This window comes from Mytilus galloprovincialis, chromosome 14 (genome assembly GCF_965363235.1).
Source record: "Mytilus galloprovincialis chromosome 14, xbMytGall1.hap1.1, whole genome shotgun sequence".
Taxonomy (NCBI): domain Eukaryota; kingdom Metazoa; phylum Mollusca; class Bivalvia; order Mytilida; family Mytilidae; genus Mytilus; species Mytilus galloprovincialis.
In genome coordinates this window covers 15,893,574-15,965,662 of record NC_134851.1, presented here as the reverse complement: position 1 = coordinate 15,965,662, position 72,089 = coordinate 15,893,574, and the positions used below count along the sequence as shown (strand labels likewise).

Genomic DNA, 72,089 nt, shown 5'->3' with positions numbered 1-72,089 from the left:
CAATATGATATAGATAAACTGAAATGTGCAAAGTATATCACGTGATAACAAAAAACATTTGAAAGAATATAGTCATCATTGTTCTACTTGTTGGCACAACTTTTTTGATTTTTTTGGGTTTGCATGATTTTCAACTTCGTATATGATTCCGCTTTCCAAAAACGTGTTTAAAAATCCGAGCGCCATTAGTAAGACTTATGTACACGAAATGCGTGTACGAATTTCCAAATTGTAAGTATTTTTTTTTTCTATGTGTTTTATGGCGGCATTACTGGTGGACATTTTGTTGCGATGTTCTAACTGGGCGAGTTGTCTCAACTTTTGTATTCACATGACAAGTTCATTTAAATCAGATGTTGATTTTTTTTTCAGAGAATAAGATAATTTTAACCAAAGTAACATAAGACATATGTGACACAACTGTTTATTTCAATATCCTTTTACTTTGTGTTTGATTTTGCTGTCAACTCTTTTTATTTGAACGCCACTGAGTCATATGTACGTGAACCGTGGTGTAGCGTTTCGTTTATTTGAGCGCCACTGAGTCATATGTACGTGAACCGTGGTGTAGCGTTTCGTTTATTTGAGCGCCACTGAGTCATATGTACGTGAACCATGGTGTAGGGTTTCGTTTATTTGAGCGCCACTGAGTCACATGTACGTGAACAGTGGTGTAGCGTTTCGTTTATTTGAGCGCCACTGAGTCATATGTACGTGAACCGTGGTGTAGCGTTTCGTTTTTTTCAACTTCAGATAAATTTTTTTACACTAAGAAGTCGAATTCATATTAAGTCTTAAAGTTGTAAATTTATATAAAAGGGACAATTTTTATTTTAAAATTGAAAACATGTTCTTAAAAACAAAACAAACAATTCAAGATATGTTTCAAATAACAGCTGACGAGTTCCTAAACTTCATAATAGTCCTTACATTCTACGAGGCAATAAAAGTAGCCCTAACTTCTAATTACGTTTAGTCGTAATCAGTGTAAAGAAAAAAAAAATATGCAATCAAAAGCAATAAATAGCCGAACAACATGCTTTTATCCAACACATTTGATCTGTTAAGAAAATTTACAAATTTCAAGTTCTGTTTAGGTGTTATCAATTGCAGTAGCCATTATCTTAACCGGTATTAAGTACCAATGATTAATAATGTGAAAGAAATCGTTGAAATGTGTACTAGTATTAATAATCAGTTTGTATAATTCCGCTTGTGTATTCGAGCTGCGATTATACAAGTGGAACCAGTATCTGAGACATATTGACCAACACCTAGTAGACAATGTAACTATAACATAATATATATATATATACTATTCTGCAGGTGAACGGTCAAAAAGGACCAAACATAAGTACATGGTTAGATTGTCGTAATGTCATCTGGTTTGAGAACTTTTGGTAGATCATTTACGGATTTGTTTTCTTCTTTTTTTTTTTTTTAGCAAGTGCACAATATTGTAGGTTCCCATGTTTCCGCTTCGATGTAGGAACTTGGGTAAATGACAGAAGTACCTTTGTCTGGTCGTGTTCAAATCCTTTAGTTCTAACAATAGATGGTATGGAGGAAAGAGTGTGTTACGCAAGACGTGGACCATTTCTTGTATCAAGGTACGATATTTAATTTTTGCAAATACAATTAGCCGTTCAACATCAGATTTCTTTTCATTACCTTTTTCACACGTCTGTATGTGACTTCAACTAGATAGGGTAATATATATAATCTAGAACTGTTTTTATCTATTAAATAGCAACCTTTAGATGTTTCGAACTAGATCTTGCGTACAAAATGAAAAACTTGTATCTATCACGATTTTTTTTGTAATATATCAGTATCTATATTTTCATATTTTGTCTCCAATGATTTCTTTTAGAGCTTCATTTTCTCTAATTTCATAAACATTTACAAATAGATATAGGAAGATATGGTATGAGTGCCAATGAGACAACTCTCAATCCAAGTAACAATTATAAAAGTAAACAATTATAGGTCAAGGTACGACCTTCAAAACGGAGCCTTGGTTCACACCGAACAGCAAGCTATAAAGGGCCCCTAAAATTACTAGTGTAAAATCATTCAAACGGGAAAATCAACGGTCTAATCTATAATACAAAGAGAAACGAGAAACACGTATGAACTACATAAACAAACGACAACTACTGTACAACATATTCCTGACTTAAGACAGGTGCTAAAATTTTCAGCGGGATTAAACGTTTTAATGGTACCAAACCTTCTCCCTTTTCTGAAACAATAGTAAAACATCAAAACATAGAAAAACACACTTTAAAATATCAATTGGAAGGCTAAGCTCAATCAAAAAACCCAAATTAACACATAATGAACGAATAGATTTGATCTGTGATACCTGAATGCAAATATAAGGGATAAATAATTAAGGTATAAAGTATATAAACAGGTTTAAACAAAGTTAAAGTATGATACAACTGTGAAATATTAAACAATTTTAAAAAATCACCACTTTTCAAAAAACTAGCGTCATATTATACACAGGTAAATGAAAGTGATTTTGTAGCTAAGTATACTTCTTCGTCTGTGTGTATAATATCTTCCGTTTAGGAATACCAAGAAATTTCTTTAATATCAATAAAACTAAAATCTGCTAAGATATTCTCATCTGAATATTTTGTTATTGTTTCTTAGATATGATTTTTGTCTTTATCGAAAAGAAGTCTTTAACAAAGGTCATAAATAAAATGGAACAGGCTGTGACTCACAGGTAAATCAACCAAATTCTACGATTCAAATATTCTTTTATGTAAAATTAAGGCTTATTACGTAAAAGTAACATTGCAACTGCCATGTCTTAGATAACTGTGCTTTGATCATATAACTGACTGTTGATTCATTAATAGGTACTAAGTTTTATGAATTTAGGGGAAAATATGGGGAAAATTAAATTTCATAGTTTTTCCAAAGTCTGCCTACATGTACAAGACTATAGAAACATTGATTTTTTTTATTATTTCAAATTGCGGTTCATCTTTACATACGAAATCTACGAAAATTAGCTTTCCACGAATAATAATCAATCCACATTAGTTCTATATTTATCGAATTTTGATAATTTTAAAAGGATTGAAGAATGTTTTATTTTTTCATTTCTTTCATATCATGTACTGAGTGCATGTGATCTGATGAATAGATATTAAAAGGTGTGATATGAGTGTCAATGGCACAACTCTCAATCCAGGACACAATTTGTAAATGTTAACAATTATAGTTCAAAGTACGGCCTTCAACACGGAGCCTTAGTTTACAAAGATCAGCAAGCTTTTAAAGGGCCCCAAAAATAACTAGTGCTTAGTTCTGTATTTTTTAATAAAAAAAAGTTGTATATAGTTTGTCCTTTCATTTTTACAGATCTGGAACTACGTACAGGTGTATAAAATATACTGCTTATAACAGTAAAGTCGGAGTTTCCCTTATCTATGCTACACAAGCTAGTGAGTAATGATTTTATGTATGAATAGCAGGATTCGTTTGCCCTAATCCAGTTACAAAATTTGAATATCGATAAAAAGGTTTAATCAAAAAAAAAAATCCGAGGCAAATTCAAAAGGAGGAAATCAAATAAATATCAACTGTTATTAATCAGCAAGACAAGCAAAAAAAGTCACTGCCATATTTCTGACTTGGTACAGGCATTTTCTGAAGAAAACCGGTTTCATTGCAATTTTAACCTCCAACTTGTATGACGATTAATAATAGCTATAGATTAATGTGACTATATTAGAATGCAGACAAAACTGTGTATTTTTTTGCATTTGATACAATATTGTGGTTTAGTTCATATACAAAGATATCTTCTTTTTTATGTATCAATCTATCGTATGTCTAAAACCAAGATAAATGACATAAAGAATAATTAGAAAGAAAAACAATATACTTGCAGCCATTTGTATTGTCACCAAACTTTTCTCTTTATGTTTAGTAAGTAGTGAAGCAACGTTTGCTACGGAAAGGTTTAAGATAAACGGACAATCAAAAATATCCATTAATTAAATCAAAAACATAACTTAAAAAGACATAATATAATACAAAAATTAAAATTAAATAAACAATAAGAACCCTAAAAAGCAAATGCTAAATTCATGTGCAGCACGTTATTCAGTTACTCTTATTATGTAAGAAGTCAAATTATTTATTAATTAAGTTGTAAATTCGATCTGATTGGTTTACCAAATTGTCATGATAATGCAACGAGCCCTAAACAGTCTTGAAACTTTACACTCAGTTATAATTGAGAATCATTGTGCACAGTTCTTAGTCTTTTGTAGAATATGTTACTTATGTATTTTTGTGAACTTGGATTTCTGGACTTTTCAGATAACCAGATGTTTGCCTTTATTCCAAAAAATTGTCTTCATGAAAATTTCCATTTTTCAAAATACTTTGTACATTCTCCTTCGACTTATATCATTTAAAAATGGAATTTGGAATCAGTTACTAGCAAATGCTGAACCGTACAATAGTTCATATCAACCATAAAAACCTGACTCCCGAAAAACAAACTCCAACGATAAGCGCAATTACCAGATAGTCTAACCTATCATCTTATTAGAGATTTGGTCTCTTCTTTCTTTATCACGACAATCAGTCGGACGGTTCAAGCAGTGTCCAAAACAGATAACAAGCTACCAATAACACTTTGTAAAAACAATCTATGCGGCGAACTTTGAAGTGTAAACGGCATGTGTTGCTAGTATAACTTACACAATAATGAACATGGTACTTGGTTCTAAGGGTAGGCGTGCCTGGAAGAGATGGCACTTAAGTTTCACAATATTTTTATGTATTTATCATCGGAGAAATTTAAAAGAATTGTTATCGATCAAATATGGAATTAATGTGTGTGTTTTAGTTAAGGTATCTATACTTAGACTTTGGTGATTATCTCTTCAACAACATTAACGATACCAATTATATTATACCGGGGCTTATTTGTCTAGTAATGTCTCATTCGTAATCTTAAAGGCCAAAACATTTTAAAATTCCAAACCGTATACAAACTTTGAAGAACTGATCCAAAACAAAAAAGAATCAAAGTTAAAATCAATGCAAATTCAGACAAGAAGCAAAGCTATGCAAGAGAAATATTCACAATTTGTAACTGTTGCCATTTGAATAAAACAATAGGTATATTTTCATGCCAGTATTGAAGTACTGCCTGCACGGCTTATGATACAAAACTTTCTTAAACAGTTTAAAAAAATATAGGAATAATAAACTGATAAACAACTTACCTTTTAATAGTCATGTGTAGCTTTGTAAACAAGTGTTGTAATTAAAAAACTGTATTGCATTAGGTGTTCTTTACGATTCTCTTAATTTAAAATTATGTAATTTGTATAGTTTAAAGATTACAAAAATTCTAATATTTGTGATTTTAATAATAAAGTGGACGTTATGCAATTATTGACTTTTGATAAGATTGATACTATGATTTATCAACCTAGAGATATACTAATCACCATTGCCAACGGCCGAGAGTGAATGTCATATCTCAGGGGTTGATAAATCATTCTATCAACTGAAAGCAAACGTCAACAATTGTTTTATAATATGTCTTCATATCCTTTTCTATTTTTCTAGAATTTGCTCAAGATACTTTTAAAACTGCTCTCTGTTTGTATACAAAATATAGCATCTGCTTTTGCAGTTATTAATTTAAATTTAAAGTTGAAATATTCAATAAAATTTTCTTTAAAAAATAAATACCGTAAAACAATAAAAAGAGAAATAAGAAGAACAAGAAAAACCCGAAATTTGTACGACGTCATAAATCTACGTCATTGACGTTTCCTTGGAGTATTTATATTTAGGTACACGCGCGAACACTGTTCTAAATTTATTATCCTCTGTTGATTTTTTCCGCGGTGAATAAAATGTTTTATCAAAGAGGATTTCCTATGCTTTTAACAAATGAGAAAACAGAAAATTTATAGTCATATAATAATATATATCACATGTGTTCCCTAGACACGAGTAAGATTGTAACGCTGGGATCATAGATATGCTCTCAAATGCTTATGAGGTAACAACAACAGGGATTCGATGAATTGTAATGATTTGCAAAAACGGAAAAATAGAAATGGTTGTTATGAATCATGTCAGTACCAAAGCACTTTTTACTAAGATGGCGATAACTTCGCAGAGTAGCAGTTTATCAGTAACACTGCGAGATAATGAATACATTTCAGAACCTTCAGACCGTGTAAATGTCAAAGCTATGGAATAGTGTTAGAGAGAAAAAAAACTTTTCGTTTGTTTGTATTTCATTTTAATTCAATTATTTAAAAAAAGATCGATACCAAGAAATGTACATCAAAAGTATTCTAAACTTTTGTTTATATTGCTTACAGAGACATTTGAAAAGGAGCCATCCATTTGTGACGTTTGTTCAGGAAGATATTCACCACTAGTTATAGTCGGTAAATATACTTTATTCAAATAATTTATATTTGAACGTATTTTCTGTTTTCATACATAGTCAAATTATGTTTTACAAAGACAGATTTAAGGCTGAACTTGTCTTATTTTTAGTCCCGATAACTTGTGAAAAATAAAAAAAGTGTTATAAAGGTTAAAATCTTCATTGAAAACCATGCACTGCTACTATGTTAGATCCAGAAAAAGATTTTTTTTTTTTACGTCGAGAATATGAAAAAAACAATATTTTACTGCATTTGTTTAATACTGTATTGCTGTTGATTATCAACTTTTTCCGAATGTTTTTGTACTTTTTTGTAAGATTTACTTGTTATGTCATATATACGTAGTTCCGTTTACAATAATTAATGATAACAGAAATAGTTGTCGTACTCAATTAACAATTTGTCGATTTTAATTGTTTAATATTGAATATACCATAGTTTTATTGTTCTTTTTTTTTAACTTAGCAAAAGGTCAAAACTGTAAGTACAACCTTTAACCTTTCATTGTCGTATTACAGAAATAGAAAACATAATTAAAAAGCAATCTAACTTAAAATGTTTTCAAACAATAGTTCACGGTATTCCATTTTAGAAAAATATTGATAAAAAAAATATGATTCGTTGAACCTATCCCATGATACATTTGACACAGCATCGTTTTTCTGAGGAATGTCTGGTCTACGGCATCCATTATAAACCGTTTTAAAGCTTTTTACATATTGGAATCATATCAAATTTCGTGCTTTGTGCTTATTTCAGGCGCATGATAATAATATGACATATTAAATAATAAACATTACATTATTTTCAAAAAATTATAATCCAACGAATACAATGTTGTCTATGTGAATGTCATGTTGCCGTAAAACGAACAAAAGGCATACGATACCATGGGGAAATTAAAACTCATAAGTCTATAGAAACTGATAACACAAAAAAAAAAAAAAACAAAGACGACAAAAAGACCGCAAAATTCACTTAAAATTACATTCAAAAGTAAAGACTGAGCAACACGTACCTAACCAGAAACTTGGGGTGATATCACGTACCTTGGAATTTTGAGAGAATCCTTCTTCAAAAGATACCAAAGGCACATTCAAACTCATATGTCGAAAATAAACTGACAACGATATGGCTAAAATAGAAAACGAATAGACAAACAATAGCACTGGGGTGGTATAAGTTGCACTCGCCTCGTTATATTGAACTTCGGTGTTAAGCAAGTGTTTGATTTATTGATACAATCATAATCCCGAAATGCTTAAATTTATTGTTGATGTATTAGTTATTTGAAAATATGCTCGGAGAGAATGTTTATCTATGCAAACTTTATAACTTTATATTTTAGTGGAGGTTTATTTTAGAAATAATAGAAAAGAATTAATCGTTTATATATACATGATAGAAGTAAGCTAAAGTGTCCTGTCTGCCTAAAAAATACGAATAAGAAACTTTTTTTCAGACGAGCTGGCAAGACAAAGTAAGTATTATACATTGTTATACTAGTTATCATTTATTTAAACAATATCACAATGAAGGGATTAGCACAGTTTACCATTTCTTTGAGAAATTATACTAGAAACCTGTTTTGTTCATGATCATTCCCTACGTGTGTTTCTGTCGAATAATTTCTACATTCAAACAATTTCCACAGATTATCAAAACGTATTGAAACGTTTAGGAAATACTATTTGATAGTTGTTTAAATATATTAATATAGCTATGTCCAACACTATAAAGCATGATGTAAAACCAGGTTTAAACCACAATATCCTACATAAAGAAATGTGTTTACCAAGTCAGAATTATGACAGTAGGTTTATATTTGTTAATGTGTTTGAGCTTTTGATTTTTTCATTTGATAAGGTTCTTTCCGTTCTGAATTTTCCCTGTAGTTCGATATGTTTGGTTGTATTGACATTTTCTGTTATTTTCAGAATAAATACAAAGAATCTTTGAGAACGAAAATTTTCATACTTTTGATGTTAATATCATTATACAAGGGATAACTCTTTATACGTTGTTAGTTTATTATTAAATACAGACAATTACAATTCATGGAGCATTCGTGATATACATTACTTAAATCATAATATATGTCTTTTTTAACAGTGATCTCAGGACGTAAGTTATTTACACTTCATATTTTATTTTATATTTTTTTTTTTCATGTAAAAGAGGGGCGAAAAATACCAGAGGGACATTCAAATGTAAAATGATACCTTAAAATAATGCAGTGGTAATGTTTACATGTTTTCCTATAAATTATGGTTTCCTCGTTTTTAGGTAAAACAGATGCAGGTAATTGGTGCATCTGTTCAGCTGTGCATGTATAAATTCGCAGCCGTTTTATGTTGGACTTTGACGATAATTCTTTTCGCAAAAGTTGAGTGACTTTCATAAAAAAAACTCTCGAAAAAGAAACTGGTACAATGTCATTAACATTTCTGTATAAATCACTGTCAATTTAATGGTAAGATTATTTTGTAAAGCATACGTAGTTCGTGTGCATGCAAAGATAAACAGTATACAAGTAACATACGTTTGGAAGGGCTCGAAGAACACAAAAAGATATGAGACACAAAAGTAACGATCATAGAGTACTTGATGTTAATGAAAGCTATTTTAAGTGTCCGTCGGCTGTTTTCTGCTGTTGGGGGGGGGGGGGTCTCTTTAACACATTCCCCATTTCCATTGTCAATTTTATTAAATAGTAAATAAACCCTGATTCCCAAAAATTATTTTATGAACCAGTACATATTCAGCGCAATTAGTGAGATTTTTAACACTCGAAAGATAGTAGTCATGACCAAGAATGAAACAAAACCTTAAGTATTTCTATTTACTATAGACAAAATATTGGACTAAATATAAGAGCATAACTTTTTCCCGAAACACCTTTAATAGAAAAAAAAACAAATGTAAAACAACGGAATTTTCTAACTTTTAGATCATAATTAAATTCGACAAACAATTTTTTGATCATTCCTTTTTTTTTAATAAAGTCAAGCAATTGTAATTTTTTAAATGATGTAGTCAAAGTGTTCCATTAAACGATTCCAAAATCTAAATGGCAAAAAGTTCCGCCTGAGTTTTGGTCATGCAAATGCCTCACATTTTAATCTCTGGAAAGCTCGTCCCGCTTTTATCATATATACATAGACCCTTCTAAAGTCCAAAAATGTGTATATACGAACTTTCAGTATTTTTATCTTGATACTTCATGTATATGTAAAACACAAAATCGGATGCCGATGCAGATTGATTCCGACACCTTTGTGAAACAGTCATAAATTTATTTGGTAAGTCATCCTACGACAAGTCGTGAATTGTACAATATACGAATCCTTTTGAAACGATAGTAAATTATTTGTTATGTAATGAAGTGAAGAAATTGTGAACCTACATAAGGATCAACGATTTATTTTGCGTTTTAGATTTATCCTATATGCTGATATGTCTATTAATCTGTTTTTTGTGTTTTATTTTTATTTTCAAATAAAGCTTTAACAATTCATACTGAAATGCCTATCTGAATAAGTGCTGCCTGTTTTCGGTGGTTTTTTTTTATTCCTATTCATACAGTGGCTATACATTTAAATTGATTTCACCGACAAGCTATGACATCTATTAATCAAAGGAACGGGTTTTCCATATATAATGACCAGTCTTTATTTAATTAACACTTCTTGAACATTTTGATAGGTCCATCTCATGTATTTACCGTTGTTCATATATAAGTACTTTGCTTCGTATTATATGATTCTATTTCAGGCTTAGGGTGTAACAGACCACCAATGTGTCCTATAAAAGATTGGTTTCATGACAAACCCTGCGTCGATTCAAAACCAATCATTGACGATGGATTCATGTGTAATAGCTGTATCAGATATTAAGACAGAATCTATAAAATGAACTGCAATTTAACAATAAGTGTAAAACAACATCCTTGTACAATAGTATAGTTACCTAAGAAATATATATATTTAAAAACCATAAATGTTTTTACATGATGATAAAAAAAAGATATTCAAACTCATAAATCGAAATCAAACTGAAATGTCATGACAAAATCAAACGAAAAACGACAAAAAGATAAACAACAGCATATTAAACTATAGCAACACAAACCGCATAAAAACCGGGGGTGATCTCAGGTACTCAAAAAGGGTAAACATATCGTAGGAAAAAGACTGATACGTGTATGAAATTTGCATTGTTTTGTTTAAATTGAATGTTCTTTCAACATTAAAATATTTCAAAGGGGATAAATATTACACTAAGAAGATACAGTGTAGTTACCAATAATACAACACAAAGAAACCAAATAACAGGATAATTACAATCATCAGTCAACGTTCTAACTTCATCATGGGGCAACATATATATTGTACAGTAAGTTTAAAAAATTGCTGTTACAAAATTTAGAAAATAATTCAAATTAAGAAATAAATTGCCCTCATGAAAATCTCTGTTTCATTTTCGGGCTCAGAAATAGATTTGTTTTCGTATTTGATAAACAAGCTCTTCATACTGTATTTTATGCACTTTCGATATCTAGGCTTATACCTGAAACACGTGTTATGTGCACTCAAAGAGGTATTAAATGTTCAGTTACAATTACTTACATAAAAAATAATAATGGATCCATTTAACCCTTTTTTGCATGCGCTTGCAGCTCTCAATGTGAAAGTTCTATTGTGAGTGCCAATAACTAAGTTCATTTATCACTAAAATACATAAAATAAAAGAAGGACTAAAACATAAATGAAATATCTGTAAAGGACGAATGTTTTGTTTAGCAAAATCAGTGAGGATTTAAGAAAGTCAGTGAGTGATGCCCTTTTATCATAAAATACGACAACGTAGATAACATATATTTCCAAAATTTTGTTATAGACGTTATGATCTAATGATTGTAAGGCTTGTGTCCATAAAAAAGCGGAAAATACAAAGGGGATATTGGCATACTCATCAGTTCAGATTAATTGACAACACTATGGCGAAAAACCAAAAAAAAAAACGACAGTGCCACAAAATAGTACATAGACAAAAAAGAACTGAGCATTACGAAAAAACTAAACATAGATAACAGGACTAAAATTATGTACGCTAGACGCACGCTTCGTGTACCAAAGAGCTTTGAGAACCGAAGCAAAGACTAGAGCTGATCTTAGTCACTCTGGAACTGTGAGATCCTAGTTGTAGAAAGATTCTATAAAATTCCCATTTATCAAAATAGAGTATTTTCAAAATTATCCTCGAGATTCAGTTGTTTGATTATGTAGAGATTCCTTTTTAGTTTCGTCAAATTTCGGTTAAATTTGACAATCTAATTGATGTTTTGAATATTTTATCCACCGACTAAAAATTAATTAATGATGACGCAGATTGCACAGAAACAGAATATGTCTAAGGGAGAATTAGGAGAGAGATTGGCAATTAATGTGTCTATATAAAAAATTTAAAAGATGTGGTATGATTGCCCATGAGACAACTCTCTACAAGTAACTTAATGACACAGAAGTTAGCAGCTATATGTCACCACACATCATCCACTAATAAGCAAAAATAATACCACACAGTCAGCTAAAAAATGCTCCAGTATGACAAAAGTCAAATTAAAATTCAAACCAGAAACTGAACGGCCTGTTTATGTACAAAACAACGAATAAAGGCAACAGTAGTATACCGATGTTATAAAATATGAATATAATATACCATAGTTAACGACAACCTCCGAATTACAAGCCCTGACTGACTGTTTATTTGAATAAAGAAAAATAGGACATTTATTAGAAAGGAATTACACAAAACAAGGCGAAATATCGGACGGATACATACAATGGTCATTTGAAAACAGAACGAAATTGCTCATTTTGACAAGTTTTTGTTATTGTATGTTACCGCTTTCCGAGCAGTTTTGATTATAAAGACGGTCTCATTATTTTTTGTGGATTCATTCAACAAATTATGATGAACTAGCTTTTTTAGATAATAAATGTTACCATAGCATTACTGTACAAGCCATAAGTGATGTCCAAAGCAAATCTTTACTAATTTTCTATTTACTTATAATCGTAGTTCAAATATTAGCACATTTTGTAGCGCCCATGACATTACTGCTTTCACAGGTAAATGATCCACAGATAGCTCGGATAAAACAGTATAAACATTTTTGCACAGTTTTCTTGTATCATATAGTAAAAACAGAGACATATAATTCCTTGTAATTTGTCTTTGATAACAACTATAAACCTGACGTGGATACAAATATTTATAATGAAAGTTAACTATAGTCAGTGTTTTATGTCAGTGATCAAGTATAATATATAGTGAATAAAAAGTCTCATATTTCTTAACTGACACGATATGCAAAAACAAGCACCTGTTACCAGAGAGATAAAATAATAGTGATTCGTCATACAGATATTAAATCTTAAAAAATGTGTTACTTACATTGCCATACTGAATGCATATAAATGCATTCTTTGCTCGTTTAATTGCTTGATTGTTGTTTGCTTAACATCTAGTGGTTTTTTAGGAAACGATTTTTAACAAATATGTATTTGACTAAAATTTACTGCACCAGATACGCATTTTGACAAAACTTGTCTCTTCAGTGATATTCGTGGTCACAAAATGTGTAAATGCGAATAATGGTACACGGTGGTCATGTGTAAAGTAATGAATAAATCTTCATAATTTAAAATTGAATAGATTTTTGTATATATCTTTCTTGAAAATGGGGAAGAAAGACAAACGTTGCTGAGTCAACGTTTTATAACTATCAACTATAAATGTATAATATAACATTTAATATGTCCCAATCAACATTGTCAGGTATGGCGTGTCAAACATTGCAATATCACCAAAAAAAAATAATATATTTTCATAGAAATAGATCAGTTTCCATAAAAATCAAATTTGTGTTCCAAAAAAAATAATTATATATATTTATGAAATTAATAATATGTTCATGAAATCATATATAAATGCGTAAGAGGAATATATTTCAAAACAAAAATATTTGTTTATAGAAAATATGTATATGTTCATTAAACTAAATAATTGTCCATGAACATCAGATGTGTATTCACAAAATCAAAATATGTACATAACAAATCAAAATATTTGTTCATGAAATAAATTATGTGTTCATGAAAAAAAGCATCTGATGGTTATATAAGAAAATACGTTTAACTATTTGCAACATGGGATGCCTTGTTTTATATACTATGTTTTACCTTAATTAGGACACAAATCTATTAATATTAATAGTTTTATTTCAACTTCTGTTGTGTAAGTTTAAATTGGAAATGGGGGAGGGTGGGGTAATAACATCACTCGCTTTTTACCAAAAACAATTTCCTCAAAAGAGTCACCAAAAACAAACATTTCCCCTACATTATATAAACATCAAAATACTTGTTTACTTTTTGTTAAAATGTCATGAGAAATAATTCATAAGTAATTAGTTTAAAATATATAGTTTAACGAAATAAAACAGACATGGGAATCGTGTTTATAATTCAAATTTAGTTTTTAGATAACTTAAAAAAAGATGACATGTACAAGTTATATGATCTTAGACATGAAAATGTAATAGATATAGACGTCGGATACAACATATTCTAATGTTAGAATCTGAATTGTACAGACGTAAGTAACACATTATTTCTATCAAAATTTCAGACGAATAATATAGTAAAACTTTTGATCAATTTTTGTGTTAATAGTTAGAAGCTTGAGAAATAACTATATAATTATCTATTGTTTTTGCCATTTCCATTAATTTTCCGTTGATTGTTCTGTGTGATAATGTTTGATCTTAAGATACACAACTGATACATGTTTAGCTCAATTAGTGAGTGAGTATGTAATGACGTCATTTGTAAACCATCACAGGCGTCGGTCAGGTTTTCAAGTTTCAGATATTTTGGTCTCGAGTTGCTATAACCGGAAGACTGGCTACAGGAATGGCGATGATAACGAGATGCAATACGACCGATTACAGAGGTTGGCCATGTCAGCGGTAGATAGTGACTTAGACCTTGTCACTTGCCCCAGAAAGCTAATTTTCCACTGATATGATTAGACACAAGTCCAAAGAAGTTTTTTACAATTTAATATTTTCAGGATCAAATAAAAACTTAATGAAACATACTTTAAATTGCTTGATTACAGTTTCATAATAGAAACGGGATATCAGAATGACCATTAAACACACATACAATAAGTACTTAAAGGATTAAACCAGAAAAGGTAATGCATAGATCTCGAATTAAAGACATGCTTGTTAAAAAGTCTTTCATAATATAAAACGTTTTAACAGGTTTTCTTTCTAGTTTGAATTTTAATAAATGAATAAGAATGTATTGATGGACAAATATTGCAAGTCGTATGATTTCTATCAAATTATAATTTGGAGAAAACTATATTTTTATGACAATAACTATAATGCAGTTTAACAGTTTAAACCTGAGATCATCCTCGGTGTTTTGGTCAGTCTTTAGTTTTCTATGTTGTGTTTTGTACTTTGTTTTTCTTTGTCGGATGGTGGTTATACCAAGGAAACACCATTAGTTAAATATAGTTCGACTTCAATTTAGCCCAACATTGTTGCCTGCAATTTTGTGCTACTAAATGATTGTTCTTCCCTCGACGGAATTCAAACCAATGATATATGTTATTGAATTTTTGCAATATACATGTATACTATTTGTTTGCAGTTTGATCAGAAGAAACACCGACAAAGCTAGATAATACAATTAATTATCTAATTACTACTACAATTAAATATAAATTAGTATTATAATTTTCACTGTTATTAATATAAGTTTGATAAGTCATACAAATCTAATCTTGAATTTCATCCAAAACATTTTCTTTATTTTCGGAACACGTTTTAGAAATTTAAATGTGACGTCACTTTGGGCGTTGTAATGACTATGGCTAACAAGGCTGTGATTTTGTAATGTATTCGTTTTTATTCTATAGCTAGTCACCACTTCAGTTTAATCATGTTAACTATTATATAGTCATTTTATAAAATTTACTGTTTGCAAAACTAGGTATTATTCTTGATAATAATGTTTTTGTCCCAGGCGGATAACCCTGGACTCACAACTTTTTGGAACTTTTGGTCCTAGGCGATCTTCAACTTTGTGGTTGTTATGGCTTTCAAACTTGTTTCATCTGAGTATAGTTTTGTGTGGACGTAGCGCGCGTCTGGCGTATAAAAATATTTTTTTTGTTACCTTTTGATGGTTATTATTCGTTTGTTTCTCTGTCCTATATTTTCTCCCATTTATTTATTGTAGCCCTGTCGTGAAATGTTGTCATTCTAATGTTATAATGAAAACTTCCATTAAAGCGGGAGGTTTGGCATGCCACAAAACCCTGTTCAACCCACCATTTTTTCATAAAATGCCCTGTAACAAGTCAGGAAAATGGCCATTGTTACATTATAGTTTGTTTCTATGTGTGTTACATTTCGGTGTTGTGTCTCATTGTGTCGTAGTTCTCTTATATTTGATACGTTTCTCTCAGTTTTAGTTTGTAACCCAGATTTGTTTTTTCTCTATCGATTTCTGAATTTTGAACAGCGTTATATACTACTGTTGCGTTTATTTATATCAGCATAACTATGTTAAATTTGCAAATTTGCGGAGGCAAATTTTTGTTCCTTCTTCGCCGGATTTCGAACTCATGGTATTGGGATATCGTGACAACACCGCCTGCGCTGTGTCTAGCGCTCTAGACCACTCTGCCACCTAGACTGGACTTGAAATTCGGCTTTCGGTGGTCTAGCGTTACCTTTCCTCGTCAGTAGAATCTAGAGTGTTACACAGTACATGATATAAGTTTTAAAACAAGAAATCAATGATAAAGTATTAATTGATTATGATTTATTGTATTATTTTCTTTCCAGAATTTAAGGAATCATGGTAAGGACGATAACAAGTATCTTGCTTCTGCTCGTATATGTCGTGGCAGGTTTGTTATTTCCTTTGTATTTGTCATGCTCCATTATGAATTTCATTATGATACAGATAAACTGAATTGTGCAAAGTATATCAAGTGATACATTTAACAAAGGACATTTGAACAAACATAGTCATCATTTAAATATTAGAGCAGTATCAATGAGACTGATGTACACGTAAAACGTGTACGACGTTCCAAATTGTTACTATGTGCCTTACGATACCATTACTGTTATAGTCTGGCTCAAGCTTTGCTGTCCGTCAAAAAATTGCGATTATTTTTTTATTTGAGCAAATATTTGTTTTAAACAGTGATTTTCTTTAAGAAAATAAAATTACAACACGTTTCACGTACCTCTTGTCATCCCAAAACTGTCTAAATGCGTGTACGAAGCATTAAAAAGTTGTCTATGGGAAATTAACATTGCAGTGGAAGCCATTGTTTTTCCGGATGATTTGTTTGGGAGAATAGATTAACGTCATCAAAGTTCACGCGACGTTACGCAAAGTAATCAAAGGGAAATAACTCTTATGAAAAACGCTGACTTTGACTTGCAACCAGCTATTAACTACGTGTTTTGGCAAAGAAAATGAAAATTAAAGGCAGATGCATGTATAGACATTTTGTGAATAAACAAGTGTGCCATTAGGATTCTGTTACCCCATCCTTTTCAAATAATTTATATTTTAAAAATGTTTACCTTTTCAAACATTCCGTAAAAATATTACCGTTTCTCATATTGTTTGAGTTCAATGTGGTATGTAATGTAACAGTGTAATACAGGTACTAAAGTTTCAAAAAACAGAAAATTGGTTGAAAAAATAAAGCTTGGAACACCAAGAAAGATGACGGACGAAGAGATTATGGGAACTTTATTGACCTTATCATATATTTCTAATAGTTTTCCCAACCGATTCACATATTTCCAAGCATAAAACTGTTATATATTCTAGTGGCACGTTCTATCACTTTGTATATAGTAAATGCCCCTTCTTTTCTTCACCGAAGATTACCATAACTGTTGCAGTCCTGTATCTAAAAATCAACATTCGTCACTTTCTCTGATTAATTTGCATTTTTCATGACGTCCATAATTGCGAATCCACCTCAACGTTTTTATATGAAGATGTCTAAAAGATTAATTCCTAAAAAGTAATTATCAATAGAACTTTGTTTACTCTCCAGGATTTTTAAAAGAAAATGACTGGAGTACTTTCAAGTTGTTCTGCTACGGAGGCTACTCTTTTCCTTTGCGAATGAATACATAGGCGAAAGAATTGAGACTCCAATAGAATATATTTTGTTTGATAAAACGTTAGTTTTTATCCGATAATCATAATTTTTTTTCTAATAAACCAATAATTGAATTGGTTCTTATTTTTCATGTCGGGGCGGGACCTTTTAAAACCGACTATTTTTCATTGTTGAAGGTCGTGTGGTTGTCTATATTTGCCGTTTATATCTTTTTTATTTGGCCTTTCTTGAACAGTTGTGTCAATGGCAATCATAATACATCTCCTTATTTTTGTGCATTGTTCGAAACATAAACATAAAAATAATGTAAATTTCGGTGAAGACTTTTGAATGTGTTCGTTACAAAATTATACTTTGCATTTGTGTAACAATTCTTCATTAATAATTCATTTTTTTTTTCGAGCCTTCGAGAGAGAGATATCGATAATAAAATTGAGAAAGGAAATGGTGAATATGTCAAAGCGACAACCACCCGACCATAGAGCAAACAACAGCCGAAGGCAACCAATGGGTCTTCAATGTAGCGAGAATTTCCGCACCCGTAGGTGTCCTTCAGCTGGCCCCTAAAATATGCATAATAGTACAGTGATAATGGACGTCATACTAAACTCCGAATTATACACAAGAAACTAAAATTTAAAATCATACAAGACTAACAAAGGCCAGAGGCTCCTGACTTGGGACAGGCGCAAAATTGCGGCGGGGTTAAACATGTTTATGAGATCTCAACCCTCCCCCTATACCTCTAGCCAATGTAGAAAAGTAAAACAATAACAATACGCACATTAAAATTCAGTTCAAGAGAAGTCCGAGTCTGATGTCAAAAGATGTAACAAAAGAAAATAAATAAAATGACAATAATACATAAATAACAACAGACTACTAGCAGTTAACTGACATGCCACCTCCAGACCTCAATTAAACTGATTGAAAGATTATGTCTTCATCATATGAATATCAGGTACAATCCCTCCCGTTAGGGGTTTAGTATCATACTATCATAAAATATATGAGAAGAACATAACCCGTGTCATGCCAACAACTGTTTTTTTAGAAATAAATGTGTTTAGTTCCGATGCAAAGACCCTATCAGTGAATCAATGTTAAAGCCAAAATATGCAATCTTTAATGACCTGACAACAGTATCGTAACTATATCCCCTTTTAATAAGTCTATTTAAAGGTTTTGTTAGTTTCTGAGGAGAATACTGACATTTTTGTGCTTTATAAAGAATATTTCCATAAAATTTTGGATGTGAAATACCTGAACGTATAAGATGTCTGCATGTTGAGTTATATTTACGAATTATTTCCTTATACCGGTGATAAAATTTAGTAAATGTTTTGACCAGTTTGTGATATCGAAAACCCTGGTGTAATAATTTTTCAGTAATACATAAATTTCTCTCGCTAAAATCTAATACATTGTTACATACACGAGCGAATCGTACAAGTTGAGATATATAAACACCATAAGATGGTGACAAGGGAACGTCACCATCTAAAAATGGATAATTAACAATAGGAAATGAAAAATCATCTCTTTTATCATAAATTTTTGTATTAAGCTTCCCGTTTATGATATAGATATCAAGATCGAGGAAAGGGCAGTGGTCATTGTTATCATTAGCTTTATTTAAAGTAAGTTCTACAGGATAAATTTCTGCATTCTGCTGTCGGCGGTTGAGACGTCCACAAATATGCACTTTGCTGGTTAAGATTTTTAAATGTTGATAACTTTCATAAACTACCATGTATTTCTCCCATACTTTGACACAACCTTGTTTATGATCATTAGATACAGGTAGTGCCCAGAAGTAAATTTTCTAAATTTCTGATTTCATTGAGTGTGAAGGCAAAGGTAGTATATTTGGTGAAACAAATACATTAGATTGGTTACCTGTCGGGCTAGTCTACTCTTAAAGGAGGGACCCCAAGAGTGACTGGGGAATAGAAATATGGTCCCTTGGTCTTCTTCTGACCGGCAGTAAAATGCTTGCCGAAGTGGGGCGTCCGTTTGGCTGTGCGGGATGTATCAAGTTTGCAGTCACGTCCGGTCAGATTGGGCACGTTAAATCCGATGCCTCGTGTAAAGAGAGTTCCACGCTCTTTGCACGTTAAGAACCCTTGCAACAACTCTTTGAGGGGTCCGTAGGTGGCCTGTTGCAAGGCAAAATTTCTGTTCCTATCCAATATACCCTTATTTTCCAGTGGCTGTCCAAATTTCCCCGACCATCATCCCAGATGACCTTTCTTATTTCAAGACCAACCTATAGTATTTATTGTGAAACTTGTTCTCGTCCTGAATATGCATGAAATATTTGCCACTGGACGTTAAGCAACCAACAATTAATCAATCAACCTTAAAGGAGGGAAGTTTACCTGACATTATAATGACTTACTGTTCAGTTATAAAGCAAGCTAACAAAAGATATTACCTTTGTCTATACACTCTATGCAATCGGCTGTAAAGTTTTTAAAATCTTAATAACTTTCTGAAACAATCCTGGATTTCTACCAAACATGGTCAGAATCTAATTGTTTATGATAAAAAAAAATGGTATCTAGTATCAGGAAATTTTGAAAAATATATATTTCCTGTTTTCTGTATGTTACTTATAAATGGACCTAGTTTTTCTTTCAGTCAACATAACATACAGTCTGTCGTTAAATTTCTTAACAAATTTATAAGATTTATAAAGTTGGCAGGACACTGGATCAGCTGAACCCTTACACGTACATTTTGATTTAAGGCAATTGATTTAAAAAAAAACTACATTTTTGCTGCATGTTTATCGATCTGGTTTATAAAAAAACGTCGGTGGTTTTCTTCATTAAAAGTTGGGACAAATAAAGTTCAAGCCAATTGTCATATAAAAAAGTAGAGTAAATGTGCTTGTTTTTGAGTAAATTGTAAAAATAATTGCATTATTCATATAGATAAGTTGGTTGGTTGTCCTGTTTTAATGGTTTAACACTGTCTATTCAATATTTGGAAGCGCCAATGCTTCATGTTTAAGTCTGTACTTTGATCCATAATGGTTGACTTATACTAATTATGACTATGATGGAGAGTTTTCTCATTGGCAATTATAGCACATATTCTTATATATCTTTTACATCCCAACTTTAGATATAGGAAGATGTGGTGTGAGTGCCAATGAGACAACTCTCCATACAAATAACAATTTAAAAAGTAAACCATTATAGGTTAAAGTACGGCCTTCAACACGGAGCCTTAGCTCACACCGAACAACAAGCTATAAAGGGCCCCAAAATTACTAGTGTAAAATCATTCAAACGGGAAAACCAACGGTCTAATCTATATAAACAAAACGAGAAACGAGAAACACGTATATATTACATAAACAAACGACAACTACTGTACATCAGATTCCTGACTTAGGACAGGTGCAAACATTTTACAGTGTCAATTTCTTAATAACTGGAGATACTTTGTTTTAAGTTGGCAAAATATTATTCCACATTGAGGTACGTTTGTAATAAAAGAAAAATCCGAGATTCTTTTCTCCATATGATATTTCGCTGATTTTTGCTATTATCCCCCCCTCCCCAAAAAAAAAAAAAAAAGATTAAACATTGCATGGAAATCTAAATGAGAATTCAAGGAGTAGGTCATTCTCAAGTTTGATTTTATTTAGATAGTTGAATAGTTTTTAATGTAACACCTATCACATAAATAATCTTATGTCGTGTTTTTAAGACGAATTATAAAGATGTATGCCTAATGTATTCTAATTCATTCTGGGTAAGGTTCTTAGTAAGGTTTTTAGTAGACCGTTTCCTCCGGGTTTATATTCCCAACATGCAGCCTGAAATGTTCTCCATGCTGTCGACTGACAAATCTCAAGTATTAGCAAAGTAAAAATAATTGGACTTTATTGAAAAAAATATTGCCCAAATGTCGGGATGGATGGCATACGTGAAACGTGAAAACATTTTATAATACAATATAAAAATAATCATAAAATTATGAATTAATGAATTATTATGCGCCAATTTATTCATTCACGGCATATTGCTCAGTTGCGTATACATGTAATGATTTTGATACGATGTGATTTTCAAGTACCTGCAGGTTACTTCATTTCGACGTAAACATTCTTGGTAAATCATTTGCTGATCTTATATTATTTTTTTATTTTTTTTTTATTTTTTAGCGAGTGCAATATGCAATTACCCATGTTTCCGCTTTGATGTAGGAACTTGGGTTAATGACAAAGATACATTTGTCTTCTCGTGTTCAAATATGTCAATGTTAACAGTAAATGGTGTGGACGAAAAGATGTGTTTCGAAAGACGTGGACCATTTCTTGTATCAAGGTAGGATATTCATGTTTTTGTCAAATTTCCGATTTCTTTTCGTTCCTATTCTAAAAACGTCTGTTTGTAATTTCAACTAGATCAAGCAATATGTGTAATCAAGCCACTGATATATGATACGACGAAAAACTCAATGAAGATATAAAGGCGTATTATTGGGAATTAAGAGTGAACCCAAGGATCAAAATTTGACGAACATGTCAAGTAGGTCAATAGCGAAAACACTTACAGCTCAATTTTTCAAACTACATATTTTTAGTCACAGTAACGGATTACTTAATATGTCTCAAATCTTAACAATATATTGACTGGTTCTGTTTCTTTTAATAAAACAAATGTATTGAATGGTTAAAGTTTTTCTTTTTTTTGTGTTTTACAGATCGGGAAATACATACACTTGCATGAAATATATTGTTGATAAAAGTACAGCCAAAATATCCCTTGTCTATGCTACAAAAGCAAGTGAGTAATATTATGATATATGTATAGTAGGATTTGTTTGTCGTCATCAATTTACAATATTTGAACATCGATAAAAAAAAAGCAAAACCAAGATACCAAACTCCAAATTATAAAAAAGGACGTCAGTAAGATATCAACCGTTATATAGCAACGAGCCAAGTAAAACCATTACTGCCATAATGAACATATTGAAAATCAGCCATGCGGGTCATGCAATGCCTTTATAGATAATAGTTATCAGAGGCTTATGACTTAACATACCAGGCGCGCGTTTGGTCTACATAAGACGCATCACAGACGCTTAGTATTTTGATAAATTTTTACAGATAACATGCTAGCAATAACACTTTTTTAACAAATATGTGACGAACCTTTCAATGTAAACCTCATCCTGGGCAACTAAGGAAATTGAAGACAGGACATTTTCGGAATAAACAAAACTTAGTATTCACTAAAGTGCAAAGGCATGTCTTGCTGATATTACGTACACAGAACTGAAAATAATACTTGATTCAAAGGTCAACCGAACCTGAAAGAGATAGAACTTACGTTTAACAATATTTTTTATGTATTTATGATCCGAGAAATTTAGAAAGAATATTTATCGATCAAATAAGAAATTACTAAATCAAGTTTGTATTTAAACTAAATTATCAAAACCTTTGTTTCACTCTCTTAAATATAATTTAAGGTAACAAGTCTGCTATTGTATCGTACAAAACCTAACGATAAAAACTCAAACAAAACAATTCGTTTACTTGTACTTCATTTTTTTTGGAATTATTTGGAAAAAAAAGATAATTACAAACAAATTTACACCAGCAATAATTTTAAACTTCTTTATAAATTGCTTTCAGAGACATATTCTAGTGAGCCATCCATTTGTGACGTTTGTTCGGGAAGATATTCACCATACATTTTAGTCGGTAAATATACTTTACTTCATTGGCTAATATTTGAACGATCTTTTGGGTTTTCATACATAGTCAAATTATGTTTGTCGAAAACATATACATGCCTCAACATGTTTTATTTTTAGTCCGATGATTTGGATAACATAAGAAATGACTGTAAAGGTAAGACTATTCATTGGAAACTACACAACACTACTAGAATAAGATTATGGATCGGACGTTGTGAATATAAAGAAAGTTTTCACAGTATTTTCCGTTAAAACCGTTTTGTTGTTTATCATCAACTTTTTCCAAATGATTTTGTAATTTTGTTTTATAAACTAATTGTTATTCCCTATTCGTAATACGGTTAACAATACTTCAATTATAACAAACAGAAAAAAATCGTCGTGCTCAATTACAATTTGTCGATTTAGAATACCGAACTTACCAAAGTTTTATTGTTCTCTTTTTTTATTAAATAGCAAAAGGTCAAAGTCGTAAGTATAACCTATTACCATTATTTGTTGCATTTCAAATTTTGGAGCACAATCATTTAAAAGCAATCTAACTTAAACCGTTCTTAGTTGCACAAATACGAGGGAAACAAATTAATAAGCAATCTAAGTAAAACTGTTATCACAAAATACATAAAATAGTTCATGTTATTCCATCTTATGCAAATATGGATGGCTGACTACATATTATTTTTCATTGTATTTTGAAACTATCCCACATTATATTGGACAAATCATCGTTTTTTTTCTAAGGCGTATCTAGTCTATTACACCCGTTGCAATTCTCTATGCTTTTAACAAATAGAAGACCTCGCAGATGTTGTTCTTTGTTCTGATTTTGGCATATGATAACATGTATCATAATATCATGATTATATTATATAGTAAACATCAAATTGTTATAAAAAATCATGATGTTTCGAAAATAAATATTATTTACTTGAATTTAATGACGCAACCGAGAGAGGAAATAAAGACATAAGTCTATAGAATCTGACAACGCCGTCAACAAGCCGAATAAAAGACGTAAATAGTCTGTTGAAAATGCATACAAAAGTAAAGATTGAGCCACACGAACTTAAACAAAATCTAGGATCATGAAAGGCACAAGTGAGGCAACAAACAAGGAGAGAAACAGATGGATTTATAATATATGTTGTATTTTAAATGTATGCAATTTTCATTGTTTTTTTCTTTTTTTCTTTTTTTAAATTTGCTTACAGTAGCACATGACAGATATATTAAATGGATCCATCTACAGAAAATTTGTATAATTTTATGTCATTTCATGATATAGTCAATAGTTCATTCTAAGTACGTTCTTTTTATAGCGCTAAACACATTGGTAACTAAAAATTAAGAATACTTAAGTTTGTGTCATTATCATCAGTATGTCCTATGTTTCAAAGAAAGTACATCTTGTATTTAAAATTTATATTGTTTTCCTATTAAAGTAATATTGACCTTAGTTATTAATCAAGTTGTTTTTCTCGTGTTTATCGAGATAATATGTATTCTTAAATACTAAATAAAAAAAAATATTTATGGATCATGAAAGCTCTTTAAAACATGTTCGGAGACAATGTTTATTTATACAACCTTTATAACTTCGTTCAATTTATATGTCAGTTGATGTCTAATTTCAACACAATTGAAATGAACTAAGCGTGAATACATTATAATAATATAATGTGCCGTTTGTCAGTAAAATACATGTAAGAATAAAAAAAACATAATTTGTTTTTCAGACGAGCGTGCAAGACAAAGTAAGTACAAACATTAGGATGAAATCAATCAGACAAAATATTTGAAAACATTATTTTCAAAAGAAGGGGGCCTAAATAAAACTGACAAGTCTCCTCAGGTAACTGTTTTCAAGACATTTACAGCATTATGATACGAATTGCTTCGACAAGAACCTTGCATTGTTTATTTAAAAAGAATTTCCATATCCTAAATGCGGGACCATATATTACAAGTATTGACTCTTGGTGAGGTTGGCTTACTGATTTATCAACCCTAAAAATATGATAGTTGACAAGATCAAACGATATCAAATGTCAACAATTGTTTTACTATTTGACTTTCTATTCTAATCAAATTTTCTAGCATTTGCTAAAAATACTCTAAAACTGCTTCCTTTGTTAAACATAATATATAATCTGTTTTTGCAGTTGTTATTCTTTATATAAGAAATATTCAATACAATTTAATAAAGAAAACCACTTAAACAAGTACAAATACAATGGGAAATCACATGAGGTAATAAACGAACGTCATAAAAAATGCCTTGACATATATTTAGGTATACTGACGCTTTTCAAAATCTTATATTAACCTCTCCTGATTTTTGCTGCTGTAGATATAAAGTTTTAACAACTAGGATTTTACATGCCTTTAGTCATTGAGACAATTTATTGTAATGTTATAACACGGTGTAATATACGTTTAACCATCAATAAAAGCAACCAAAAGTATTCAATTTATCTGACTGTAGCACGAATTTTCATATATATTCCTAATATGATTACGTAAATAATAAAGCCTCCCCTTCCTTTTTGCCGCCAGAGCAAAATACTGTCCTCTTATATCAACTTTGCTGTAATTATGAAAAATAACGACTTCATACTTACAATGCTTGGAACATTCGTGTTATACATTACTTGAATCATAATCTATTTCTTTTTAACAGCTACCTCGGCACGTAAGTTATATTACCTTCATGATATGTTTTTGTCCTTATTATGTAAATTTATTCCTTCGTTTCATAATGAAAGTGGTAAATCGTAAGTAAGACCATGTTAGAGATATCTAACAGTTACATAAATATTTTCAGTTTACGACTAACGAGAAAACTACTGTCTGGTACAATCTTAACTCTTAGGAATAAAAGATACAGTTAGACTCAGGTTTTGAGATGTAAAATATATGTTAAAATTCATCTTGAAAGCTGATAAGTCTAAAAGGCTGATTTTTTAATTATTTTTTATTTTCAAAAAAAACTTCAAACAGCTCATACAGGAATGCTATTTAAATTAATGCTGCCTGCTTTGAGATTTTTTATCTCTTTGCATACATTAATTATATGTTTATTTTTTATGTAACCGACAAGTAACTAATCCAAGGAACGGGTTTGCCATATTTAAAGACCAGTCACATTTTCAGTAACACATGGTAAACATTTTAATGATTATTTCATATTCAGTTACCACGGTTTATATACTATTATATTGTTTCGTGTCAATTAATTCTATTGTAGCCTTAGGATGCAACAGACCATCATTGTGTGCTATTAAAGATGTGTTGAATGACGAACCATGTACTGCTTCTGAACCATCTATTGACGATGGATTAATGTGCAACAGCTGTAGAATACCGATATAAGAATAGAATCTACAGAATGAACTGGAATCAGGAATAATTGTTAAACAACATCCTTGAATGAAAGCATAGCTACTTTCCAAACCTATGTATGAATTGCGTAAATAAAGTTTTGAAAAACTACAAAAACTCATATTTGATTTGAATGGTTTTACACTACTAATTTTTGGGGCGATTATAGCTTACCTTTTGGTATGAGCCCAGACTTCGTGTTGAAGACCATACTTTGACCTATAATGGTTAGTTTTATGAATTGTAACTTGGATGGCGAATTGTCGCATAGACACACATACCACATCTTCGTATATCTAGTTATAGCAATAAAAAACATTTATCCAAATTTTATAAAAGTATAAAATAAACAATCTACAGGGCATGGGCTCGATGCGTATTTTAGTTCAAACATCATCTAAATAACTATCGAGTTGATCTTCGAAGAACCTCGATATATCATAAGCGATAGCAACATAAATATTGTTATAAAAAGATATTTGTTGATCATCACTTTAACGTACCTGTATAAGAATAACCTTTTAAGGATCGAAATAAAATGATTTACCTTTGATTCACTTTCAATGTTGAAATTCTTTTCCTTTAAAATACTGATCACACACAATTCATGCGTTATACACCTCTAGATAAGCGGTTATTTTGAAATTTACATGAATACGACTCAATGAGGTCGAATTGTTAACTTGCAAGTAAACAATTCATCTTCAATGTTTTCTAAGCTAATGTTGACAAAAAAAAAACAATAATACATGTAGGTGATAAAAGTGAATTATTATTTTACTACTTCACTTCAATGAATGATTGACTAAAAAATCATATTTTAGGTGTTTCACATGAATAAATATCGTAGCTAGTGCCCTTTATGGACGATTTAGATGTGTTTAATAGAAGTCAACCAATATAGTCTCATGGGAGTCATTTTTTTCAAATTTAAAATAGGGAATATGTTGTTTTAATTAATATGTCATATTGCTAAGAGATTTCACACGTTTACAGGATGTGTATTACATCAAACTGTCGGCATTCGCATGGCTATCAACTGCGTTTCTTATTCAATTACGCATAGGCTGACGCCATACAGGAATTTCTTAGGAATAAGGCAAAGATGTCATAACATTCCTTAGTTTTCATTTCCGCACAATTGATGATGTTCTGCCAATTTGGTGACTTATTTTAGATGCATCTATCCCATCGAGACAAAATGATACAACATGTAAGTCTGTTTACATTTGGAAATTTAAAATTAGCTGATTAGGGTTGATTGAAAACTCAACTTTATGACAAAAAAATAATATAAGCTTATCAATTGAAAATTCGTCGCGCGTATATATGTCCCAGATGAAACGATAGTGCAGGGTTTGTGTTTCCTATCACGATCTACTTGATAGAGCGTTGCTGCTAACAGAGTATCTATAACATCAAGAGGTCCAAGTGGGGAAGTTAAAATCCTCCATTTGTAAATTTTGCGGACGTCATCACGAGTTGTATGACCGTTAATGAATATCCGTTTTACAGATGATAGCAGATGTCTTTCAATCGTCGAAAAATCTATTTCCCCGAATTTGACAGTCTAGATATACGATTTACTACCGGGTTTGTAAATTTGAGCAATACAACGTGTGCTTTCCTTTCCAGCGTACCTTACATCAACCCTGCTTTTGGAGGAGGTTTTTTGTTATGCAGTCTTTGTTTTCGTTATATTGTCTCTATTGGTGTTTGTCTGTTATCTTTTTTTCATATTTGACAAGGCGTTGTCAGCTTTTTTCTTTTACTCATAGGTCAAATCTTCATATGATATGATTCGCTAAATTAAGTCCTAGAGCTATGTTCTTTATTTTGAATATTGCTTATTATTTTTATTTTACTACGTTCATGATACATGTTTGAGTAAAACCCATTGTCAAATAACTTTTTACTTTATATCTCCCAGTTGATACGATAGGGCTTGTATTTTGCATATGATTACATCGATTTCTTCGTTAGAGGATCACTGTGTCTAAACTACACCGGCAAAAAATATTCGGACTCGATAGTATCTAACATCCGGCACAATGACAGAACATCAATAGAAAGAAGAAAGATAGTTTTCTCCTTTTTTCTTTTTTTTTATGATATCGAAGAATATATATACATATACAACTATTTTCTATTGGGAGATGCACTATTTCCTACAACCGTTCTATATTAACGGAGAAATAAGTAAAAATGCACGTCAAAATGACGAATTGAGTAAACCTTGCCTCGAAATTGTTTAATTTGTAGTTAAATTGTTCACATTGTACGGAAAGAAAGGTACGGTAAGATAGATACTGACACAGAGATTGCAATACTTGTCATTATGAAAATCTCAATACTTGTATTTCTGAGTATGGACCGAAAGAAATGGGTCATGTCAAAATGGAACTTGCCGGTTTTGTCAATGTTTACCACCCGGTTTTGTCATAGATTTCACAATGCATAACCCGGTTTGGTCAAATAAAAATTACATTATAACTGATAATTTAACTTCAGCGTTAAAAAGGAGTTTTGTGGGTCGTTGGAAAAAAAGTTCTTTCACAGGATAACGGGTTATTATTTATATAAATCTCAGTTTCAAATAAATAATAAGCAAACACTTGCATTCCTACTCGTATCGAACACAAATAATTTAATGTTACTTTGCATTCAAATTTTTTTAACAGGAGAATAGATAGAAATGAAGGTTATAACGCAAGTTGAGGTTAAAGCTCTCAAAGATGCGTTTTCTATATGCATTATGGAAAATATGTTTAAACTTGAAATTAGAGTTTATTGTCTCAAAAATGGAAACACACACTTGATTTTCTCGCACAATAGGATGGGCACCTTTATAAGTAATCTAATCATTCAATGTATGTTATGTTTTCTATGATCGTTAAAAATAAATCTTCTTAAGGATAAACGTTTATAATAAGACAAATGTATATGAATGCATTATCGACATAGAAAATAAATGTTTATAAGAAGAAAGGGATAACAACTACCATGCATTAAAAATAAAATTTATTTATCACTAATTGTAACAATACTACTATGTATAAATTAGGATAATAGTCTCAGGTCATCGACAAAATTCAATAATAACTATTTTGTTAACCCATGGAAGTAATATTTAAATATTATTATGTTTATTATAAACATTCTCATTGATATTTTAAAAAAAAGCGAGACCAATTGATTTGAAATCATAACGTTTTAAACTATTTGTATAAAGCTGCATATGTCAAAAGTTAGAAGGTTTGACTTCAACATATACAAGTATGGAACACAGATCTATCGATTTGTTTCTATTTGCCATATGTCTATTGTCCCTGCCCTTGACCTCATTTCTATATTATTTTTCCTTTGGCCACATGACGATTCATGTGACCATGAACTTATTTCCTTGATTAACTGGTAAATGGTTAGGGTTTGTGTTGTTGGTTTTTATAAAAGAATAATGCATGCACATTTAGAAAGGGAAGTGTGTTTGCAGAATTTAACTGAGTTTAATATGTTGGTGAACGTTCACCCTTATTTATTTGACCACTGTCAAAGGTAAGGGGAAGGTTGGGATCTCACTAACATGTTTAACCCAGCTACATTATGTATGCATGTGCCTGTCCCGCGACAGGAGCCAGTGTTTTAGTTCAGGTTTTTGTACATAAGTTATGCCGTTTGTTTTCTCGTTAGAATAGTTTACATTTGTCATTTCGGGGCCTTGTGTGGCTGACTATGCGGTATTGGGCTTTGTTCATTGTTGAAGGTGACCTATGGATGTTGAATTCTGTGTCATTTAGTATTTTGTGAATAGTTGTCTCATTGGTCAACATGCCACATCTTCTTTATCATATTCTTTATTTATGAAAAATAGTCAAAGCCATTAACAACTACAAAATAAATAATGCTGTTCCCGACTAAAATGTCAAGCAGTACACAACAAATGTGTAAAGACGACATGAGTTGACTGACATGACCTTGTTCAATACCACGATATTTATATTTTCAGTTCACTTATTGGGGTGTTAGTGATTTTAAATTCGGAGCGTTGGCATATTCATGATATTTGAATTTCGCAATGCGACAAGAATGTTTCAACTCCCTAAAATAAACTCTGATGTTTTTTGTCGTTTATAAATTCCTTGACATTTGCCACGGTAGTCCGTGCACAAAGTTTTGTAATTTTTCAAAGAGATTTGCTCAAACATGTTAGATGTAGTTATCGTAAATTATGAATGAGTGCCTCTAAGCTGTTCGGTTTATTGTAGGTGTATTTAGCCAAATGGATTTGCCTTAAAAAAGCTAGAATATAATATTGCATAAAACATGTATTACCCAAACTAGATCTACTCTCTGGTTGACGATGTATTGATTATGATACATGAATTATTTACCAGCAGGCGTTTACTCAAATATCGATTGAACGATTAAGAATTTTAAATTGTCGAAAGCATATATATTTTATTTTTTTTTTAAATACAGTAATGTTAATTTTTTTAGTGTAAAAGTTATGAGAATATGAAATGGACAAATTGGGAGATTATTGTTGCATTCCTCGCGTTTCTTGAATACTCAATCAATGTATTTTCTTGACTTTACGACAAAAGAGATGATTGTGAACTTTCGTTTCTAGATAGCAACATTACACCACCGCCTGCATACAGAGTATTTATCTCCCAATCGATACGATAATTCAGGGCTTGTATTTCCTATCATGATTTCATTTCACAAGAAAGCTATTAAACCAAGAGTTCCAAATGGTGAAGTTGAAGTCATCCTTTCGTAAATTTTACAGACGCCATCACGAGTTGGTTGCCCATTATGGAATAACCGTTTCACAGATGATTTCGAATATGTTCCTTATGTCTTAACTAAAATCCCCTTCCTTTTCACTAATGTGACCTACCGAATTAGACAATAAGACTAAAAGAACCATCACTTGTGTTATCATTAGAATGTTAGATTTATTTAAATTTTGCTCTAAAAGTAGAAGAAAGTTTTTTAAATAATTTTTACAACGAACATACCATGATACTCACCTTTCATTGTTGTTTCCCATTTAGATATTGTTAGAAAATATAGAACAACGTTATTTATTTTGAACCTGGAATAACACACACATTTGAAATACTGACAAAAAAAATGTTTATATTATCAGAAGTACACATATACAATATCACTTAATTACATGTATTCTGGTCTTATATCAAAATGGGACTGTATATATGAAACGAAATTCAATTTTGAGCAAGTCATCAGGCCAAAAAAAAATCGTTAAAAATCGAATAGTTTCAAGGTAAAAGATGCAATGAACTTTGATAATTTTATTGGTGATCAAGGGATACACACTTTTTTTTATCCTGAAATTTTTAAAGTAGATATGTGAGCAAGAGCAAGTTTATGTCACCAGAAGCCTATTATATTAATGATTTTATAAATTTAAAGGGGCACTAGCTACGAGATATATAAAACAAAAAGTGAAATAGTGAAATATTAATTTGATTTTAGCAGCCAAAATGGTTCTATTTTGTCAAATTAAGCTAAATAACATTGATGACGAATTATTCACTTGTAAGTGAATAATTTGACCTCATTAAATCCGTATTCATGTGAATTTTAAATTAACCCCTTAACTAGAGATGAAAAACGAGTGCATTGTCCGTATTGTTTACTTTAGACTTTTGATAGTTTGGATAAATGTTTTACATTGTTATAAATAAAATATGAGAATTTGGGTCAAATCGGTGACCATGAATTTGACAGCTAGTGCCCCTTTAAGAGAATATGATTTGGTTTTCTTTTGTGATATGTATCATCTATAATGATTGTATGTTAAGATAGAACGTACTAAGTGGCTGATAATTTTTCTAAAAACTTCGTTTCATAAATAAGATGAAACTGTCAACATTTAAAACAAAACTTATTAACGCAGTATTAAAAAAACATTTAAAATTTAGGAATAAGATGGAACACATATTAAGACATATATTCTATTAACAAATATGTAGCCTGCTACAATAGCATCGACATTCTTTCACAATCATAATCAATTGTTGTTATAGTGAATGCCCATACTGATAAAGACAAGTGTATTATTATATGATATTGCAGATGATATCACCCTCCATTTTTGGAGGGTTTTGTGTTGCTCAGACTTTCGTTTTCTATTTAGTGGTTTATGTACTATTGCTGGTTTGTTGTTGTGTTTAAAGCCATGGTGTAATCAATTTTTGTTATCATGAATTAACCTTTGGTACTTTTTATCTCCCTTTTTCAATGTTGACTAAAGAAAGCTGAGGTTTTAAACTATAAATAAAGAAACGACCTGGTTACAGAGTTATGTGAAAATCTTTCACTTCTCTAGTGCTCTTAAAACTAACGGAATTTCATAAGTGTATGTTCGTTTAAAAAGAAACGGACTTTTGCGAAACATACTTCCTGCATTACTTTATGATCATTGTTATATATCAACAAGTGAAACTGTGAGCTACTGCTCACTGATGATACCCCCGCCTCAAGTGGATAATTTTAATAGTGTAAAAATATGCAAGTGTTCGGTAAACAGGAAGTTGTTGAGTGATGAATCTGAAAACGCATCACACGGTATAGCTGACTTGTATAAATCCTGAAACCAAATTTCAGAAATCCTTGTATTGTAGTTCCTGAGAAAAATGTGACGGAATTTTCAACTTGGTTATCATGTGTAAAATAGTACAAGTGTTCGGTAAACAGGAAGTTGTTGAGTGAAGAATCTGAAAACGCATCACACGGTATAGCATACTTATATAAACCCTGAAACAAAATTTCAGAAATCCTTGTATTGTAGTTCCTGTGAAAAATGTGACGGAAATTTTCAACTTGGTTATCATGTGTAAAAAAATACAAGTGTTCGGTAAACAGGAAGTTGTCGAGTGATGAATCTGAAAACGCATCACACGGTATAGCATACTTATATAAACCTTGAAACAAAATTTCAGAAATCCTTGTATTGTAGTTCCTGTGAAAAATGTGACGAAAATTTTCAACTTGGTTATCATGTGTAAAATAATACAAGTGTTCGGTAAACAGGAAGTTGTTGAGTGATGAATCTGAAAAGGCATAAAACGGTGTAGCAGACTTATATAAACCCTGAAACCAAATTTCAGAAATCCTTATATTGTAGTTCCTGAGAAAAATGCGACGAAAAATATTCATGGGACGGACGGACTGACGGACTGACGGACTGACGGAAGGACAGACAGAGGTAAAACAGTATACCCCCCCCCCCTTTTTTTCAAAGCGGGAGTAAAATTAAAATATCCATGATTACAACATAAGTATAAAAACACAGAGAACTAACATCAACAATATGCAATTAAGGCTTTGTTTCCGCAATTTAATTTTGTCATCGATAATAAATACGCGTAATAAGCATGACCGTTTTATCTAATATCTACATGCATGTGTAATACAAAAAAAACCAAAACAATTTATATATAAAGACGTTGTTTGAGTGCAAATAGGACAACTATCCTTCAAATTTACAATTAGTTAAGAATAAACCAACATAGACAATGTACAACCTTCAACACGGAGTATTGGTTCATACTTAAGTATAGTTCTTTATAAGAACTAAGCAGAGTGCCATGTACATTTAATATATGAAGGTTTTATTGTTTTTCAATAAATGACCTGGTAGAAGCAGTACATGCATACTGCTCAAAAAGTTAATTTCAGCTGAAAAGAAACAATTAAAGGTTGCCATGGTTACGGACACTCTATTTTTTGGTATTTAAGCGCTGTAAAATCTTTCAAAAATCAACTGAAGTGCACATTCTCAACCTTTCTGAATTGTGGACTTTTATGAAATTATCAAATTTGCTGGTGTGTAATTCAGAAAAGTGCAAATATGAACAGCATACTTAGCACTGTAGTTATTCAGTTTGAATACTACTTTACCAAATACAATAGGAAAACACGTGTGACCCTCTTTTATTTCATCCCCATAGCAACCCAATTTTTCCTTGGAAACGGAGTCATTAATTGCAGAATATTGCAGTATAAGAACTAAAATGACCTTCAAACCGATAGAAAAGTCATAAAAGCATACGCTAACTCTAAATTACCATCGTTAAGTGTTGCTGACCTCAAAAGTTACTATGGAAACACAATAATCCATAGCAACAGTAATTTAAAAGATGTATAAATGGAAATTTATTTGAAAAAAAATATATATACAGAGAGTGTTTATTTTCGAATTGGAATATGACTGCATGCATTTCATCACTCACAGTCTTATGTGTTGTTTTTTCAGAAGGGTCAACAAATGCAATATATACTGTAATATTGGGAATGGAGGGTTGGGGGGGGAGAGGGGGTCTGTAGATTTTTGTTTGTTTTTATTTTTATACCTGCAGCGTTTTGTCGGATTTTGTTTAGAGATCTTCATTTGGTAATCAGTTTATATGTGGTTGCTATGGTAACAAACATTCTATTTTTTCGTAGTTAAGCGTAGTAAAACATCATTGATTTTTGGTAAATTATCAAATTTTCTCGTGTTTTTTGCAAATATGTAAATCATAGCTAGCATTGTAGTAACTAACTTTGAATACTATTTGACCAAAATGAATAGAATATTTATCACCACATAACGGTATTTCCCCTTGAAACAAAGTTATCATTTGTTGAATTCTGCATTATAGGGACTGCAATGTTTTCAGTTGTATCTAAACCTTCAGGAAAATACAAAGAAGCATATATATATAATCTTACTCTAAACTACAATTGTTAAGTTTTGTTCACAACAGTTGCAATAATAAAAAAAACATCACCAACAACAATATCTAATAAAAAGATATATAAAGGCAACAGTAGTATACAGCTGTTCAAAACTCATAAATCGATTGAGAAAAAAATGAATCCGGGCTACAAACTAAAACTGAGGGAAACGCATCAAATACAAGAGGAGAACAACGACACAACATTGAAATGTAACACACACAGAAACGCACTATAATGTAACAATGGCCATTTTCCTGACTTGAAACAGAACATTTTTAGAAAACAAAACGGTTAGTTGAACCTGGTTTTGTGATATGCCAAACCTCCCGCTTTAATGGCAATGTCAAGTTTAACATTAAAATGACAACATTACATGACAGGACTACAATACAAATAACTAGTAGAACATAAAGGACAGAATATAATTATAAGTTAAAAACTATATGTAATTATGTAAATGATGTTCAATTTTGTAATGTGAATATAACTGTATGTTACATTTGCTTCATTCACAGTCCTGTATTAGCTCCCTGAGAAGGTTTATCAAACTTGAATATATACAATGTAGCATTTTGAGGAGGGAAAGGAAGGTGGGTAGTTTTTGTGTTTAAGTCTTTCATAGATCATTATAAGGAAAATTGAGAGGTTTAGCTAATATACAAGGTTTAATCTACTATTTTACTACAAATGCCTGTACCAAGTTAGAAATACATGACAGTTGTTATCCATTCGTTTGATTTGTTTGAACTTTTGATTTTGCCATTTCCTTAGGGTCTTACTTTCCGTTTAGAATTTTCCTAAGTGTTTGGTTTATTTGTTATTTTACTTGTTGCTTTAACAATGTGGCAGGTTTTATTCAGAGTTTTCAATTTGTTTATCAATTATTATTCATGAAAGGTTACTATAAACAGATGATGGCTTTCATTGGGATTGCAATAGCCCAATCTAGTTCTTGTTGAAGTCCATATAATTATTGAAAGAATTGCTCAGATAATATAATGTCTTTTACCACTTGTAAGAAATGAAGACATTTTGGCAAATTTCTCAAATACCTAGCGCAATAACTCTCAAAAAATTAATCCCAACAGCAAGAGACTCAACACAAACTCTAACTTATAAATATCAGATTACAGACCGAAATAAAAACATTTGGGAAAAGCATTTCCAAACTGAAGTAACAGGGACGGACAGATGGACGTACAACAAGTGAAAACATATAAAGGCATTGTATTAAAAGAACATTTAACACATGAAATAGATAAAATCCCTTAGTTCTTACTGTGCTTTAATCATAATAATGCACCACTAAGGTGAGCTTTAACTGTCCCAGATATACTGCAAAGTTCAAAAGTACTCTTACCTTAGGGTTGTTATTCCATAAAACTAAATAAATATCACCGAATGAGCCAGTCTAAAATAAAATTTGACGATTTTAGTGTCAAATATGATCTAAAAAGTTGTTCTCATGCCTTAAACGAGGACAAAAAATATTTCATAATATTGTGTAAATCTTGAAAAGTTGTACAATGTTAAACCATATATTAACTATTCTATTTATTTCAGCAAACACAAATGCATTTTTGAATATCCAAATATTGGAATAGATTTGTACTCAACGGGATTCATTACGACTTATTGAATATTTATTCCTATTTAGTGACTCTTCTAGGATCAACTTAATGAAGACCATCTTCAAATGTGTGTCAAAACAGGGGGAGCCTGATTAGCTGCAGAACAATCAGACTTACAGAAGAAACCTGGGGGATTAAAGATTGGAGACTCAGTGGAGAGAGTTCAACTTTCTTAATTGAGAAACATCTCTCCTGGGTTCATCTTTCAACAATACAATTGAGAATGGAAATGGGGAATGCGTCAAAGAGACAACAATCCGATCAAAGAGCAGGCCACATCCGAAGTCCACCATTGGGTCTTCAATGTAGCGAGATACTCCCGAACCAAGAGGCGTGCTTTAGCAGGTCCCAAAACAAAAAATGTATACTTATTCAGTGATAATTGGCTTCCTACCAAAATCCGAAGTATAAATTAAAAATCATACATGTTATAAGCCTGGTATACTTGGTGAGTGTATCGACGTTGCATGCATAAGCATAACTTAAACTTTGTTTGAAGGAAATACCGTTTGAGTTATTTGCTTACTGGTCAGAGTTTTAAATTCAGTCTCGAAATTGTTTTTAATGATGGTACTAAAAAGTAAAAAATACTGAACTCCGAGGAAAATTCAAAAAGGAAAGTCCCAAATCAAATAGCAAATTAAATAGCTCAAAAACATCAAACGAATGGATAAAAACTGTCATATTCCTGACTTGGTACAGGCATTTTCTTATGCAGAAAATGGTGGATTGAACCTGGTTTCATAGCTAGCTAAACCTCTCACTTGTATGACAGTCACATCAAATTCCATTACATTGTCAACGATGTGTAAACAAAACAAACAGACATAATAAGTAAAAATGTCAAAAATAGGGGTACAACAGTCAACATTGTGTTATCATCTTAATCACTATAAAAAAAAAATGTAACGAAGAAGCACAAAAAGGCTTTTAACTGAGTTAACTGAGAACTTTTACTGAAATGAGAGTCATTAAAATAATTCATATTAAAAGCATCATGTATATAAGACAGTTGTATTCAGCCACTTCGTTTTACAAATCATAGTTGATAATTCTTTAACTTGTGAGGTTAATGTATCAGGAGCAATACTGTAGTAATAATTTATAAAATATTGATAAATTTTCACTTTCAAAAATTAAACATATTAATCGAAAACGTATAAGGAAAATATATTAACATGGATTTAGATTGAAAAGTATAAATGCTACCACAAGACTAAATATTTTGTCATTCGTTTAATTGTAAAGCAGTTGAGAATAATCCCGATTATTCTTGGAATTCTCGATCGATAATTCACATCTGTTGCAAAAAATGAAATATGACTTCTAAATCTGATACATTCATATAAACGTACATGTATATGCAAACTTCATTCTATTTCTGGATTTCAATCTTGTTCAGTATGCTAGCTTTTTCTCATTGTGTTTTGGTGATTTGTGTGCTACATTTATTCTACAGTCAAGCAGGTATGATCTAAAAGTCTAGTCATGATTTGTTTACTTCATCTTTAAACGAAATGCTGAGTTTGGTCACAACTCTTTTGGTGTGTTGTTAGTAATGCATTGATCTAACCAATCATATAACGCTCAGGTCATTTCCTCTTTCTTCTTTTCGTCATATTTTTATATCCGCTCTCTTATTTTACTCATACTGAAATTATCCCCATTTCGATATTTTCTATTTATTCGTATTTTTAATGTTATTCAACAGAGAAATGACTAAACTGTAAATTTTTTCTATTATATTTTGTAAACAGACAAATCAGCTGACACATATACAAAAAACTTGAATGCGATTTATTTTACTAAATTTGTTTACAAACAGATGCATGCAGTCATCCTTACCGGAAAATTGGACAGAGTTGCTACCTCATAAAAAACGAAAGAGAGACATGGGATACTGCTTATGTATGTTATATAATATATATAATTATGTTAGATGTGTTTGCGGGGGGTATGGATGGATGGGTTCGGGTGTTTGTGTGTGTTTGTGTTCGTTTGTGTTTATATTGAATGACATTCTTTTCGTCTTTTATAGTTAAGCCATTTTTGCTTCTAAATTACATCAATTATAATCTTATATAGATATAAACGAAGGTTGAAATATAATGAATATTGATTTAATGTAAATGATTTTATTATTCTCCAGAGTTTAACATGCAGAAACAGCGTGAAGTTATAGTATTTCACTTTTTTTAAGCTGAGATGTTTAACATATGGTGGACACTTGGCAGTATTTGAGACCTTAGATGATTTACTGATGATGAGCGGAGAATTGAAAAAGATGAATAATCGTAATTTTCATATCATATATTTGGTTAAATATATTTTTGCTTAGATAGTTTAACAACGTTCTTTTGTACATGCTATATTTCAAAACAAACTGCACGCTAAGCAACCTTTTTTGTTTTTGTTCTGATAAAGATTGTGACACGGTGATGACTGCTGTACCACTATTTTGACAATTTTACCTATTATGTATGTTTTGTTCACGCATTGTTATAATGGAATTTGTCTTACAAGTGGGAGGTTTAGCGCTACAAAACCAGGTTCAGCCATCCATTTTCTACATAGGAATATATCTGTAACAAGTCAGGAATATGTCGTCGTCTAATCGTTTGATGTGTTTTATCTTTTGATTTTGGCCATTGCTAAGGGACTTTCCGTTTTGAATTTTCCTTGAAGTATTTTTTGTGATTTTACTTTTTTATCGGTTTTCGTGATGTCTACGCTTGTTTTTAGAATCTTATTATAACCTTTAAACGATAATCAATTTACAGACGTTTGATGCTAAAAACGTGTGTCTACATCCCCTATATCCCTTTTCCCACTATATCAAAGTAGTTAAAATCTGAAAATTAGAGAAAACGATATAGCCAAGATTTCTGTAAGTGGCATTAAACAGCATCTTACATATCGTGTCCATATTTTGGTTGTTTTGCAATGAGTTAAATTTCTTTCAGTCAGGATTTTTTTTTTTTTATTCTACAATTATGTATTGAATTTTTACTCTAGTTGTTCCCCAAACTGCTTTTTATACCACTTTATATATAAAACAGAGCGTATCAGTTAGAAAAAATATAGGTATGAACGGAAGGCGTAATGTATCAGAATTTTTTCAAAGAAAATGATTTTAGATGTGATAAAAACTACAAATGTCTTACTTTTTTAATCGAAATCACAACTATATGCTGCAATGAAGGCGTGAATCGTTTTATGTATTTGGAATATGTACCCTGAAAACCTATATAATCTAGTATCTTTTACTTTAAAAAATAGGTAGCTATTTCCACATTGGTGGACGTAACATTAACAGACATATTTCTGGTGGAGATTGGAGATGGATTTGGAATGGAAAGATGACAAAGATGAATTACTTTGCGTTCGGTCCTCGACGACCAAGTGGATCTTTTGCTAGACCACAAGACTGTTTGAACCTCAGTAGTTCTAACTTCTATGATTTTAGGTGTGACTACAGGCAACGTTTTATCTGCGAAAAGTAATTTTATTAAAAAATGTATGCAAGAATGCATCTGAATTTATTTATTTATTTATGTGTTTTCCTCGGTTTGGTTTCGTGACCCCGATGTTTTATCCTGCTTTCCATTTTTGTTGAGTAATAGACTTACTGAGTGAGAATTAAGCCTTGATTCAAGAAGAGCAGCTCAAATGAGTCTTCAGATACTGATTTTTCCTTTAGTAGAGTTATTAAACATATGATTGATTGATTTATTTTGAACACCACTTTCAGAACTATTGTACCATGTTTTATTGATTAAGAAGTCGGAGAGAACCACCAAACTCCGGTATGAAAACTGGCAATCCTAGTCAATTAAGATTGGAGTCCAGTACACCTGTCCCGTGCAACCAACTTCAGTGTTAAGAGACTAGTTACATAGTTATTCGACTATTTAGACCACAAAGCCACGGCAGTCCCTTCAAAATATGATATTATACGATGATGTGGTATATTTGCAAATATGACATGTCTCCACAAGAGAACCGATGACGAAGAAGTTAGCAAATATAGATCCACTTACGGTATTCTCTTTAGCATTGCAAGTGCTACCTCTTTCGTTAACTTTACAGTCTATGTTAAAAGAGTACAAAATGTTAAGTTATTACAATTTATGAAAACTAGATAGTTGTTGCCAACATGAAATTTCTTTTTTGTCATCAAATCAAACCAATGAATTCGAACGATTGAGTCAAAGTAACCTCCTCAGTTTTTTATCGTGTTGATAAATCTTTAGTTTTTTTATTTGGAGTTTTGTGGTCTATTATGCTTTTCCGTAGTGTTGTCAGTTATCTTAAAGTTATGATTTGAGATTTTAGTTTTGGTCAACTAAATTTATACGATATTTTGGTTTACAGTTTGATTTAGAAGAAACACCGACTAAGCTAGAAAGTACAATTAATTATTTAACTACAACCACAATTTGATATGTATTAGTATTGTAATTTTCATTATCAGTCTAACAAATTTAATTCTATGCTAATTCTATTCTATTTTGGGGAAATTATTAGAAATTCAAATGTGAAATCACTCTGTCAGTTTATCGCTTTGACTAACTCGGATATGAATTTGTATGTACTGGTTTAGGATGTTTGTGTATCCGTTTTTATTCTGTAGTTAGTCAACACTTCGGTTTTATCATGTTTATTCATTATATATAAAAAAAAAAAAAGAAGATGTGGTATGATTGCCAATGAGACAACTGTCCACAAGAGACCAAAATGACACAGACATTAACAACTATAGGTCACCGTACGGCCTTCAACAATGAGCAAAGTTCATACCGCATAGTCAGCTATAAAAGGCCCGATAAGACAATGTAAAACAATTGAAACGAGAAAACTAACGGCCTTATTTATATAAAAAAATGAACGAAAAACAAATATGTAACACATAAACAAATGACATCCACTGAATTACAGGCTCCTGACTTGGGACAGGCACATACATCAATTATGTGGCGGGGTTAAACATGTTTGCGGGATCCCAACCCTCCCCTTAACCTGGGACAGTGGTATAACAGTACAACATAAGAACGAACTATAAAAATCAGTTGAAAAAGGCTTAACTCATCAGATGGACAAAATACAAGTGGACGTGGCCGGGTACTTATACATCCCGACACGAAAAGACACAAAAACAGATCTGAGAGTACTCGCAGTTATCTGAAAGCTAGTTCAAAGCCACTAACAACTAATAAAAAACCATGCATCTAAGACTAAACTATCAATCCGTACACATCCAACATCCAATGAATTTAGTGTAAAGACGTCATAAGCAGCCAGCGAAAAACATGACCTTGTTACAGGTATCGACAGATTGTAGATCCATGAATATGTATATGTATATAACATACTAGTAATATTTAGTTAGCTTTTAATTTACTGATAACAAAATCAATATTTATACCAATAAAAACAATATTCAATGATCTTATTACAGTGTTAAATAGGTAACCTTTTAGAAGATGTTTATTTAAAGGAGCTACAAGTTAACATGGATCATTTCTTAATTTCCTTTGCACGGTTAACAACATTTCCGTAAAAATGAGGATGTGCTATCCCATTGAAATAAGCTTTCTACAGGTACAACCAAACTTCAAAACCAAATCTTTATATCTATGGAAAAATTTAGTAAAGGTTTTAAGTAATTTATGGTAACGATATCCCTGGTTTAATAATTTACCAGCAAAACATTAAAAACAATGCGTTAGTTAAAATCAAAAACGTCACAACAGTCACGGGCATAGCGAACGAGCTGTGAAATATAAACACCGTAAGATGGTGCCAAAAGAACATCACCATCTGAAAATGGAAAATTAACAATAGGGACCGAAAAAATCGTCTCTTTTGTCGTAAATTTTAGTGTGGAGTTTCCCGTTTAAAACCGAAATATCTAAATCCAGGTAAGGACAGTTAGTACCGAATAAATTTGATTTATTTAAGGTAAGTTCCTTGGGATAAATTTCAGCAGTATTTTGAGAAAATTCTTGATTATTTAACGAAAAAATATCATCAAGATAACGGTAGGTGTTGTTGTATTTATCAATTAAATGCAATTTCGACGGGTCTTTACTGAGTTTAGTCACAAACTGTGATTCGTAACAGTACAAAACAAGTCTGCTACTAAAGGGGCACAATTAGTGCCCATGGGGATACCCACAACCTGTCGATAAACTTTGTTGCCGAAACGTACATAAGTATTATCAAGGAGAAAATTAACAGCTTCAATCATCTCATCACACCTCCAATAAGTATATCTAGCATATTTACCTTTCTCATTAGGGAAGAAGGCTTTAAATGAGTTGCAGCAAATATATTTGCATTCAGCTTTACAAAACAACCATTTAATTAAATAGGAAACTTTTGTTTAATAAGATAGTGTGGAAGTGTAGTGTAAAGAGAAGAAAAATAAAAACTGTCAACAGTCGTCATTTTATAAATATTTACTGTCTGCAAAAGTATGAATTATTCTAAATTCTAAGGGTGTTCTTATCCCAGGCAGAAAATCCTAGCCGTATTAGGCACAATTTTTTGGAACTTTTTGTCTTCAATGCTCATCAACTTTGTACTGGTTTTGGCTTTCGAATTTTTTTCATCTGAGCGTCTTGTGCGGACGAAACGCACGTCTGGCTTATTAAATTTTAAACCTGGTACCTTTCATTACCTAATATTTGTGTGTTTCTCTGTCTTATATGTTCTCCCATGTATTTGTATTGTAGTCCAGTAATGTTGTCATTTTAATGTTATATGTAATGTTATATCTAACATTGCCATAAAAGCGGGAGGCTTAGCATGCCACAAAGCCAGGTTACACCCAACATTTTTTTTTCAAATATTCTGTACTTAGTCAGGAAAATGGCCATTGTTACATTATAGTTCGTTTCTGTGTGTGTTACATTTTAATGTTGTTTTTCTGTTGTGTCGTAGTTCTCATCTTATAGTTGATATGTTTTCCTCAGTTTTAGTTTGAAATCTGGATTTGTTTTGTTTTTTCTCAATCTATTTTTTAATTAAGAACAGTGGTTTACTACTGTTGTCTTTGTGTAAACATTAGCATTTGTATTTTGCCAATGGGACAACTTTCTACTACAGATCAATTGAAATGTGATTCCTTTTTTTTTTAGACTATTTATATCGTCCAAAAAAGCCCACTATTGTGGAATTTGTAGAAACGTCTCTATCTATATTAACAGAATGGACATTAAAGGTACAGCCAAAACCATTGTAGGTCAGGCAATCTCTCACTTTATTTGGCCTTTTTAACTTTTTTGAATTCGAGCGTCACTGATGAGTCTTTTGTAGACGAAACGCACGTCTGGCGTAAATACAAAATTTAGTCCTAGTTTCTATGATGACTTTATTTATATTCTACCACTCGGTCGATCTCTTTGCTAGTAGACTGTTAATCCCGACTGTATCACATACCCAGTAGCCAATACTGAAGTCCTGGCATAAAATACGTCTATTTTCTATTGATAAATTTTCTGTAAAATTGAAAAAATTTGAGAGAATCATCATCCAAATTAAAAAAGTATCTCCCTCAAGTATAGCTTTAATATGTTTTTCTGATTTGCATTTGTTTTTTGGAATTGGCATGAAAATCGAATACAATATTTTGGAAATCAGTTTAATTCAAACGAACGCATCTCCCTAACTAGAATATCTGATTTGGAGTTTCATTTGATTTAATATTTAGTCCCTTTGCTTTATCAGCTTGTATTACTTTTTGGATTTTGGCCTCAAATATCAATGAAAAGATAGCAATTGTCAGAATATACATTTGGATGCAGAAATTTGGTTCTGATGAGAATTAAGATAAGTAACACTGTTTCTTCGCCTCTACGTGTAGACTGTAAGTCTCTGAGAGCAGTACTCAATATTCCGTAATTCCTTTTTTCACATTTGGCTTACTCTGGGTAAAGTTTTGGTAATATCAGCTTTTTAACACTAGTAACGTGTCGCGTTGCACATCAAATTGGTACGTAATATAATTTATAGAATATATGTGTCAAAAATTACAACAGATTTTTGTAACTTGTTGTAGTTACAAATGCTTTTTTTTTAGACACATCATATTGCGGTAATTTGTCATGGACACACGATGAATGCCGCTAGTCGAGATATAACAGGCAGAATATGAGTTGAATCCCTGTACACTTCGCTCAAATTATAGTTTTTTTTTTTTGTTTTTTTTTGTGTAGTAGCTTGTAATTATTTCAAAAACACACCTGTCTGAGACAGACAAAACTACGCTTCAACAAATTAGACAACACGAAATAACATCGAATAGTCCATTGGGCATTACAGTAAAAACTAACCACAAGTGATACATAATGTTTAAGCTCTTGATCTACTAGTGACACATGTTGTGCGTGATTATCTTTTGAAATCTATACCATGAATCAATACCATTAATCCAAGTCGAAAAAATCGTCTCAAAGGAATAATCCCCAATGCTTTTCATCATACAAATGGTAGCATAAGTTATTATTTTGTGATACCGTACTGCATATGTTCTGAATATTTAGTTAACAGAGAAACAAGTGATCAGTATACTAGAGATTCTTATTGAAAAAAATGTTGTAAATCTCTAGCAAACTGATCACTTGTTTCACTGTGTAGCAAATTTTACCTTTTTTATTATTTTTTTTAACAATAAGCCGTATGGTAACTCAAAGTAGTAAAATTAAAGCTTATGCTATCATTTGCATATTGAAAAGCATTGTGGATAACGTGTTTAAGATGCTTTTTTTACTTCACATTTGGACTTCTGGTACTTCTTAACAGGTTGAAAAATCAAAAAGAATTCATTTCAGTGAAAGATCGAGATTTAAAATTTCCAGAAGTACTTTAGAGATATTTAGAATCCCCATATGGTTAATACCACTAGCCAATAAAGAAGTTTTACAGCATTTTTAAAGACCCTTTTTCGTTGCGGACAGATATTTTTGTTTTTTTCAATATAATTTCTTTGTAGAAGTCGTGCGTAACTATATTGTGATAATTAATAAGCATGAATTTTCCGTTTTTAAAATATGTTTGTGCTTCCATTTCCTATCATTCACTGTTTTGATTACAGCGAAGTTTTAATTATACATGTAATACTAAAAATGCTCCTTCAACAATTAAAACATTTAATTTCACCAAGCTGAAATTTTCTTGAAATTTAGTTCTTTACAAACATAATTCAACTTCCACCCTCTTTACTGTACATTCTTCTCTTCCACTAAATACAACTGATGGTTTAGCATGTCTAGTAAAATGTCATTAACTAAGCATTGCTTCAAAGTTCTACCCAGATTTATTTCGATAGTTGTGTTGCTCCGTAGATAGTTTTCTAGGTTGTTTTTAATTTGTTTTATTATGTTATCGCTTGTATATTTGAATTTTTTATCCGTTTGTCTTTATTTGAAGAGCTTCAACATCCAACTCTATTTTAACTCGGTTTGCAGAGGAGAGACAACAGATATCCAATGGATATTTATAAAAACGCCATCATGGTAAATAACAAGTTTTTAAATTCATATGCAAAATGAAATTGAACGATAACAATGGAACAATTCAAATTCTAAAGGAACATTCCATACTAAAATTTACGACAAATGAGACGATTATTCATTCCCTTTTATTAATTTTTCTTTTTTTAGAATGCGATGCTCCTTTCTTTTCATCATAAGTTGTGTATAAATACATATCTACATAAAATTGAGAATGAAAATGGGGAATGTGTCAAAGCGACAACAACCCGACCATCGAGCATACAACAGCCGAAGGCCACCAATGGGTCTTCACTGTAGCGAGAAACTCCCGTACCCGGAGGCGTCCTTCAGCTGGCTCCTTAACAAATACATATACTAGTTCAGTGATAATGAACGTCATACTAAACTCTGAATTATACACAAGAAACTAAAATTAAAAATCATACAAGACTAATAAAGGTCAGAGGCTCCTGACTTAGGACAGGCGCAAAATTATGGCGGGGTTAAACATGTTTTTTGAGATTTCAACCCTCGCCCTATACCTCTTGCCAATGTAGAAAAAACAAACGCACAACAATACGCACAGTAAATCTCAGTTTAGGAGAAGTCCGAGTCCGAGCATAAGCTTTAATTTTACTACTTTGAGTTACCATACGGCTTATTGTTAAAAAAAATAATAAAAAAGGTAAAATTTGCTACACAGTGAAACAAGTGATCAGTTTGCTAGAGATTTACAACATTTTTTTCAATAAGAATCTCTAGTATACTGATCACTTGTTTCTCTGTTAACTAAATATTCAGAACATATGCAGTACGGTATCACAAAATAATAACTTATGCTACCATTTGTATGATGAAAAGCATTGGGGATTATTCCTTTGAGACGATTTTTTCGACTTGGATTAATGGTATTGATTCATGGTATAGATTTCAAAAGATAATCACGCACAACATGTGTCACTAGTAGATCAAGACCTTAAACATCATGTATCACTTGTGGTTAGTTTTTACTGTAATGCCCAATTGACTATTCGATGTTAATCGTGCTGTCTAATTTGTTGAAGCGTAGTTTTGTCTGTCTCAGACAGGTGTGTTTTTGAAATAATTACAAGCTACTACACAGAAAAACTATAATTTGAGCGAAGTGTACAGGGGTTCAACTCATATTCTGCCTGTTATATCTCGACTAGCGGCATTCATCGTGTTTCCATGACAAATTATCGCAATATGATGTGTCTAAAAAAAAAAGCATTTGTGACTACAACAAGTTACAAAAATCTGTTGTAATTTTTGACAAATATATTCTATAAATTATATTAAATACCAATTTGATGTGCAATGCGACACGTTACTAGTGTTAAAAAGCTGATATTACCAAAACTTTACCCACAGTAAGCCAAATGTGAAAAAAGGAATTACGGAATATTGAGTACTGCTCTCAGAGACTTACAGTCTACACCTAGAGGCTAAGAAACAGTGTAACTTATCTTAATTCTCATCAGAACCAAATTTTTGCATCCAAATGTATATTCTGACAATTGCTATCTTTTCATTGATATTTGAGGCCAAAATCCAAAAACTAATACAAGCTGATAAAGCAAAGGGACTAAATATTAAATCAAACAAAACTCCAAATCAGATATTCTAGTTAGGGAGATGCGTTCGTTTGAATTAAACTGATTTCCAAAATATTGTATTCGATTTTCATGCCAATTCCAAAAACAAATGCAAATCAGAAAAAAATATTAAAGCTATACTTGAGGGAGATATATTTTTTAATTTGGATGATGATTCTCTCAAATTTTTTCAATTTTACAGAAAATTTATCAATAGAAAATATACGTATTGTATGCCAGGACTTCAGTATTGGCTACTGGGTATGTGATACAGTCGGGATTAACAGTCTACTAGCAAAGAGATCGACCGAGTGGTAGAATATCAATAAAGTCATCATAGAAACCAGGACTAAATTTTGTATTTACGCCAGACGTGCGTTTCGTCTACAAAAGACTCATCAGTGACGCTCGAATTCAAAAAAGTTAAAAAGGCCAAATCAAGTGAGAGATTGCCTGACCTACAATGGTTTTGGCTGTACCTTTAATGTCCATTCTGTTAATATAGATAGAGACGTTTCTACAAATTCCACAATAGTGGGCTTTTTTGGACTATATAAATAGTCTCAGAAAAAAAGGAATCACATTTCAATTGATCTGTAGTAGAAAGTTGTCCCATTGGCAAAATACAAATGCTAATGTTTACACAAAGACAACAGTAGTAAACCACTGTTCTTAATTCAAAAATCGATTGAGAAAAAACAAAACAAATCCAGATTTCAAACTAAATCTGAGGAAAACATATCAACTATAAGATGAGAACTACGACACAACAGAAAAACAACATTAAAATGTAACACACACAGAAACGAACTATAATGTAACAATGGCCATTTTCCTGACTAAGTACAGAATATTTGAAAAAAAAATGTTGGGTGTAACCTGGCTTTATGGCATGCTAAGCCTCCCGCTTTTATGGCAATGTTAGATATAACATTACATATAACATTAAAATGACAACATTACTGGACTACAATACAAATACATGGGAGAACATATAAGACAGAGAACCACACAAATATTAGGTAATGAAAGGTACCAGGTTTAAAACTTAATAAGCCAGACGTGCGTTTCGTCCACACAAGACTAACCAGTGACGCTCAGATGAAAAAAATTCGAAAGCCAAAACAAGTACAAAGTTGATGAGCATTGAGGACAAAAAGTTCCAAAAAGTTGGGCCTTATACGGCTAGGATTTTCTGCCTGGGATAAGAACACCCTTAGAATTTAGAATAATTCATACTTTTGCAGACAGTAAATATTTATAAAATGACGACTGTTGACAGTTTTGATTTTTCTTCTCTTCACACTACACTTCCACACTATCTTATTAAACAAAAGTTTCCTATTTAATTAAATGGTTGTTTGGTAAAACTGAATGCAAATATATTTGCTGCAACTCATTTAAAGCCTTCTTCCCTAATGAGAAAGGTAAATATGCTAGATATACTTACTGGAGGTGTGATGAGATGATTGAAGCTGTTAATTTTCTCCTTGATAATACTTATGTACGTTTCGGCAACAAAGTTTATCGACAGGTTGTAGGTATCCCCATGGGCACTAATTGTGCCCCTTTAGTAGCAGACTAGTTTTTGTACTGTTACGAATCACAGTTTGTGACTAAACTCAGTAAAGACCCGTCGAAATTGCATTTAATTGATAAATTCAACAACACCTACCGTTATCTTGATGATATTTTTTCGTTAAATAATCAAGAATTTTCTCAAAATACTGCTGAAATTTATCCCAAGGAACTTACCTTAAATAAATCAAATTTATTCGGTACTAACTGTCCTTACCTGGATTTAGATATTTCGGTTATAAACGGGAAACTCCACACTAAAATTTACGACAAAAGAAACGATTTTTTTCGGTCCCTATTGTTAATTTTCCATTTTCAGATGGTGATGTTCCTTTGGCACCATCTTACGGTGTTTATATTTCACAGCTCGTTCGCTATGCCCGTGACTGTTGTGACGTTTTTGATTTTAACTAACGCATTGTTTTTAATGTTTTACTGGTAAATTATTAAACCAGGGATATCGTTACCATAAATTACTTAAAACCTTTACTAAATTTTTCCATAGATATAAAGATTTGGTTTTGAAGTTTGGTTGTACCTGTAGAAAGCTTATTTCAAACGGGATAGCACATCCTCAATTTTACGGAAATGTTGTTAACCGTGCAAAGGAAATTAAGAAATGATCCATGTTAACTTAAAGCTCCTTTAAATAAACTTATTCTAAAAGGTTACCTAATTAACACTGTAATACGATCATTGAATATTGTTTTTATTGGTATAAATATTGATTTCGTTATCAGTAAATTAAAAGCTAACTAAATATTACTAGTATGTTATATACATATACATATTCATGGATCTACAATCTGTCGATACCTGTAACAAGGTCATGTTTTTCTCTGGCGTCTTTACACTAAATCCATTGGATGTTGGATGTGTACGGATTGATAGTTTAGTCTTAGATGCATGGTTTTTTATTAGTTGTTAGTGGCTTTGAACTAGCTTTCAGATAACTGCGAGTACTCTCAGATCTGTTTTTGTGTCTTTTCGTGTCGGGATGTATAAGTACCCGGCCACGTCCCACTTTGTAAAGCTGGTCTTGGGGATGTGTACCACTATATATGTATATGTACCAATTGTGAAGTTAAAGATTTAAGGGGGAACTTCATACCTCTATATTATTTAAAATATCCAAATGTTAAAAAAGTACTGGGTATGCTTAAATATTGTAATGATAATATGCTGTCTAAGCTGTCAATTTTTATTCAAAAGGTAGAAAAGATGCTTGTCTGATTTAAAATTGCAATAAACAAAGATTTATTTCACGCAGTCTTCTGCGGCTGAGTTTTCTTTTCTTTAATAAACTATAAATATTAAACTTAACTACATCTAAATCTAGTAAAGTTGTCTCGTCTCGGTCTCTGGTAGATGTACTTAGACTCAATGTAATCGAACATTTTCGGCTAGCTTCGGTATATTGTTTTAAAAATCTTTTCGTTTTTTATGTGTCTTTCCATAACCTTTGTCCTTTTGAACAAAGACGATTAATTAAACATGGCCTGGTGACTATTAAATACAGTGTCAATAGAAAAAAATCAAGTTTTGTATATAGTTTGAATCGCAAATGTTAAGGTTCTGACAATCCTAAAGAAGACAAAACCCATAAAAACGGTTCGATCGAACGACATGTTGTCTGATTTTTACTGCAATAAAACTTTAAAATACGTATTTCTAATATTTAGTTTTACGTATTTCTTAACAGATTTTCTAAATGGATTTTTGAAATGTTTAAAAACCAAAACGGGCCGGAATGTGTTTATGAGCTATTAATATGATTACCCACCCAACATATATCGCACCGTAAAAATATCTTGTATTTTAAACGATTCAAAGCTGAATACGGTAAATAGTTCATCCTTCAAAATTATATTTAAATTCACCGGTGTATGAATAAATACATATTTTAGAAAAATAACAATACTAAGTATTTCATTTAAAGCTGTTAGTCATTATCTTCATTCAAAGCCACCGTAGAAATCATCAACTCAGCACGAGGAAAAGTTTTTTTTATTATGCATGTTATTATTATTTCAAGTTATGTATTTGTATATGTCAGGCTTTGTCGCTTTCCTCCTTATAGAATTTCTCTTGGAGTTTTTGTGTATTCCTTTTTATCCTGGTATACTTTATAACGATCTGACAAGTCGGAATATTTTGTCTGTTTTAATTTGGTCAATTTTTCCATCTGTCTAGCTTATTTTGTTATCTGTTCGATATTTTTTCTTGTCTCAATTTAAATAATATCAGTTCAAGTAATGACGTTGTTTATCATCTTAACTGGTGATATTTGTTTCTCGGTATTTCTGAATAGGTCCAAAAACAACCATATCTGAAAGTGCATTCCATGGGTCTTGTAAAGTGACAAGTGGTTCTCATATATTCTAGCGTAATTCTCTGTTTGTTGTATGTATTTGTCTTTACTTTTAGAAAGTTGCTTCATATATATTGTTTTTGTTATATATTGAACATTTCTACAAAACTATTAGAAGCAGGATAAAACATTGTTGTGCTCATTTAATGAACTGATTATAATATACGTATCTGAACTAAAAATTTATGACAACAAACTCGAACCTTATAACTGTCGGCATTTCTGTCGCATCACAAACATTTGACAACAGTTATGTTGAGGTTTCCTAAACGTTTCAAGTTCCAAAAGGACATTTAAACTCATAGGTCGAAAATAAAGTATGATATTGTCTTTACAGATATAAAATACTTATAAAGAAAAGTTTAGTCCTTAGGTGATCATCACTATACTTTCACTTTAATTTTTCAGATGGATTTGACAGGCGTATGATGCATGCATAATATTAAACACTTAAGTCTGTTACGATCTCTGTTAAAAACAAATAGGAGGTCAATAGTGTCAACTTCACTATATAAGTAGGTCGTTATGTATGTGAATAAATTTTATCACAATATTCACAAGTTGTTACACAAACAGAAGTTTTGACCAATTGCATCCATTTGAACATTTAGCAACTTCAGACGCCAGGTATTCTTTCTTAACATTCATCGTCTCTCAAGTGAGGAGGCATTTGATTTAAGATTATCATGGTTAATGGAAAGTACGCATATACCATCTAAGGTTTTTTCAAATCTTCATTAAGAAATAAAAACCAGAGATCTGAAACATGTCATTACTGTTATCTCTTATCTAAATGCGTCTGTTTGTAGCAAGTCCAAATGTTTATATTCAAAACTAGAAAAAACAATGCATAACTCAATGAGTTATAAGTTTCTTATGTACTAGTAACTTTTCGCTTAATACTAAATTCATCCTTTCGAATATTTAACGGAAGCAACCGAGAGTTTAATGAACGTTCATGAATATTTGGATGAATATTTGGGTCAGGATGTGAATTTTTTTCAGGGAAGCAACACTGGTAGCCCTTTCTTTTATTCCTCATTCCTTATGGTGTAATACCACTAAACAATAGTTCGTCACATCCGGTTACAAACGAAGAATTGAAGAACAATTTGAATTTGACAGTTGTAGAAAATTAATCCTACATTTCATTGTAGTAAAAATTTTCTGGGTCATTAATATATCTCTTTGGTGTTCCTCTTTTCACTATTGTTACCTACCGAATTAGACTTGTGACCGGGTTTATACTGACATATACAATACAACGGGTGCCGCACGTGAAGCAGGATCTGCTTCCCCTTCCGGAGCAACTGAGATCCCCTCAAGTTTTTAGTTGGGTTTGTGTTGCTCCGTCTTTAGTTTTCTATGTTCTATTTTTGTGTACTATTATTGGTATATGTCTTTTTTAGCCATGTTGTTGTCAAGTTTATATTCGATTTATGAATTCGAATGTCCTATCTGGTATCTTTCGTCCCTCTTTTGCCTTGTTTATAGCCAGCGACAATTTCATAGTTGGGCTTAATTTTCGTGGTACGAAGATAAAAATAGATGAAATAGGAAAATAGTGAAACAACTAAATTAGCGTACTCTGAGCTAAATTTAAAAGTGAAAGTCCATAATCAAGTGACAAATCAAAAGCGTAAAGACATCCAACGAATAGATAACAACTGTCATACTACTTGGCACAGGCATTTTCTTATTAAGAAAATGGTGGATTTAACATTGTTTTATAGCTAGATAAACCTCTTACTAGTATGACACTCGCCTAAAACCTATTATATTTGCAACGATGTGTGAACAAAACAAAAAAGACATAATAGGTAAAAATGTTAACAATTATGGTTCAGCAGTCAATAAACCAGGATTGAAATTTTACATTTGGGCCAGACGCCCGTTTGTCTACAAAAGACTTGTCAGTGACGTTAACATAGTGTTATAATCTTAATCAATATAAAACAAACAAATATGAAACAACAAAAAAACAAAAAGTATATAGAAAAAAGCACATTTCGGAAAAATGAAAGACAAAAATACAAAAATGTACCCTAGCACAATAACGGGAGTAAGTCCAAATATTTGCATTCAAAACTTGAAACATGAGTCAAAATTAGTAAAGAAAAAACGAGGAGACAGTCCAAAGCACTAGTCTGAGACAGACATAACAACACTTCAAACCAATAAAACAGAACGAACAAACATCCAATAGTCCATAAAATACTACAAAAAAAACTCAACGCAACTGTTCTGTAAGGTTTAAAAAAACAGATTCACTAGTGACACGCATAGTGCATGATAATTCTGTGATAGTCAATACAATTTATCCCAGTATTAAAGATATGTCGGTGCTTCCATATCCTATCATGCAGGGTTGCTGCTTACAGGGAAGCAATTTAACTAAAGGTTCCAAGTAACACAAAGTAACAAATTAGAGGCCGCCATCGATGGTTGGTAGATGTAAAATAATCTTTTGGTAAATATGCTCAATTCATTTAAGGTAGATATAAACATGTGACAGTAGCATTTTCTCAAAATCCTTTATTTATTTCGTTATCTTGGATATGCCTAATGTTTCGTTCAAAGCTGAGACTTTTCACAGATTTTATTAGATTTTCTGTGTACGAAATGAGAATGTATTTTTCACAAAATGGGAAATTCAGAAAGCCCAATAAGATTCTTCTTCTAAAATTAAAAGTTTTTATTTTCAAACTAATATGTTCTCTTTAAATTTAGTTCTTTACAAACATAATAAAACTTCAAAGTGTTTACTAGTACACCTTTATTGTACAGTCTTCTTATCCACTTAATAGCTAAAATGGTTTAGTCCAGGAATACATTAATATAGCATCATAGATCCATTATGATTTATGGGATTTGTGTTGCTTAATTGATAGCTTGATAGGTTGTGTTTTATTTATTGTATGTATGTTATCGCTATTTTTTTTAGTTTTTCAATTTATGCCAAGTTTCAATATCCTATTCTTTTTAATCGGTCGGCAAAAAAGAAACAACAGATATCAAATGGACATTCAAACTAATATAAACGTCATAGTAAACAAAAATATTTTTAAATTAAAATGTAAACGAGCAGTAAACAATAACAAGGAACTTTTGAAAAAAAACAAGTTAAATATAACATAGAATACATAAAAAAAAGACTGAGCAAACCTTTCTAAAATAATCGGGTCGATGCTACATACGCTGCTAGTACACTCAAATCTCAATTCTTCTTACAAATAAAAGCAATAATAGTTTGAGAAATTCTCTGTTGTTATATTAATCAACTCAAGTAAATGATACAGTAAACTGAAGAACACAAAAACTTTGAAGTATGCAGACATACATGTATGATATGTTTACTTTTAAATCATATTATTCCCTCCACATGTGGTGCAGGATCAGCTTACCCTTCACCAGTACCTTCTATCAGCCCAGTTTTTCGTGAGGCTCATGTAGCTAATACTTTATTTTTATGTTGTGTGTTTTGTTTGTTTGTTTCTCTTTTTCTGTTGAGCCATGGCGTTGTCAGTTTGTTGTATGAGTTAGAATGTCCCTTTGGTATTCTCCCTTTTTTAAGGTTAAAGTAAAGTTTCAAGTGACAAAGTTGAGGTTATCACTTCGGAAGCTCTACGGACGCCATCACGAGTTGGTTGATGGTTATAGAATATCTGTTTCATATATAATAACGAATATTTACTGCATATCGTAATTATATTCCTGTATCCTTTTCCCGAATATGATCTACCAAATAAGACTTTTGTAATAACAAGAGCAACATGACGATTGCCACATGTGAGCAGACACTGCTCAACTTTCCGGAGCATCTGAAATCACCCCCAATGTTACGGTTGGGGTTCGTGTTGCTCAGTTTTTATTAATTCATGTTGTGTTTTCTGACACGGACTTCTTTCAAACTGGGTTTTCAAAATTACTGTGCATATTGCTGTGATTCTTTATTCTACATTGGCTAGAGCTATAGGGGGGGGGTTAATATCTGACAAAAAATGTTAAACCCCGCTGCATTTTGGCACCTGTCCCAAGTTAGGAGCCTCTGCCCTTTGTTAGTCTTGTATGTTTTTTTAATTTTAGTTCACTAAGGTTTTTTGAAGTTTCGTGTGCCGTCCTTTTTTACTGAACTAGTAAACAAATTGATTAAGGGGCAAGCTGCGGACCACATCGCTGCGTTGAAGACCCATTGGTGGCTGTCGCCTGTTTTCCGCTCTTAGGTCGGGTTGTTGTCTCTTTGACATGTTCCCCATTTCTGTAATTTTACTTTTATGTTTTTGTATGAGTTTAAATGTCACTCTGGTAGCTTTCGCCTCCAAATTTGTAATTTGAATGTATGTTTTAGGAGATTGAATATCGCAAGATGAAGGCCTTAATAATTCATCATGATATATTTATTTGAAAAAGTGACATAAAAATGAGTTGCTAGTGCTGTCGATTTGAATTATGGTTTTTATGTCAATAGTTTTAATTAAGAAAGCTGCAAACCCATTCAAAGCATTTTCCCGTATGTTCATCTCTGGCAACTACTTTAAATTCTGTTTCACTAGTTGATATTCCTATCTTAAGACGTGCTTCCCTTCTAGATTTTGGTAATTTTATACGGATGTGACCTATTGTCCTGCAGTTATCCTGAGAAATAACTTTTGGTGGATCTTCTTCATCGGATGCATAAATCTGTATTACAGCTTCTTCCTTGTTGAACTTTATCGGAAAATCGTATCCGGTGACTACTGCATTAACCTTGATCGACTGACCTTTCCGAATAATTGTATGGAATTCTTCTTTAGTTGAAGTTGATGGTCCTGGCCCAGGCAAAACCGCAATTCCGTAATGCCATTTGGCAATTCTACCAACAATAGCAGTGTCCATGTGGCCCATAATAACTGCGCCCTTCAATACAGCTAGATCCGGATCAAGAGGACAAATGACGGTAAGTTGATTAAACTTTGTTTTCATAGCATCTTTTAGAAGGTCACATGCTGCGTATCCACCAACTAGAAGAAGGGTTGACACCCCTTTTGTTTCAGGTTGGTCCAATAAATCTTGCACATAAGTGATTATTTTGTCGATGCCGTCTTTAAATATTTGCAGCACGACATCGGTGGAAAAAATAAGCTTGTTTCTAATTAGTTTAACCTTATCCTTATATTCCTCAGCAATTATGTCCGGATTGAAATTCTGAGCCTCTATAATTAACGACCTTTCAATTTCAAGTGTAATTTTTCCATCAGAAGTAACAGTTCGCTTTTTTAATTCAACTCTTCTCGCAAGTTCGAGGTAATCGTCTCGATGTTCTGCGATGAACTTTGTTACTACTTTATCACCAAAAATTCCTCGCAAGAGTTTCCATATTCTTGTATTGATCGTGTTACCTCCCCACGGTCCACCAGAGGCGCTGTGTATTTCCTTTAATTGTCCAGATTCTAAGATTTCGTTTGATGTTATATCGACTGTTCCTCCTACAAATATAAGCAACACTTAATAAACTGCTCCAGCCCGAGGCGCTTTTTATGTCAATTATCAACAAAAATTTAAAACCAAATATTTGAAAGCCAATGTTGCAGACCTTATCCCGTTAATAGAAATAGAAATTTAGCCACATTCCTTTTGTTCCTGTACAAAATCACGAGTCTGTGTGTTAGTGGTATTCGTTAATTCCTGTCTGTCAAATCTTTTTGATTTGTTAAATATCAGGCCTTTAAATATCCAATTAAAGATGAATAAATTTTTTCATGTCGTGAACTAAAAGTCGACTGTACTCTACAGATTTTTCTTATTATTAAATATAAAAAAAGAAGATGTGATATGATTGCCAATGAGACAACTATCCACAAGAGACCAAAATGACACAGAAATTAACAACTAAAGAGCACCGTACGGCCTTCAACAGTGAGCAAAGCCCATACCGTAAAGTCAGCTATAAAAGGCCCCGAAATGAAAATGTAAAACAATTAAAACTAACTGCCTTATTTGTATATAAAAATGAACGAGAAACAAATAAGTAACACATAAACAAACGACAACCACTGAATTACAGGCTCCTGACTTGGGACAGGCACATACATAAAGGCTGTCCGGATGCCTTCCATTGCTTATATCCACTGCATTTGAATATGGGCTGATAGTAGTCTCATTTGCAAATAAACCTCAACTCCTCCTTCTTATATTAAATGTTAAGACGCAATCTTGTATCCAAATAAGCAAATTGATCTGTTTCCTAATTAAACTTTATAAGTCAAGTTCACAGACGGAATACTGATAAATATACTCACAGTTGATACTTATTGCAAATCATAGCAAAAACAAATCAATGGCGGTAAATCAAAGCAGCAAAATGTTGTCTCTGAGTTTCGGATGTTAAAATACATTATGCATGGTTCAGGAAACGATGTGTGCACAGATTACTTATAAAATGCAGGTATAAGTGTCGTAAATTATTATCATATTGTTGTCGGTATAATGATAGCAATGTCAATTTTGTTTAGATTTCTCATATGAAAGTTGAATTAAAATTTGATTTACATTGTCAAATTCGATACGACTTGCAAACAAACGTTTCTAGTGCATCAATATGCGATTCTTTTCCCGTTTCATTGTTGACATTATAATTTTTATTTGGATTCTTTCATGGCTCAAATATTCATTTTGTTTCAAAAATTATAATGTTGACAGGTTGTTAAACATGACTTTATTATTACCTCCAAGATCCACCACTAGGAATCTTGCACCTGTATCAAACGAACCAATGTTTCCAACTGGCCTACTTGCACGTCTTTGTGTCTCGTCACTCTTGCAACAAAATGCAGCCGCCTCTGGTTCTAGTGCAAGTGTTAAACGTTCCCCGTCTATTCCAGCCTAAAATTAAATCCATCTATTTTCAATCTTCTTTTTTTTATTGCTTTTTTGCAAAACTACTTTTGAAGATTTCTCTAAGAAAAGAACTTTACTTTGCATATTATTGTAGATTTATCATTTAAGATGCATATTTTGGCTTTAATATTGTTTCACTTATATGGTCTTTGTATCGGAAATAAACACATTTGTTCTAAAAACCAGTTGTTGGCATGATGCCGGTTATGTTCTTCTCAAATATTATATGATAGTATAATGCTAAACCCCTAACGGGAGGGGTTTTACTTTTTCATATGATGACGACATAATCTTTTAAACAGTTTATTTGAGGTCTGGAGCTGGCATGTCAGTAGCTGTTAGTAGTCCTTTGTTAATTCACGTATCATTGTAAATTTGTTTAATGTCTTTTGTTACTTATTCTGAGATCGGACTCGGACTTCTTATTAACTGACTTTTACTTTGCGTGTGTGTTTGTTTTTTCTACATTGGCTAGGTATAGGGGGAGGGTTGAGATATAAAAAAAAAAACATGTTTAACCCCATGTTTAACCCCGCCACATTTTTGCGCCTATCCCAAGTCAGGAGCCTCTGGCTTTTGTTAGTCTTGTATCATTTTTAATTTCGGTTTCTTGTGTTTATTTCGGAATTTAGTATGACGTCCATTATCACTGAACTAGTTAACATTTTTGTTCATCAGCCAGCTGAAGCACGACTCCGGATGTGGGAGTTTCTCGCTGCATTTAAGACCCATTGGTGGCCTTCGGCTGTTGTCTGCTATTTGGTTGGGTTGTTGTATCTTTGACACATTCCCCATTTCCATTTCTAATTTTATTATTTTTAAATTGCATACATGTAAAAATCTATACATTATGTGTCTAATTAGAGTTATGTCTTATATAATAAAAAGGAATACCAAATGAATTATCAAAACTTATCAGTTGAGGCGCGATCGACAAGATCATTGCCAAATAGTCTACAACTGTTATCAATCCAAGATTGTTTGTTTGAGTCATAAATAATGCAGTCTGAATTAAATATAAACGTTGGAAATTTTATAATCTTCAACAAATTTTACGATTTGTACCTTTTTTGCAGCTTCAATCATGAATTGTCGTGCATCCTCGCTCCAAATAGCCGGAACTGTGAGCACCAAATGAACGTTCTCTTCGTTTAGATTTGTAATTAGCTCTTTTACCCTACGAAATAGCGTGTTCCATATATACTCTATACAGAAGGCAAATACGTCTACTGCTTTCATTTCTTTCTTCCCAGTAATGTCTTTAATAGTCATTGATTTCTTCAGTTTCTGTAGAAAAGTAGGAAGAATTATAAGTGCTAATACTATATATTACAGATGAGAGGTACTTGCAAACACATTATTTTAACATTTGGTCAGTACAAGACGACGCGCAGAAGACATTGTATGAATGAGACATAAAGCCATACGAAACAGTTGCATTTAACAGTAAACTCATTAACAATCATACCGTATTTTCTTATTTTTTATAATGTATAAATATACATACAGTTTAAACATTTCCCCGTATGCTTTCAATTGATTGATGTGTTGCTGTGTAACGACACTTGATACACTATTGTGATATTTCTTGCCGATCAGTTTGTATTACTAGAGGAATCCAGAGTGCCAGGAGCGAACCATTGACCTTCTTTAAAATGATGAAATGGCTTCATTTTAGAGAAACAGTTAAATTGCTACTGTTAGACTTATATTTCAGGGGTTTTGTAAGGTGATATGTTCCAGTTTATATTTCTGTTTAGTACCTTATGTTTCTCAATGCGTCTTTAATTAATTCATAACAATAAGTTTATTTGGCAAATCTTTCAAATTATAGGTCCTCTATGCTTTTCAACGTCTTATTTTATATGGCCATTCTAGGTTTGTTTTAATTCCAGTTTCATTCACAAGTCTTGTGTACACAAAACGCGCGTTTTGCGTAAAAATAAATGAAGCCTATGATGAATCAATTACCGACCCTTGTATTTCCGAATATTTACCCACAGCAAATTATTTCATTTTCTTTCTTTTATTTTCTTACCTCGATTTGTCAAGTAAGCTCGTAGTTCATTTCATTTTTTTACTCTACTCTCAGTATGAACATTAGGATAGATATTTACCATATTATTATACAGCTGCATTTTAAATCTGCTAAAGTAATACCACTTGTGTGCTTCGTCTGGGGTTTTCTCCAGTAAGTCAGTGTATTGATCTTCCGCCTTATGTCCAAATGCTACAAATTTTTTATCAGGATTTAAAAGAAGCACTGTCGGTACTTTGAAAGGCGCATTTCCTTGCTGGTCTAGTGCAATCATAAATATATCAAGTGGGTTTTTCATGAAGCTGTTTTTCGTTGAAAAGGCACAACCAGAATAAGCTGATCCGAAATCGATTGCTGCTACCATTAAATAATCTTTTCTGGAATAAATATATAAAAAAAATAAGGCTTTCAATTAATTTGTTGTGAAGGAGTTCGCAAAATGGCTTATATAAATGAATCAATAACAAAATATGCAACCACCATCCAATTCAAATCACTCAAGAAATGACAGAAATAGCAATGTATGCCGAATGAACAATATATTTGAAATGAAGTATATCACGAAATACTTCATAAAAATAATTTACTCAAGACTGAAAATTAAAATTTAATTGTTTTACTACACTTCTGTTTTTATTTATGAAACAGATTTAAGTTTTCAGTTTTTATGGACGCATGAAAACCTATATGTCGAAAAATACAAAACAAAAAGATAACAAATTGGAAAGGGAAAACATATATGAACACAGGGGATAAGCAGTGTGTGGATCATGGGTATATATACAGGTCTACGCGAAACTTCTTCTTTTACACTTATATAAGGATATAGTAACTATCGCAATTAAAGCCCGTAGCCCTTGTCACAAAAAAAAATCTTAAGTGTAAAATTTATCGTAAGTCTAAAATATTCCTTAACATTTCAACTAAATATTTTTATCGAAAGATTAATTTTACACTTAAATTTTTTTTGGTGAAAAGGGCTACTGGTATCTTTAATGAATATTTATAAGCAATAGATTGATGCCACTGGTGGTCGACGCGTCTTTATTCGTAAAGTTAGCACGTTTATGTTAATGGGATATTCATTCTTACTAGTATATTTATTTTCTGTAAAAGTGTCTGTTATTAAAATTATTAAGATTTCCTCCAGTCATATGTCCCCTAAGACATATTTGGTACAATATGTCATAATTTCTAGTTTTTTATAATCTACAATATTTTCTTTGATATGGCCTTCCAATTTGTTAGATTCACGGACGAATCAATAGACTGGTTCCCTGTCCATAACCAGTTTAGCTCTGAGATACCCGTAAATTGCAGGAGAGATGACCATCCTAGTGTGTCTAATGCCGACAAAGCGCATGTTTGGTGTACCGAAGTATACGCCTAGAATATATAATGAGTTTATACATGGATGGAAGAGGTTGCTATTGTATTACCTGCATTTTAAAGCAGGTTTATATCTGTCTATAGATTATGATAGGACAACTAAGTGGCTATACCTGTATTACTAGCGTAAGTGAGATGTGAAATACTGTTATAAATCTTGCCTACCCATGTTAAATTTAGCATTTAGCATGGCATGATGTACTTATTTTATAGTATAACTCTTGTAATTAAAAGCCTGCCTATAATACGCGTTTTAAAGGCATCCTTTTAGAATTGACGAAGGTAAAACCGTTATAGAAAATCAACCATTTCACTATAAACAAATGAATATCTTCTACATTTGAAAATACCTGTACCACGTCCGGAATATGACAGTTCTTGTCGATTCGTTTTTGATGTGTTTTGTTATTTGATTTTGCCATGTGATTATGGACTTTCCGATTAGATTTTCCTCTAAGTTCAGTATTTTTGTGATTTTACTTTTTTTTTTTACCTTTTTTTGGATGATTTATTTTAATTTCTTAATGTCCATTTTGATTTCCGGTGTTGTTCAAAACACAGCTGACGTTGCAATTTTTATTGTGACGTCAACCACGTGCAGACTATGTGTTAATAGATTCAGATCATGGCTTTGTTTCCAAAGCAAAAGTAGTACATCATAAAAGACTGATCAATAAATTAACTATTAGAACGGACTCATTCACCAAAAGAATAAAAAAATGAAAGAATATTGGTTTTGAATAAACGTATCAGTTTAACATACAAAATCAGTTTTTTCTAAAAAGATTTTTTTTTTTCTGGAACCAATGCTTCACCAAAACTTGTAAAAGTGGAATTTTAAACCATGTCTAGCATGTCTAGATAATTATAAAGTCCAATTGATTGCAAAATAATATAGTAAACAAAACAGACATTAAAGTAATACATACTTCTTTTTGGATATTGTCATCTCTTTGAATGTCTCCAAAATATCTGCATCACTTTCCTTTCTCTTCCGAGTTCCTTGCTTTGGTTCGGGGCCATCATAGGTTCCTGCCGTAAAATAATATTTTTCTATTTAAAACAACAAACATGTATGTGCATTTGTAGGTATGCATGTGCAAACGTAATGAATATTTAAGGACTTAACCAGGTTTTATTTGTAGAAAACTTCGAGCTCTTTACATTCAATGTTACATTCAATGTTACATTTTACATTTAAATGAACTAATCATATATATAGCAGGATTGAAATTTGCGCCAGAAGAGCGTTTCATCTAGAAAAGACTTATCAGTAACTGGAATAAAAAAAAGTTGAAAAAAAATATGTCAAATAAAGTAAGAAGTGGAAGAGCACCTAAAATTACTAAAAGTTTTGCCTATCGCAGCTAAGGTATTTTATTCCTGATGTAGAAGAGCATTAGTACTTAAAAATGTAGATATATGTAGGGTACAAGTTCCTTGTTCTTCTTCTTTATTCGTTTGTTTACTTTTACATGTCAGGCAGAATCTTCCTAACATTCCAGAGCACATGCTACCACAACCAGTATTTTTGTGGGGTTCATGCTGCTAAGTTTTTGCTTAACTAAGTTGTGTCTTGTACAGTAAAGTTTGTCATTAGGTCATTAATGATCTTTGCCAAAGCATTGTCAATTTGACAGTTAGCTTTCAACTTTTGAGTTTAATTATTTTCTTTGCTGTGTCTTTTGTCTCTCTTCTTCGAATTTTTTTTGCAATTTATCTAGTATTTCAAAGTGTTACATAATTTGTATGTATAATTACCTTATAACCTCGTATGCCAATGCCTTTTTAATAACTTAATTGAAAATGTATTTCGAATTTCGATATCTTTATACGATAGCTGTCATTTTGCAATATACCTCATTAGCTGGACGAAAGCCCCCACCAACAGACAGACACACACATACAATAGACAATGGACATCTAAACGTTATAAACAATAGTTTACAATATAAACGAAAGACATGGAAAGTATTGAAATTTCTGTTAAAGTGTTTTATACTACTAGATAACATTTGGAAATGTATAATGGTACAATTGAGAAGATTGAAGTGCAAACAAACGACACTAAAGCGAAAGAGTATAATTCTTGTAGAACAAAGTAATGGGTGTAGAAGTTCTACATAAGAAAATGCCTTTACCAAGTCAGTAATAAAATCAACGGTACCAATTTTGTTGCACCAGATGCGCATTTCGACAATACATGTCTCTTCAGTGATGCTCGTGACCAAAATATTTGAAATCCAAAGCATATATAAAAGATGAAGAGCTATAATCCAAAAGGTCCAAAAAGTATAACCAAATTCGTGAAAGGAATCAGAGCTTTGCATGAGGGAGATACATTCCTTAATTTATAATAATTTCTAATATTTTGTAACAGCAAATTTTAATAACACAAAAAATCCGTATTTTCATGCCAGTACCGAAGTACTGGCTACTGGGCTGGTGATACCCTCGGGGACTAATAGTCCACCAGCAGAGGCATCGACCCAGTGGTAGTAATAAAATCAACGGTACCAATTTTGTTGCACCAGATGCGCATTTCGACAATACATGTCTCTTCAGTGATGCTCGTGACCAAAATATTTGAAATCCAAAGCATATATAAAAGATGAAGAGCTATAATCCAAAAGGTCCAAAAAGTATAACCAAATTCGTGAAAGGAATCAGAGCTTTGCATGAGGGAGATACATTCCTTAATTTATAATAATTTCTAATATTTTGTAACAGCAAATTTTAATAACACAAAAAAATCCGTATTTTCATGCCAGTACCGAAGTACTGGCTACTGGGCTGGTGATACCCTCGGGGACTAATAGTCCACCAGCAGAGGCATCGACCCAGTGGTAGTAATAAAATCAACGGTACCAATTTTGTTGCACCAGATGCGCATTTCGACAATACATGTCTCTTCAGTGATGCTCGTGACCAAAATATTTGAAATCCAAAGCATATATAAAAGATGAAGAGCTATAATCCAAAAGGTCCAAAAAGTATAACCAAATTCGTGAAAGGAATCAGAGCTTTGCATGAGGGAGATACATTTATATGACAGTTGTTATCCATTCGTTTGATGTGTTTGAGATTTTGATTTTGCCATTCGATTAGGGACTCTCCTTTTTAGGTTTTCTTCAGAGTTCAGTGGGTTTTTTTATTTTCCTTTGTAAAGTACAATTAGGAAGATGGAAGCATAGTATTTCCACTAGACATTTAAGGCGTATTATATTTCTATTAGTTTTGCTAATTAATTATGGACTTTAATTTTTTTTTCAAGTTTAAAGGGTATACACTACCAGTAAAAAAAATTTCAAAAGGCTAAAGGTACCGAAGGAGTATTCAAACACAAACTGTCAATGCCATCGCAAAAAAGAATATCCATCAAAAATAAAGAACAGTTCACAAAACATAATATAACATAGCAAAATAGAAATTGTGCAAGAAGGCCCTCGTCAAAAACTACTATATTAAAAACTGAACGTTTCTTCTATGAAAAGCTATATTGTGTGAATGTTTCATTGAAAGTGAAAGATGAGTATTTATGTTTTATCACAGTATGCTATTATGAACAATGAGCAATGATTTTATAAAGGAAGACTTAAAATACCTTCTTGGTCACTTGCACAAACGTCTTTGTCGTCTTCAGCATTCAAGGAATTGCACTGAAATTATCACAATTATACTCTCAACAAGATATCGAGCAACAATGATACATCTACCTTTATGAAGATTCATTCAAAAAGATTTAATGCAAGTAAACAGTATATATATATTGGGGAAACCCTGAAGATGATAGACATTATAGTTCTGATTATAAAATTCTCAATGTTATATAATTTTTGTCCATTTTGTAATTTTTATTTCATTTTTTTCTGCTACTTATGACTTCAAATTACTGTAAAATGTGTCGGAGTATACATTTATAAATCCGACCTTTACACAAGGAACTGTCTGTTTTTACCTTCTTAAAGCATTCAATCCACTTTTCTCTTTCATCGTCCGATTGCGCTGTAAAGGAAATAATGAAAATTTGTAAAAGCGAAATAATATCACAGAACTAAATTTATTTTTAAATATTCTTTTGTTTATTATTGTCAGTGAATCGAGTGTCGGCATGAATTTGAATTCTACTTCAATGCCAAAAATATATCCTTTTTAAGGTGTGTATGACATTTTGCCTTTCAGTATAGTATTTGATTGATTCTGTTTTTATCGAGTTTCATTCTATTCTGTTGGTAATTGTTCTCATACTTGAGACACGGACAATACAAATTTTTGACCCTGATCCTTGAATTGAAAAGATTTGATACAGAAGCTTTAACAAACCCTTTTATATCATCAATGATCATGTTACCTTTAAACTTTATGCTTTGACCATTATTCGAATAAATATTGAAACGCAGTCCGTCTTTTTTCTTGTTAATATCAGCGAGCTGTTAAAAGAAATGGTATAAAAACATAAGAACCGCATCCACTTAATACTTAATTGTGTTACTTGTTGCCAATCGATTTCAGTAAAACGTTCTAATATTATAGCTTTAGCTTTTATTATTTAGTTACGATATACTGATCGAGAAATCAATTAATAAAGGAAATTTTTAATCTGTCCCTAATGTTCTGTAACGGGTTTGGAATTGTTTAACGTGGTTTTTTTTAAATATTTTTTGTATTCCAATCAAAAAAGTTTCGTTTGAATTATTCGTGTGGAATAATTACAAGTAGAACATCCTTAGCATGAGGAAAAAACCTTTAAATTTAGGCAATATGTTGCATACTTCAAATAAGAACAGAGGTCAGATTTAACCTTCTTCTGCTCACTTTTATCCAATAACATAGAAAGCAGTCTAACCAGTTTTCAGTGAAATAAAGTTTTTCAGCAATCTTACCGTTTTTTTTTTTTTTTTTTTTTGTTATGAATATTCATCACATTCTAACTGGGGTTGTATTTTTGGGTACGTTTTTTATCTTTTTTATTTTACTTTTTCATATGTTCACTGCATTCTAACTTGATTTTTTAACTTTATATATATTAAGAGTGTTCGTATCCATTTTTATTCTTACCATGATATTCGTTTCCCATTTAGCTTCCTGTGATGCATTACTGGGCTTTTTCTACAACAGAAAATGATCAATTATATATCAGAACTGCATTAAATTTAACGAATTGTTTGAACAGTACAGGACTGGCAACAGTGCATCAGTTTGAAAATTTACTTTCCGGTCATATTTAGATCAAAACGTCTGATGAAAACTAGAAGTGCTTGCTCGCCCTATTTGTCAATGTAACAAAAGTCTAAACAACTGACAAATAAGAAGGTTAAGGTTGCTAAAAAACAGGTTAACTACATATTTTTTTTTTCTCAAACATGCCTGCAATAAGTTTGTAATGTGACAATTGCTTTACATTTATTTCGCTGGTTAATAATGGTGTTTTTGTTGGTTTACATGGACTTTTCCAACTTTGCCAATTGGTATCTATGTTGTAAGTTTTACTAGTGGGTGAAAAGAAAACATTCTCACAATATGTTGTATTTTCATAATTTTTTGTTAAAACGAATCAAACAAAAATTCTTCTTAGATCATACTTTAATAATATATTCACCTCATATTGTTTCATTAGTCCATCATCCGTCAAGACAAACCATCGGTCTTGATAACCCCTAAATATTGATATCTTCCTCTTTAATATTCCCTCCATGCCAAACTCACAATAAATTGCAATACATTACCATCTAAAATAAAGGTAATGTGATTTTATAGCTCTATATTCTATGAATAAATGTTCACACTTGATCTTGTCTTAGCAATAATCCTAACCTCTTTTCATGTCATCACCAATATAGTCTCATCAGAGAACTTGTCATGCAATTAGTTTCCTAAAGGGTAAGTACTGTTTCGATGCCAAGAGGGAAGCTGACAGACCTGTCATTAGCGGTATGATTTTTGTCCAGTCGCTATTGGGTACTTGGTGGCTGAGTGGTCTACATATTCGAACTTCTGTATCACAGCCAGTCAACATTCAGGCTGTGAGCTCAAAGCATGCATGTAGCAACTGCACTTGACTCCGATCTCAGTTGACTAGAATCAAACCGAAGGTCAGTGATTCTCTCCGGGCACTCAGGATGCCTTAACCAATTAGATCTGGTCGCCACAAATAGCACAATAGTGTTAAAAGTGGCGCTCATTGGCAATCACTATTCGCTTAGTCATTTTATGCAAAGTGTTTGTTTTTTTGTTTTTTTAAGTATTATGAGCCTTTCATTCATTAAAAAATTACAAAATAAGATTCACGTTGCCGTCAAGGTAACCTATAAATTTTATCATATATTTGCAGGCTTATGCTTGGAACTTCTTATAATAAAGACAAAGCTTTACAAACTACTGTGGATTAATTTATATTCGTTGAATACCAATTTTCGTGAATTTCGTGGATAAAGGTGAACCACAAAATTTGATGTTAAAGGATTCACAAACTTCTATGCAGACATCGTTAAAGCAACGAAATTAGATATCAACGAAAATGTTTTCTTTATTCCACGAAATTTGGTAACAACGAAAAATAATGAATCCACAATATCAAAAACGCTTCAGTTTGAGGTCTTTTTATCAACACCTAGATACATGTATGAGCAAAATGTTTGCTCGAAACAGAATTGTTAGTAGAAGATGTTGCAAAAAGATGTTCAAGTTGATAAAATATATTTGTACGTTCCCTTTGGATTATCTATTGATATAAAAAGGTAAAGATGTGGTATGTCTGCCAATGAGAAGAATATCCACCAACGTAAAGGTACTACACAAAACGATGATTGTCTTAAAACAAGAAATGACAAAGACGTGAGACATGTGTATTTACTCCTAGATATAAAAGAGGGACGTAAGGTATAAGGGTATGTTCATGGGTATATATAATAGTTCTATTTTCATATACATGTACATAGATTCAAACCGATGATAAAAAAATACACGAAAATGCACTTTAAAGACCAATATTCGGCTACGGCTTGTGTCGGATCTTTCTTTGAGTTGATTTCTTTTTGACATAGTCCCCTTTTTCATTCTCCACTGTATTTATCTTTAAAAGTGTGGTGTTAATGTCCGCTTTTTTTTGTTCATTTAAAAGCAGGAGAGGTTTTGTTTCATTATATAAAACTGTTCGTATGTAATCATGCTGTTGCAAATTCCATTTAATTACTCCGGGAAGAAAATTGTGATGAAATCGTTACTTGATTGATTAGATAAACGTGGTATAGGTAAATAGCTCCAAAATTTTCTACGTTTTTAAGTATCCCTATCATTCAAAAGATTAGTTTTAATGATTCTTAAATGTACATTGATAAAGGCGCTACATCTGATATTTTCATTCACTCGGCGATATGTGTCTCTAGAAATCTTGAATAAAAAGATAAAAGTCTTTGTTAAAAATAATTACATTTTTAAAATATAAATATAAATTCAATATATATCTGAAAAAACTACATATACACCATCTAAATTTTCTATATATATAAACTATTTTTTAACCGAAAAGTAAGAAACTTTACCATTAATTAAAATAATAATAATCTTACCTTGTACAAATACCTTGCAGTCTGAACCTTAAAAAAGCTCACCAATGAGTATTGCTGTCCTCGAAATGATATTTAAATTCACCTGGTTATAATGGGTATGTTTTCAGAAAATCAAAATTACTAGCTAACCTTCAAATTAGGTTGTTTAGATTTAAATGTTGAAACATATTGTAATTTAAGTCAATGAACAGTCTTTTAATCAACTTTAACAAAACAAATATGTATGTTAATGTGGAGAGAAAAAAAATGTTTTTACATAATTCTTATTCCGCCAAGGTCCTTTTGGGGGTTTATAGCGTCTAACATTGTTTTGTATATTTTGGCGTTTTATTGTTACCGGCCGACAAAGGAGTCAAAACGATAAAAGTCGAAATTTTAACATCGTTTAAAGTTTTACTTGCAAAGGTGACTTATTAAATATAGCCTGGAGACAAATGAATACAGTGTCAATACAAAAAAAAGTTCATAATTTGTAAATAGTGTTATTCTCAAATGTTAAGGTATTGACGATCCTAAAAACAAATAAACCCATAACAACGGTTCGATCGAACGACATATATCTAGGTGTTTTTTCTTATTAACTTGGTATATGGTGTCTGGTTTTTACTGCGATAAAACTTTAAAATAAGTATTTCTGACATTTAGTTTTACGTATTCCTTTACATATTTTCTAAATGGATTTTTGAAATGTTCAAAAACCAAAACGAGCGGGAATGTGTTTATGAGCTCTTAATATGATTACCCACCCAACATATATCGCACCGTAAAAATACCTTGTATTTTAAACGATTTAAAGCTGAATACGGTAAATAGTTCAGCCCTCCAAATTATATTAAAGTTCACCGGTGTATGAATAAATACACATTGTAGAAAAATAACAATACTTCTTAACCTTTGTTACAGGTTATGTATATTTAAATCTCACCTTGCTACCGCCCAACAAAGCGGCCAACAATGTGATAAGGGAATGACGTAAATACTTCTAAGGACATGTGCACCACAGAAGAAAAATACTTTACTGTTTTACCTGCAAACCATAGGATCTTATATTCTCCAATTCATTTGAATTGGAGTACTGTCATGTAATGTCATTTTAATGTTATATCTAACATCGCCATAAACGCGATATATTTTGCATGCCACAAAGCCAGATTCAACCCACTAGGTTTTTTTTATAAAATGTCCTGTACCAAGTCAGGAAAATAGACATTGTTATATTATAATTCGTGTGTGTTAAATTATACGGCTTTGTTTCTGTTGTGTCGTAGTTCTCCTCTAATATTTGATGTGTTTCCCTCAGTTTTGGTTTGTTACCCGGATTTGGGTTTTTTTTTCTCAATCGATTTATGAATTTCGAACAGCGGTATACTATTGTTGCCTAAATCTATGCTTAACTATTCTCAAAATATGAATGTCCCTATTTTGTATTAGCTACTTTTTCTATTGATCCAATATTGCTCATTTATAGTTCGGGGGGGGAATCAATGCTATGGACTGATTTTGTTCGCATGATAGAGTATACAGAAAACAAAACTATATCATACACGTAACAAAAACAGTGGACCTAAGGTAGAAGTCGGTCGGAATTAAAAAAACTGGACTGAAAGTATTAAGTGATACTTTAATCAAAAAATTGAAGATGTTTGAAAAAATATTTGTATAAACATTTTTTTTTTTAAACTTGAAGAAATTGTTTTCGTCCTATTATCAGTTATCAATCAATCATACCTTATTCAAAATCATAGATTTCGTCACTGCTGTAACAAGTATTTCAAGTAATGCTGATAAAAAGGAGAAACATTGTTATCTAACAATAGCTACAGGTATAGGAAGTGGTTTGAAATCTTACAAACTTCTTTCGCTTTTTGATCGTCTGATCTTTGTAAGTCTGGTTTGCTTTTATAATTTTAGTTCAATCATATGTTTCGGAGTTTAGTATGATTGTCATTTTAACTGAA

General features: G+C 31.8%; 3 protein-coding genes and 1 long non-coding RNA gene across 5 annotated transcripts in view; 3 read left to right on the top strand and 1 right to left on the bottom strand.

Moving 5' to 3' along the window:
• The window catches only part of LOC143058026 (uncharacterized), a 10,550-nt gene extending 98 nt beyond the window's left edge, over positions 1–10,452 (top strand). The window contains exons 2-8 of the mRNA XM_076231487.1: positions 1,445–1,610; positions 3,385–3,467; positions 6,387–6,455; positions 6,924–6,938; positions 7,921–7,938; positions 8,571–8,582; positions 10,233–10,452. Coding sequence (XP_076087602.1) covers positions 1,445–1,610; positions 3,385–3,467; positions 6,387–6,455; positions 6,924–6,938; positions 7,921–7,938; positions 8,571–8,582; positions 10,233–10,354 — 485 coding nt within the window. The 3' untranslated portion in view covers positions 10,355–10,452. The remainder of the gene's footprint in view (positions 1–1,444; positions 1,611–3,384; positions 3,468–6,386; positions 6,456–6,923; positions 6,939–7,920; positions 7,939–8,570; positions 8,583–10,232) is intronic.
• A 5,872-nt stretch (positions 10,453–16,324) lies between these two features.
• LOC143059372 (uncharacterized) lies at positions 16,325–26,801 on the top strand. The gene is made up of 7 exons (XM_076232859.1): positions 16,325–16,457; positions 21,883–22,045; positions 22,425–22,507; positions 23,365–23,433; positions 23,886–23,900; positions 25,166–25,183; positions 26,677–26,801. The coding sequence occupies exons 1-7, from the start codon at positions 16,406–16,408 to the stop codon at positions 26,799–26,801; spliced, it is 525 nt and encodes a 174-aa protein (XP_076088974.1). The 5' UTR covers positions 16,325–16,405.
• Positions 26,802–38,580: 11,779 nt separating this feature from the next.
• Positions 38,581–40,728, top strand: LOC143059744 (uncharacterized). The gene is made up of 4 exons (XR_012973589.1): positions 38,581–38,665; positions 39,024–39,106; positions 39,399–39,492; positions 40,478–40,728. It is a non-coding gene; the product is annotated as an uncharacterized LOC143059744 (long non-coding RNA).
• A 15,911-nt stretch (positions 40,729–56,639) lies between these two features.
• On the bottom strand, positions 56,640–70,227 carry LOC143059279 (heat shock 70 kDa protein 12A-like). Of its 2 annotated transcripts, none has more exons than XM_076232763.1 (11): positions 70,132–70,227; positions 68,163–68,292; positions 67,622–67,672; positions 66,915–66,993; positions 66,522–66,568; positions 66,168–66,222; positions 63,493–63,595; positions 61,254–61,551; positions 60,202–60,423; positions 58,965–59,121; positions 56,640–57,725 (listed from the first exon to the last, which is right to left on the bottom strand). In XM_076232763.1, the coding sequence occupies exons 2-11, from the start codon at positions 68,256–68,258 to the stop codon at positions 56,731–56,733; spliced, it is 2,103 nt and encodes a 700-aa protein (XP_076088878.1). In that variant the 5' UTR covers positions 68,259–68,292; positions 70,132–70,227; the 3' UTR covers positions 56,640–56,730. The 2 variants fall into 2 exon arrangements, with proteins under 2 accessions (XP_076088878.1, XP_076088879.1); XM_076232764.1 differs by having other exon boundaries at positions 68,163–68,264; positions 70,132–70,224.
• Positions 70,228–72,089: the final 1,862 nt, after the last annotated feature.

What these genes read in the sequence shown, in the direction of transcription:
- LOC143059372 (XM_076232859.1), top strand. Translation starts at nt 16,406, where the DNA reads ATGGTAAGGACGATAACAAGTATCTTGCTTCTGCTCGTATATGTCGTG. An exon ending in GCTCGTATATGTCGTGGCAG is followed by an intron (nt 16,458 to 21,882) that starts GTTTGTTATTTC and finishes TTTATTTTTTAG; the next exon opens with CGAGTGCAATATGCAATTAC. An exon ending in GGACCATTTCTTGTATCAAG is followed by an intron (nt 22,046 to 22,424) that starts GTAGGATATTCA and finishes TGTGTTTTACAG; the next exon opens with ATCGGGAAATACATACACTT.
- LOC143059279 (XM_076232763.1), bottom strand. Translation starts at nt 68,258, where the DNA reads ATGGAGGGAATATTAAAGAGGAAGATATCAATATTTAGGGGTTATCAA. An exon ending in GGATTGAATGCTTTAAGAAG is followed by an intron (nt 66,223 to 66,521) that starts GTAAAAACAGAC and finishes TGATAATTTCAG; the next exon opens with TGCAATTCCTTGAATGCTGA. An exon ending in TGATTGAAGCTGCAAAAAAG is followed by an intron (nt 59,122 to 60,201) that starts GTACAAATCGTA and finishes ATTTAATTTTAG; the next exon opens with GCTGGAATAGACGGGGAACG.